Source organism: Carya illinoinensis, chromosome 16 (assembly GCF_018687715.1).
Source record: "Carya illinoinensis cultivar Pawnee chromosome 16, C.illinoinensisPawnee_v1, whole genome shotgun sequence".
Taxonomy (NCBI): Eukaryota; Viridiplantae; Streptophyta; class Magnoliopsida; order Fagales; family Juglandaceae; genus Carya; species Carya illinoinensis.
The window spans coordinates 85,584-144,019 of NC_056767.1; the positions used below are offsets into that span (position 1 = coordinate 85,584).

The 58,436-nt window shown below is 37.9% G+C and overlaps 3 protein-coding genes across 3 annotated transcripts; 1 reads left to right on the forward strand and 2 right to left on the reverse strand.

Annotated features, from left to right (window-relative positions):
- Positions 1–5,016: 5,016 nt before the first annotated feature.
- LOC122299409 (mitochondrial intermembrane space import and assembly protein 40 homolog) lies at positions 5,017–9,912 on the reverse strand. Its single transcript, XM_043109673.1, has 5 exons — positions 9,676–9,912; positions 6,656–6,667; positions 6,386–6,417; positions 6,183–6,308; positions 5,017–5,366 (listed from the first exon to the last, which is right to left on the reverse strand). Exons 1-5 carry the CDS (start codon positions 9,794–9,796, stop codon positions 5,187–5,189), a joined length of 471 nt encoding a protein of 156 aa, XP_042965607.1. The 5' UTR covers positions 9,797–9,912; the 3' UTR covers positions 5,017–5,186.
- Positions 9,913–10,030: 118 nt separating this feature from the next.
- LOC122299408 lies at positions 10,031–22,886 on the forward strand. Its single transcript, XM_043109672.1, has 10 exons — positions 10,031–10,353; positions 11,198–11,432; positions 11,575–11,661; positions 11,765–11,934; positions 12,814–12,953; positions 13,446–13,623; positions 13,721–14,342; positions 15,347–15,459; positions 15,613–15,856; positions 22,477–22,886. Exons 1-10 carry the CDS (start codon positions 10,190–10,192, stop codon positions 22,702–22,704), a joined length of 2,181 nt encoding a protein of 726 aa, XP_042965606.1. The 5' UTR covers positions 10,031–10,189; the 3' UTR covers positions 22,705–22,886.
- A 300-nt stretch (positions 22,887–23,186) lies between these two features.
- Positions 23,187–27,845, reverse strand: LOC122299410 (G patch domain and ankyrin repeat-containing protein 1 homolog). The gene is made up of 4 exons (XM_043109675.1): positions 27,633–27,845; positions 27,415–27,468; positions 25,249–25,371; positions 23,187–23,515 (listed from the first exon to the last, which is right to left on the reverse strand). The coding sequence occupies exons 1-4, from the start codon at positions 27,696–27,698 to the stop codon at positions 23,402–23,404; spliced, it is 357 nt and encodes a 118-aa protein (XP_042965609.1). The 5' UTR covers positions 27,699–27,845; the 3' UTR covers positions 23,187–23,401.
- Between the last annotated feature and the right edge of the window lie 30,591 nt (positions 27,846–58,436).

A 58,436-nucleotide genomic window follows, 5' to 3' on the forward strand; every position in this document is an offset into this window, starting at 1 on the left:
AATAGTTGCGAAACTTGAACTTATGCATGGCATGTCCATCTATTGTACTCCAACGTACACAAGAGATGGTCAGTTTGAGGTTAACAATGATGGTAGGTAATATATGGTTGATTTGGGCAAGAGGACCTGCTCATGTTTGAGATGGGACATGACAGGTATTCCATGCCCTCATGCATACACATGTATTGTGTATTTTGACCAAAACCCCAAGAAATATGTGCACCATTACTATGGTGTGGAGATATGGTGGGCAACATACAAACATTTAATTTACCATCATATGCTTAGTGAGGATCAGTGGCTCACTACCACATACGAGAAGCTCACTGTTCCTGAGGTTAGGATACAACTCGGAAGGCCAAAGAAACATTGAAGAAGAAATGAGAACGATCAACAAGGAGCAAACAAATTGAGGAAAACTGGTGTGTATATGACCTGTTCGAGGTGAAAGTAAGTTGATCACAACAGAAGAAAATGTCTGTGTGGGAATGTAGGCACGCCCTCCTTCACTTCTACAATAGAATTTCAAGCTACTTCATTTTTAGATTAACTGGTTAGTGGCTAATTCTTCCTTATTTTCTATATAGTATTTATTTACATATATGTTGAGGATGTCCATTTATTTTTAAATGTGCTACTAGGTCATTTCACAACCTCCACTGTTAGAGCCTTCACAGCCAACAACCCAATTTAGGAAAACTGAGCACACTCCACCTTCGTTGCCTTCGCAGGCAGCATGGCAAACAAGTCCAATAGTGCAGACTCCCTTGTCAGAGCCGTCGTAGGCAGCATGACAAACGAGTCCAACAGGCCAAACTAATCAAGTGCAAGCCAATGTGGGTCGTGTGCCAAAGTTGATCTCCAAACAACCACCTAGGAGGAGGTCTGCAAGACTTGAGGGCCCCACTCAGACTAGTACATGGCCACCTGTGTTTGTGGACTTAGACGTCGATACAAGCAATTCAGCATAAGGAAGAGTGTGTTCTTGGGGCAATCCTGGAAGGTGAGGTATGCAATTTAGAGTTGGTCAACTGCCATCCAATACCCAAATGCCTCCTGCCAAGGCTAATGCATCAATGCAGAAAGGAAAAAGTGTAAAGTCATCTTCACTTGTGGAGAGGATGAATCAAAATCAAAAAGGGAACAAAAGAGACCAAAGTGACAATATTGACTATTGTTGTGATGGTGTAATTAGATTTTATGGCGTTATTGGTATTAGAAAACTTTTGTTGTAATGGTCCAAAACCAATGCATTTTTGGTTTTATGATGTCACGGTGACATTCCAATTGAGAGATTTTGATATGTCTGGTAACATTATTATCAATCATTATTACCGCTACTTGACTACTATGTACTGAGGTTTTTTGGATAGGGAACAACATACTCTTGCTATATGTAATATTTAATTGATCATATTTATGCTATATTATAAAGGTATGAAATAAATACTTTAAAGTAGTCTAACCTAATAGTCACCAACAGAACACAATAAGTTGTTGCTACAAAATTTAAAACATAACCAAATTACATACAACAACCAAAGTCAACACAACAAGTGATGTCCAATACAATAATCAAACTCAAAACAATAACCACAGTCAATACACATCCAAAAAATTACATTAACCAATCATATGCTATCATCAAATTCTTGTGACCTTTATACCATCATGGGACATTTTCATGCATATAATGGCAACAATCATTACAGTGACACCACACCATATGCAGTTATTGTATTTCTTGCGTAAGTTCTTAGATTTTTTATTCTCCTTTTATAATAACTCTTGGATATGCTCCCTGTGCTCTCTCTCCATCACCAAGTTAGCTTTCAATCCCCTTCAACTCACGATTCTATATCAAGAGTCTATCTCGTATCTAGTCAATGACATCTCTGCACGTGGAGAAAAAATATCATCTACCCAATCAAAAAATATACAACACATGTCTCCATCCCAATGTTGACAACTAGGAGTCCAATATGGACATCTTCAGAACCTCCCTTTGTAGTTATCATCCGTAGTTGACATTCTTAGAAGTGCCTGCAGATTGCAACAGCAAAATGGGTTATTCGATGATGCTTTACCACCCCAGCTTGTGCTAGATGAACCAGTGGACATCTTTCACAACCTGCTAAAATATACATGTTAGTCTGTATAGAAGTCCAAGTCATGACAAAATTGGATCTAGGCAATATATCATGGCAAATAAGCTGGAACATTGTCTAAACATGATAACATTAAGATTAAGACTATCTCAAAATTGGAATACTTACATCACTTGCTTATGCTATATTCATATTTTACATTAAACACAGTATGCACCTCTTGGGCGTGTGCAACTGCTACAAACAACAAGAACCATGAATTCATTTCAGTTCTAACAGAAACTACTTCTGTAAACTAATCATTTGGATATAAAAAACCAAGTCAGTTTGAATGTAAACAAAGAAAAAAAAAGGTAATTTCACCTTTATTTCTCAGCAACTTGATGAAGACGAATGAAACACAAATGAGAACAGCAATCGATCGATTGTCTAGTCTAAAGGAAGTTAGTGGTTTTTGACTTAGGGTTTTCGAATTTTGCATTTATGGGTTTTCGAATTTCTCCTTCAGTTTGGGGACAATGAAGCCGATAAAGTGAGGGGTGGTTTTGTCTTTGCAATGAGGGAGATGCATGCGAGCGGCACGTGGAGGACATTTCGGTTTCATTTAATGTTGCTGGTAGACAAAATGAGGGGATTGGGAAGTTTTGAAAGTAAGCATATCCACTTTGATGTAATTATAAGTTTTGGAGACACATTGTGAATTGAGTGAAAGTGATAAAGTGTAATTAACCCCTATAATTTTGTACATTGGTGTTAAAGCTGAGCAAGCTGTGTTCTTAATATCCTTGTTCTTCTTATTGGAATGATGAAAATGTGAGTTTCAAGTTTTAACATGGGTATTTTGCTAAAGAGGACTTTGATAGTTTTGTTAGCTTTTTTGTGTAGGTAGGCACATAATGTGTTAAACGAAGCACTTATGTGGAGGGCTGTTATTGGAAAGCTATTATTTGAGTAGAAATAGTCCACCAACGTGAAGGTTTTCTCTTAGTAGAAATGGGCTAGAATTTAGAATGAAAATTAACGAGGAGATATAATGTATTGGATATTACACCGAAAAGGAAAATTCAGTCAATTCATGTAGGTTTGGCAAAAACTCTGTCTAACACCTGCTCCGACTCTACCAAAGTCAAAAAAATTCATAGTTCAAACTCAGAGTCCAAGCTCTTAAAATAGTTAAGAGTCAAAATCGAAATTCAACAAGACTCCAGACTACCAACTTTGACTCCGCTAAATATACTTAATATATTTTATATTATAATATAAATGATAGAAATCTGAGTAGCATAACAGTTGGGACATTTTTTGTATGCCATATTTTTGACATTCGAGCCCCACAAAACCTAAATAAAGAAACTTTTTATTTTATATGTTTTTTTTAACAAATTCTTAAAACAATGCCATTTTGTCTCCCTTTATATTTATCTCTTTCAACTAACTTTGTCTTTTGTTTTCCTTAGCTGCTTTGTTTTCTCCCTCTACTTCCTTGCTTCTATGTTCTCTCTCTCTTTCAACCTCGCATTCTCTCTCTTTATTTGATTATCTTATTCTTGTCTTCTCAATCTTAATTCTTGCTCTTGTTGCTATCTAGACATGGTGTGCAAATACGAGCCATCTCAATTTTTCATCAAAAGTTCAAATGAGAGAGTGAGAGATGGGCTATGTGATTGTAATTATTGCCTTGATTCTATTTCTGTATTTGGAATTTATAAGATTATTGTTGTTGTTAGTAGTATAGAAATTTCTTACTATTTGTTTTGGATGCTGTGTAAGTGTGAATGGGTAGGAAAATTTCTTAATTTTTTTTTTGGATGCTGGGAAAGTTCGAGTTGGGAAAAGAAAAAACCCAACTTCGAATGGGAATTCTCACTCTATTCCAATAATGAGGAAGTGAGGCGGAGCCGAAATTAGTTCTCTCTTGAAATTGGAATCGGAGTTATTTTGGACTCCAACTCTTATCGGAGTCAAAGCTATGAGTTGATAAATCCAACTCAATTATAGTTGGAGCTTACCTTTTCATCCATGTCCTCAATATCACCGAGTCAATTATAGTTGGAGTTTACCCTTTAATCCATGTGCTCAATACCACCAAGTCATTTACCCTCTGGGTCATAATGCCAATTCCAATTATTATAACATAAGCGACAACTCATAAAATTTTCATAATTTCTCTGTTTCTAAACTAATCTGTTACTTTTGAAATAAATATAAAAAATAATATTAATAACAAATATATTATATAATTATTTTGAAAAAAATTTCTTAAAAGTTAAATGATTTGTATAATTTTTGGGTGTACAAATCTCGTGTACTCATTTTAAAAAGAAATAAGAAAATCCTGAACCCATGTAAAAATCCTATTTTTTAATAGTTGACCTAATCGGATGGGAATGCGACTTACGTGATTTGGTAAGTGAGGTCCATTGAAGGGTAACATTTCAAACAAATTCTATTACGTAAAAATAAAAGAAAAATACTTTAACTATAAAAGAATTACATAAAAGTAGATTCACAAAATGATATAACTTGATCTAGTACATTAGAATATAAATTTACTTTTATCATAAAATAGATCTAACAAATCACATGAAACGACACTACTTTATGAGTTTATTTTTATATAATTTATATAGTGTTTCGAACAATTTCACCACTACCATATTCTTTGCAATTCAGAAGAATTTTTTTCTTTTCTCGTAAATAGTTGGACATAAGAGTTCACATGCACTGATCATTTCTCCTAATGTTGAGCGCTCATTGAAAGGAATGGCTAGGGGACGGGTCTCTCGATGTCGTTGCATCACTTTTTTGCTTGTTCCATTAATATGTGCAACCATCATTTGGTCAGTTCTTCAGTAGATCTCTATATTGAAAAATTCATATCCCGGTGTGAAATGAGAAATCACGAAGATGGGAACAATATTGGGACCCTTTTTCCCATTTCAAAACATCTTCATTTTATTCTTGACAAAATAATGTTCTCCCATTCATGAAGAAGACTCAGTCTCTTCTAATCTCTAAGCAAAAAATTACATATAGAAGGGGAAGAGCAGGAAAAAAAAAAAAAAGAACTAGAAATTCTTAGAGATTGGATTTTGAACTTTTGGATCCTCTGGACCATAGAGGGAGCCTGATGTACTCGTGGGTTGGCTCTTCCTCTTCCTTAACTTTACCCTCTTCTAAGATGCCTTTAGAAAAGGCATTGGGGTTAGCTTTAATACAGTTCTGCAAAGTCACAAATGGATGCACACAGTCTGAACCCTTCAAAAGAGTGGAAATTGTTTTAGATTAGTACCTCTATGAGAGTAGGACAAGCTTAGGAAGTGAATTGAGATGAGAGTTTTGTGAATAGTAGTAAAATAGTTTGTGAATAGTAGAGAAATAGTTTAGTTAATGTTTTATGCAATTTGGAAAAGGAGAGAGAAAAAGTTGAAAACAAATATTATAAAATTAAAATATTGTTAAAATATAGGTTTTTAATATTATTTTTGTTTAGAGATTTGATAATAATAATAATAAAAAAAAAACCCAAATGACACAATGATTAACTTACAAGCATTGAATTCATGTAATTTCTGGCTGTCGACCATGTGAAACCCAATTGACGGCATGACATTGCCATGAAACTAAATAATACAAAGACACTGAATTTATATTTAAAGAGTTGAAAAAAAAAGAGATGGAAAACCATTCCAAACTCTGCTCACCAGTCTTCCTGAGGAGCCCAATGGATCATCAACCACCACCGACTACTACCTACATCATCTGCTAGAAAGTAACCTTTTTGATTGGTTTCCAATCATGGGTTTTAAAGAAAGAAACTTTTTTTGGATGGGTTTAAAGAAAGAAACTTAAAAGAGACCATCTGTAAAGATCTATGATTTCATAACTACAGTATCTAAAAGAGCTTAGTATGTGCTATTGCCCCTTCAATTTTGAAATTTGAGCTGTTGTTCTCTTGTCCCCCCAAAACATACGAATTTATAATATAAACAGGATATACAGGAGCGAATATTTACTTAGCAGAGAAGAACCATCACACTAAGAGCCAAATACCCGTATAAAGTTTACAATTACCTTTTCCTCAGCAGTACTCTTGAGGTAACAAAAGAATGCCTCCGAAAACTGGACCCCACATTGACCATTTCGCAAGTCAGCAATGCAAGGGCATTCTAATGCTTTCTGAGCCTTTGCATCAAGAGACTGAAAAGTGAAAATTTTATGTTCTTTACTCACTTTTAGAAGGAAAGTGCATGTAAATATATTTAAAGTGGACCAACCTCACTCTCATTGTTGCCATATGACGCAGCTTCTGTAAATGCAAAACATTGTCAGCTATTGCATCAATTTCTTAATTTAATCATCCAGCGATATATGTGATAAAAATTCCTTTCGTGTTGAGGAAAGATATGGGAAGCAGCCCCCCACAACTCCAAAAAAAAACTCAAATCACCCCATCAAAGCATTTGAATATAGGAATGTCCTTTACCATTAATATACCAAGAATAAGAGTACCAGAATAGAGACTAGTCCAACCTGTGGAGACGCACCTGCACCTGCACCTGCTAGAGTCCATGTAAGTAGTGTTTCATGCAGAAAAGTTTCAGGTCCATTGGGGCAGCACTAAAGTGCAAGGAGTATATGCAGTGAATCATATTACATTCATCAAATGCTGAGCCCTGAGGTCTATGACTTTCGGACTTATGATATGTCAATTCAACTTCCCGGTCTGAGAAAATGGAATTTGAATCTGGGAGGGGGTTCCATCCTACAAACCCACAATCCCAAATTATTGGTATTTTCATTTTCTACACAAGATACCAAAATCGATCACATATGACATATGCAGGCCCTGAAAAAAAATAACTATTCTAATTTATTTTCTCATTATCTTATTTTTTTCCTTTCTTAAAATGTCTCGTCCTTTTTTTTTTTTTTTTATAAGTAAGAGATAAATTTTATTGATATGAATGAAATATGCATAGGCTCTCTTGTTCTTTCTTGTTTCTCATCCTGAAGAACCCTAGTTTAATTCCTCGATGCCGCGTGTCAAATGGCAAGGTATCATATTAATAAGCAATCCCAATGGTTTTTGTAGATTTTTATCTAAAAATAGCAAACCAAAAACAACTCATCTATTTTAAATAATAAAATCTTAAGTCCACTCTACATCTGCTAATGTACTCTGTCCACTCTATAAAGAAAGTGAGAGATGAAAATAGGGAGGGGAAGAACGAACAGAGAGAGACAGAAATTCATAAAAAAAATATGCATTGATGATTGAAAAATTCTACTCATCATCCCTACACCACACACTTGTTTTTATTTTTTATCTTTTTATTTTTTTCTTTAGCAAGTGTGTGCCGAACTCTTGATGATTAGTGTCAATCCAATGTGGGTTGGTACTGTGGTAGAGGTGCATTTTAGATTTTGTTTGCAAAACGATATGGGAGGTTTTTTTGAGGTTTGGTTAGCTATTTTACATATAAATGCATAAACCATTGGGATTTGGGAATGCTGTATATATTTTGGTTGGATGATTAATTATAGAAAAATTATATTTATAAGCCTAGCACTAACATAACATAATTGGATTTGGAAGAAAAATTTTAAAATTTAAATCTTATAAAACAAATCTTACTGTGGATGATAAGCTCTAAACACTGGTTTGGGAATAGAATAACTCTTATTTATATAAAATTTAATAATGAAGCAAGAAATTTACATGATAGTATAAATAGCCACTTAATTTTCCTTAAGCCCTTTAAAGAAAAAAAATTAGAATGCTAGAATGACATAGTGGCATCCCAAAGTCCAAACATTTTGGGAGTAAATTTTTTTTTGATAGGTAATAGAGAGTATTATTGAAATGAAAGAAAAAGGCATAAGCCATGTACACCGGAAGTGTACAAAAGAACACCTAAATACATTCTAACTACGCTGAATTAAAGACAAAAATTCATAAGCGTTATCCCCATTTAGTACAATAGCAGAAAACCAAGACAAAAGAGTGTGTAGAAAAAAATTCTTCAGCTCCTCTCTTGTTCGTTCCTTATCCTCGAAGCAACGTGCATTCCTTTCTAACCAAAGACACCACATGATACATAGCGGAATCATCTTCCACACCGTAGCCACCTGATGGCAACCTTGCACCTTCCTCCAACAACCCAACAGATCCACAACCCTCAAGGGCATCACCCAAGGAATATCAATCCTTTGAAAAATCTCATCCCACAACCCCCTTGCTACCTCACAATGCAATAGCAAGTGGTCCACCGATTCACCAGTCTTTTTGCACATATAGCACCAATCTACCATGACACAACCCCTCTTCCTCAAATTGTCCGTAGTCAAGATTTTCCCAAGAGCGGCACTCCATATGAAAAAAGCAACTTTGGAAGGCACCCGGGACCTCCATATATTTTTCCAGGGAAACGGAAAATGATCTTGTGTTGTCAAGATGTTGTAATACACCTTAACCGTTCATTTTTTATTATTAGCCCTCCACTTCAATCTATCCCCTTGTATCATTGGCATTCCTTTGGAGTATAGCAATCTGAAAAAATCTGATACACTAGTTAGTTCCCAATCATGAAAATTCCTATTAAAAAGAATATTCCATTGATGCGAGCCATGAGCAAAGAAACGCATATCCGCCACTGAGGCCTCCCTATTTGCTGCAATACTATAAAGAGCCGGAAACGCCCTTTTCAAAGCCTGATCTCCGCACTACACATCCCGCCAAAAACTAATAGGGTTGCCCTCACCTGCTACAAAATGAATTTTTTGTTCAAAACATGGCCACCCCTTTCTTATAAACTTCCATAAACCCACACCGTAACCCCCTCTCACTTCATTAGAGCAGCATCCACCCCAAGCCGCTCCATATCTAACATCGATGATTGACTTCCACATAGATCCCCTTTCCGAATGATATCTCCACAACCATTTCCCCAACAGTGCTTTATTAAAAGTTCTCAAGTTACATACTCCTAAACCCCCCCTGCACAACTGGGGCGCATACTGTCTTCCATTTAATCAAATGGAATTTCTTCTCCTCCTCTATACCCCCCTAAAGGAACGCTTTAAAAAGCTTCTCGATTCTATTCACCACGCCTACAGGCATAGGAAATAGGGATAGGTAATAAGTGGGGAAATTAGTAAGGGTACTCTTAATAAGGGTGAGACGACCTCCTTTCGATAAATACATCCATTTCCACCCAGCTAACCTTTTCTCAATTACTAACCACAAATATCATTTTGCAACCATTCGATATTACAATAAAACAATTCACGAACTAATGAGCAGCCTACATACGTAACATACCAGTTTCTAAACCCACAGAGAAAAAAAGAAAATAAAAGAGAAGCAAGACCCAATTCCTAAACTCCGAAGAAAATTTAACAAACGCATGAAACCCATAATCAGATTCCCATTTAATTGATAATTGAATAATATTCCTCATGGATAACCCTTAGAATTTCTTCACAAAAATTTTCACAAATCACAAAGATGTAAGTGCACACACAGACAGAGAGCTGGTCAGGCCCCTAGGGTAAATGCTGGCACCTGCAATAAGGGACTCCATGGATGGGGGAGGAGGAGTAGCCTGAGCATCGGGTAATGTTGCTGGGGAAAACTGCTCTCCCTCATCTACTGCCGCTGCGACGTCGCTCTGAACTTGACCCATTGCATCCAGGAATCTACCAGGATTCTGCCGACGTCTCCGTTGATAACACGGAAACAGGAAGTCTTTATAGTCAGTAGTACAAAAGACAAAACTCGCAGTCGGAGTTGAATATAGACTGGACTCGGCCCACTAGCTCAACCCGCAATTTTATATCGGATCACCCAGCCCATATCTTTCCTGCCACCACGACAGTAATGCAAAAATAAATTTTAATAAATTAAATTATTAAAATTTAGGGCGGGTGTTTTCGAGGCAGAGCATTGAGAAAGGAATAGACAACGGATCAGAAACCGTGAAATGGATGCAAATTTTGCAGAAACTAATTAAGGATCAAGTTTGCGAAGGAAAGATTTTATTTTCTCACTGTGAAAAAAAAAAGTAAAGAGAGAATTTATGGAGAATGCGAATGCAAAGGTGGTCGGGATTTTGGAGAACTTGATGAGAAGCCATTCTTCTGTATTCAATCGCAAAAAGTCGAATGACTCGCCACCCGATTCACCCGATCCAATTCCTCACCTCTCCGCTCTTGCAAATTCCGTCGTGTCTCGCTGTTCCAAGTACTCTCTCCCTCTCTCCCCATTGCTTTAGTTATCATTAAATCAGTCTTTTCCAGGATGGCATGTTAGGGCTAGGGTACTTTCTTTTTAGCGTCTCAAAACACGCCCACCACCACTACCGGGAATTTATTACAATAAGCTAGAAATGCTGAGTTCCATTTTACAAGAACCTGGATTGAAATCTTGCTTCTGTCGGGGAGAAAGATGGCTTACAAGTCAAATACATGACTTACAATTTATGTTCTCTACAAAGTAGGCCCATTGCGTTATAGATTTGTGTAAAAAAAAAAATGTGAGCATATAAGGCTATCAAATGCCGTTTCAGTCTTCATCAGAACTTCAGATTCATCAAAGTTGGAAACTTGGGCTGAACTCTAAAAGCCATACAATCAACTTGACTCTTTTTTGAAGCTATCCGAACAGGCTATAAAATTAACTAGACATAAGGTGGACTTAAGTTACCGAAAAATTCAACATATTGCGGCTTTCTGATTCAAAGTAGATCCGCTAGTTTGCTTTGTACATTTGCGTTTCAGTTTTTTATTAGAGTGTGTGTCCAGAACTCAGTGTCATATGTTTAATACTTTAGCCATATGCTCGCCAAAATAAATAAATAAAGAAATAAATAGCACGTTAGCCATTTCCTTCAGGTCAGTTTTAAGTGTTCATTGACAAGGAATGGAACTAGGCAGGGTGCCCTCTTCCAGGAAAGCATTTTTTCCCGCATTATAGGTGGATTCTCATAACATACTAATTAATTTTGTTCTATAAATGATTCGATTCTTCATAACCAGTTTTTCTCATGATGAATTAACGTCTTTAAATGCATCCAACTTTGTTGTAGGATCCTTCAAGTCCCCACTGAAGATTTACAGCACTGTTTTGAGACAGAGCTACCCGAGAGTGTACAAAATATCTTGACATATGCTAGGAATTTTCTGGAGTTTTGCTCGTATCAAGCACTTGATCTGTTGATTAAAAGTCCTGATTATTTGAGTGACAAGGAATTCCGTCATTTGACGTATGACATGATGCTTGCATGGGAATCTCCTAATGTTCAGAGTGAAACACCAGATAAAGTGAGACAGCACATATTTTTTATCCATTGATAATTGAAAGATATATTGAATTATTTATTAGAGGGGCCATTTGAAGAAAACAGCTAAATCTTTCTGTTTTTAGGGTCTTGATAACCCTGTTTTAAACTTTTTTCAACTGTAGGAAAATGCTTCTTGTAGTAATGAGGAGGTAGAGAGTGACGATGGCTGGTCACTATTTTATTCAAATTCTACGACTATGGCAATTCAGGTTCTTTTCATGATCAATCTCCTTGTTGCTCTGTCTGCAAGTAGCAGATTTTAGCGATATCATGTGCCTGGGTATCAACATTTACTTTTGTTCTCTCCATCAGGTTGATGAGAAGAAAACTGTTGGCCGAGAGGCTTTTGCACGAATAGCTCCTGTTTGTGCTGTTGTTGCAGATATAATAACTGTTCACAATCTTTTCGATGCACTGACAAGTTCTTCAGGACATCGACTTCATTTTCTTGTATATGACAAATACATTCGAAGCCTTGACAAGTATGAGTTTGCTTCTTGAGTGGTATTAATTGTTTGAACTGTGAACTGAAGTTCTGAGTGTTATTAAAGCTGTTCTCAACTCACTCAGTATGGTGGAAAAGGTGAATGATTTGGTTAGGATATTTCCTGACACTTTCTTTCTTTTAACATGGTTGTAATTGCCACTATCAGTTTAGGCTTTCTTTACTTTCCAATCCACACGATTTGAGTATATTGCTGATACAAGCCATCAATCATGATGGTAAGATGGGAACTAGAAAAGACACCATTAACTTAGACAGAAGTGTAAGCTTCATTTAATGTAAGATTCAAATTATTGTGTGCGATGAAAAAAAAGGATACACTGTTTTAGTTTTCCTTTCATTCCTGGAAAGTAGTAGGTATATTTCCTTTGTATACGTGCTGTGCACTTGGGCTTATGCCTATTTCTTGGGAATAAAATCTTTTATTACTTATCAAAAAAAGAAAAAAAAAGGATACAGAATGTTTGATTTACTCAAGAGATATTCATTAAAAAAAAAAAAAAAACTACTCAAGAGTCAAGTAATTTCATATGGTTGGTTTAGAAGTCTTCAGATGTAGAACACATGCAAATGATAGGAAAATAAATGTATTTTGAAGTCAGTCATATATTGATATATTTTCTTTGATGGACTATCTCTCTTAAGGGGGAAAAATATGATACTGAAATTTAATTAATACTGTATCACAGCAGAAACTATGATCATTATACAAAATTTAAAAGGAAATCAGTCCATTTATAAACAATATGTTTCTTCTTCTGCGTTTGTGTTCTCTTAAGGTATTTTGAGTCTTTGACTCTATAAATGAATAGTAAGTGCTATTTTAATATTAATTCATACCATGACCCCTCCACAGAATTATCAAGTCTGTAAAAAATGCATTCGCCTCTTCAATTGGAAATCTTCAGCTTTCTGAGGGGGAAATTGTCATTGATGTTGATGGTACTGTTCCAACTCAGCCGGTTCTTCAACACATTGGAATCTCTGCATGGCCTGGTGAGTCATTGTGTTCCTGCAAGTGGAAAATCAACCTAGATGTCCACTGTTGAGTTGGAAACATAAGCCCCTGCCTAAATTGGATCCTGAGAAAGGAGAAAACCTCAATCCATGACACAGCACACTCCATGTGATGCCTACGAGGCACCTATATGGCTGGTGTATCAGCAGTGTTAATATTTTGTGCATAATGCTTCTATACTAAGTGATGTTGTCTTAACATTATCTGGCCAGATTGTCCTCCAAGTCTCTATGGTACCTGATGACTTCTTAAAGCCAGGTCTCAGTCAGGGCAACATCAGCTTTTGCCCAAAGTTACCAAAAGCTTCTATATATTTTGTGTAAATTCAATGCTTATTTATATGATCTACAACTTTGTCTGCCCAATGTAGTAATGGACTGGTTTGGGTGATGAACTCAGTTATCTAATCATTTCCTTAATCAGTAGTTTCTATATAGACAGTGTTGTGTATTGAATTTTTGTCTGCCCAGGGCGATTGACACTGACCAACAATGCTCTGTACTTTGAGTCATTGGGAGTTGGGCTATATGATCAAGCCATTAGATATGATCTGGCAACAGACATGAAGCAAGTCATAAAACCTGAGTTGACTGGACCTCTGGGTGCTCGTCTTTTTGATAAAGCTGTGATGTACAAGTCAACATCTATGTATGTTATCATACATAATCAGCAACTTCTCTATACATCTAAATCATTACCTTGCCCTGATTTTTAGTTTTCTTTTTCTTTGATACTCCCATTACAGAGCAGAGCCTGTTTATTTGGAGTTTCCCGAATTTAAAGGCAATTCTCGCCGTGACTATTGGTTGGATGTATGTCTTGAGATCCTGCATGCACACAGGTTTATTAGGAAACACAACTTTAAAGGGATTCAGAAATCAGAAGTACTTGCAAAGGCTATTATAGGCATACTCCGATTTCGTGCAGTTAGAGAAGCCTTCAACTTTTCCATGTCTCATTACAAAACCTTACTTGCCTTCAACCTGGCTGAAAGTCTTCCAGGGGGTGATACAATTTTGGAAACTTTGTCATGTCGCTTGGCACTTCTGAATGTTGGTGCCACCCAACATAATGGTACTGGGACTGCATGTGCAAAGCGACGGTCGACTCTGTCCCTGACAAAATGGCAGCCAACGTTGTCCCCAGTTTCACTTCTAACTCTAGATCGATTGGGATTCACATTACAAAAAGAGGCAAATCTAGATGGAGAAGTAGTAATGGTTGGAGAAGTTTGTGTCGGAGAGATAAATCCCTTGGAAATGGCAGTGAAACAGTCAGTATTAGAGACGGGGAGGGCTGAAGCTGCTCAGGCAACTGTGGACCAAGTGAAGGTGGAAGGAATTGATACAAATGTTGCTGTAATGAAGGTTAGTTATGATTATATTCCACCAGTAACCTACCAATCAAACAAAAATTCCACCAGTAACTTTCTTTTATTTCCATTTGGTTTTTGGAACATATGAGGCAAGGGAAACATAGGAGAGAAAAGGGGGGAATGAGCTCAGAAGTTTTGAAAACAAGGAGCGTTCTCCGGTCAAGCTAAGAAGTTTCTTCTTCCATACTTTATTTCTTTGGGCATCTCTTGTGTACTTAATGGAGATTGCTTCGATTACTTTCTTGTCTTTCTAGCTCCTTTTTATGTAACTAGGTGTATTTATCAAAAAAAAAAAAAAAATGTAACTAGGTGTATGCTGTTTTGATACCTCATGTGTATTGGGCTATGCCTATTTACTACTATTAATAAATTGTTGTCTTACATACCATCAGTGCCTGGGTATACACGGTATATCTTTTCAAATCTCAGACATTGGGTGTCTCTTGGTTTCCATACTGGAGAAACTCAGGGTACCTATTTCCCTATTTCCAGTATACACCAGTCACCACTCACTGACAAGGTAAATAGGCATAGCCCAAGTACACATGAGGTATACAAACAGCATACACCTAGTTACATAAAAAGGAGCTAGAAAGGGTTACAAGAAAGTCCTTGATTCTCACTGGTCACAGCTCACCGACGAGGCAATTTTTTTTTTTTTGGCTTTTTAAACATTTAAAAAAATAAAAATCACAAACTCATTAAAAAATACTTCCTTACTCATTAAGCCAAAAAAAAGGGAATCAGTGAGAATTTTCGGGAGCCACTCTCGGTGAGACTCATGAGAGTGGCATTTTCCTCTTTTTTATTACATAAGCTCAAATGGAATACCATTTGGAGAGGATTTTATTAAGCACATAACACACCACAATATTGCATGCTCATTAGGGTTCTATTTTCTGTGATACCTCTGGTTCCTTGGAGACAACATCTTTGGAGCTCATAATGATGAAAGTTCCATTTTAATCATAAAATGATTGTTTCTGTTCATTGTAGGAGCTACTGTTTCCAGTTATCGAGTCAGCTAGACGGCTTCAACTGTTGGCCTCATGGGAAGACTCTTCTAAATCAACAGTCTTTCTGGTGTTGACTGGCTACACTATTTTGAGGTAACTTGTCCTTGGCTGGAGCTTTGCAAACTTGGAGTTCCATATTGATATATATTTCCTTTACCCAGCACACTGACATTGCACCACAAGTGGACCATTAATTTCGTGTAAATGTATAATCTTGGCTACAAAATGATTAAATATGACGTGCAGGGGGTGGATCAGATACATGTTGCCAGCTATTTTTTTTATCATGTCGATTCTCATGCTCTGGCGCAAGCATTTTAATAGAGGGAAGACATTGGAAACCTTCAGAGTAACACCTCCCCCAAATAGAAATGCTGTAGAGCAGCTGCTGGCATTGCAAGAAGCCATCACTCAAGTTGAAGCACTAATTCAAGCTGGGAATATTATTCTCTTAAAGATAAGGGCTCTCTTATTTGCCATACCTCCACAGGTAAATTCCCAAACCATTCTCTGTTTCCTATATAAAAGATCAGTAAAATTGGCTCTCTTTCTTATAAAAGAATAAAAATACAGTAAAAAGTGGATACCAGTTTAACTTCTCTTTTTCTTTTTCCTAAAATGAAGAGAATAAATTTTTTATCTATATTTTGGATTTTAATCATCTCTCCATTCTGCTTTTCTACCTTCACTTGTACACAGACTTGTATGATTTCTCTTGTTTTTATAACACTGACATTGTAACCGCTGGTATGATTCAGAGTACAAACACAAATGCCTTTTGACTCTCAAGGTTGCTCTAGAAACTTTGACTTGAGTGTTCTTGTAAGTAATAAGCTTGTCACTTTGCAGGCATGACATGAGGTTTTAGGACTAAAATCTCTTTTCCTTAAAATGAAGAGAAGAAAAATTGTATCCATATTCTGGGTTTCAACCATCTCTTCATTATGCTTTTCTGCCTTCTCATGTACACATGCTTGTATGGGTTCACTTGTGTCTATAACTGACATTGGAACCACTGGTAATATTCTAAGTACAACACACATGCCTTTTGACCCTAGAGGTTGCTCTAGAAACTTCCACTTGAGGGGTCTTGACTCCTCAAGTGGGAATTGGTCTTTTTGGTGTGCTCCCCTCCAAGTCTAAGCCCCTTGGGTGCAAATGATTTCTAGGGGACATGTCCCATTGGTGAAAAGTTAATGATTTACCAGATCCTTGTGATGGGGACCGTTACATGGATATGGGGTTTAACCGAGTAAAAAACATACTTTGTTTGAATGGTCTTTAGGTTTCCTTGCCACTTTGCAGGCATGACATGTGGTATAAGGACTAAACTCGGTTGTGCACTGAATAATGTTAAATTGTAACTTGTATGAAACATGACCTTTATGATTGCACCATCGTCTCTTCCTCTCTCCTAATCACACCCGTTGTCGTCCCTCTATCACACCATGATTGATTTTGTGTCAAAAATTTTAGGAAGCAATGTTTGACTATTCTCTCCGTACTGCATGCATGCACGCACCTTACCCTCCGGCGCCCCTCGCTGGAGTTGATCTCTTTCTTCCCCTCTGACTCTTCCCTCCCCAAATTTCTTCCCTTTCTTTTATTTCCTCTTTTATTTACTATCCTTCCTATTTTCTATGGATGCGGTTAGGCGTTCTACGATTGAGTCAAAAACTTTCTTTTTCGCAAATGTGGGTGCCAACAATTTTTGCATTATTGAAAGAAACAGACGTATGACCTTATTTATACTCATTAACGGTGCGACAGCTGCATGGGTGGTTAGAATGGTGGTGGAAGCCATTGATACTCGTCGGTGCGAAGGTTTTTTCAAAAAGTTGAGGATAGGTAACGGGGTCTTCACTCTGCAACTTCTAAAAAACTCAAGGGGATGTTATCTTCTGTTAGAGGAGTTTAACAACGATAGAAGAAGGGGCTCACTGATCATCCCCAAGGGAGCTAAGGGCAGTGGATGGGAGGGTTTTGCTTACCATCTTCTTAGGCTGAGTCTTCGAGCCATTAGAGGGTGGTGGTGCACCTATAGGGCGGGTCGCGAAGGGGAGGGACTGTTGGTTTAAGCCTGGAACCAAGCACTTCAGCAACATACGCCTAGGTCTTGGCCAGCTCCTCGCCAGAAGGTGGAAATGCATCTTGCCCAGCGGTCACGGGGGGGTCTCCCGATAGGTGCAAAAAGCTGGGGGACGTAGAAGGTATTTTTTGGGCTGTCAGAGCTCAACTTTCAGGAGTCTTAGAAGATGTTTCCTTTTTGATGAAAAAGGTGGACCTAGGATTGAGTATGGTGATGGGACTAGGCAGGGAGGTCGATCTGGGAAGAAAGTCTGGCGCTGAAGAGGATTTTCAAAAGGCGTCGAGAAGAGCAGAGGATATTGGGAAGGCTATAGAGCCCACTTTGTTGAGGGAGCCTGTCTGCCCTCAATTTTGGGCCACAAGGCCCTGATCATAGGCCTCAAGCCCACGGGCCTTAGACAGGCCACAAGACCCTGATCGCAGGCCTCAAGCCCACGGGCCATAGAAAGGCCACAAGACCTTAGCTACCGGCCACAAGGCCTTGCTCACGGACCTCAAGCCCACAGGCTTCACGCGGACAGGCTGGCTTCAACTGAGGTGGGCACTGTTTGCCCTCAACCTCTGGCCTCAAGGCCTCATTCATGGGCCGTAAGCCCACAGGGCTCAGACAGGCCTTCCCACGCATACAAACTGGCCGTAGACCCGATTCTCTCAGGGGTTTTTAGCTCAGATTCAGCCATGACTGATTTCTCCACGCTCTTGTTTGATTTAGACTTGGTGAATCTCCCCTTGGCGGGGGGAGATTTTACCTGGTCAAATGGAAGGGCATGGTCAAGATTGGACAGGTTCGTTGTTTCGTCTTCTTGGGAGGCTCACTTTCCCACTCTATGCCAAAAACGGCTCCCCCGCCTTTGCTCAGATCATTTTTCCCTTCTACTAGACTGTGGGGGTATTCAAGAGGGACTCCGTAAGTTCGAGAACATGTGGTTGAAGGTGGATGGATTCGTCGAGAAAATCAGCGCATGGTGGGCATTTTATCAGTTCACAGGCACTCCTAGCTTTATACTGGTTGGGAAACTAAAAATTTTGAAGAATGATCTAAGAAAATGGAATCTGGAAGTCTTTGATGAAAAAGAAGTAGAAAGGACATTATCGGATAATGATATGGCAAGAAAATTGATTGTTGTTGCTGAACTAGAGAAAATTACAAAATTACTGCTATGGAGGAGATTATGTGGAGACAAAAATGACGGGCTCTTTGGTTGAAGAAAGGGGATAGGAGCACAAAGTTTTTTCATAGTTGCAAACTCCCACCGAAGAAATAATGCCATAGAGGCCCTCCATGCTGATGGCAGAGTTTTATTGGGTAGAGATGCCATTAAGGACCATATTGTCCACTTTTATGAAAAGCTTTTGACAGAGCAATACACTTGGAGGCCCAAGGTTGACGGACTAGCCTTTGATTCCATTGACCACTTAAGTGTGGCTTGGTTGGAAAGGCCTTTTGATGAAAACGAGGTACTTGGAGTGTTAAAAGGTATGAACAAAGATAAAGCCTCAGGACCTGATGGTTTTCCAATGGCTTTCTTTTATGCTTGTTGGGACATTGTTAAGGAGGATCTTATGAAGGTTTTTATTGAATTTCATTCTCTTATGAAATTCGAGAAGAGTCTCAATGCCTCTTTCATCGCCCTCATTCCCAAGAGGGCGAGGTCGGTGGAAGTGAATGATTTCCGTCCCATAAGCTTGATAAGTGGGCTCTACAAGATCATTTCCAAAGTTTTAGCGAAGCGATTGAGTGAAATCCCGGGGAAGATCATCTTGAAGTCCCAAAATTCTTTTGTGAAAGGAAGGCAAATTCTTGACTCAGTCCTCATCGCCAATGAGTGCTTGGAGAGCAAAGTCCGATCCGGCATTCCAGGTATCTTATGTCAACTGGACATAGAAAAGGCTTTTGATCATGTGCATTGGGATTTTTTGTTGTATATCCTTGGTAAGTACGGCTTTGGGGAAAGATGGTGCCAGTGGATAAAGCACTATATTACAATAGTCAGATTCTCTGTTTTGGTCAATGGCACTCCTGAAGGTTTTTTCAACAGTTCTCGAGATTTGAGACAAGGGGATCCTCTCTCCCCGCTATTATTTATTCTTGTCATGGATGTGCTGAGTAGAATGCTGAGAGGGGCGGTGGAATGGGGTTCTCTCTGGTTTCACGATGAGCAGTTCTTCGCATGGTAGCTTGACAATCTCCCCACCTTCTCTTCGCTGATGATACATTGATTTTCTGTGACCTGGATCAAGATCAGTTCCACTCTTTACGAGCACTTCTTCTTTGCTTTGAAGCTGTATCCAGCCTTAAGGTGAATTTATCCAAGTCGGAAGTAATCCCCGTTGGCTCGGTCAACAACCTAAGTACGGTGGCAGCCATTCTGGGCTACAAGGTTTCATCCTTGCCTATGAAGTATCTTGGACTCCCCTTGGGGGCCCCTCATAAATCTAAGGCAACGTGGGAAGGGATTATCGAGAAGATTGAAGGAAAACTGGCAGGGTGAAAGAGAATTTACTTATCTTAGGGGAAGGGAGGGGGGGGGGGGGGGAATCACACTTATTAAGAGTATGTTATCTAACCTTCCAACGTACTTCCTTTCTTTATTCCCTGTGCCGGCAAGGGTGGCGAATAGACTGGAGAAGATTTTTCGGAATTTCTTATGGGGAGGTTTAGAGGATACAAAGAAATTCCATTTGATCAAATGGAATAAAGTATGCACCCCTTTGTCTTGCGGTGGCTTGGGCTTAAGAGATTTGAGAACTTTCAACAAGGCTATCCTTGATAAATGGTTATGGCGTTATCATCTTGAGAGAGACGCTCTTTGGAGGAATATCTTAGATTGCAAATATGGAAGTGTGTAGGGTGGCTGGTGTACAAAGGAAGTAAGAGGAGCTTATAGTGTGGGAGTTTGGAAACTTATCCAGAGTGAATGGGACGATTTTCGTGGTAATTGCAGGTTCGTGGTGGGAAGGGGCACACAAATTAGATTTTGGCATGATATTTGGTGTGGTGATGTTGCTTTGAAAAACGCTTTCCCTTCTATTTATAGGATAGCGTCTGATCAGAGTTCCTCAATGGTTGATAATATGTGCCTTACTGCTGATTCCATACATTGGTCTATGAGATTCACTAGAGCGGCACAGGATTGGGAGGTGGGCGTCATCACTAACTCCTATAGCGTGCTACATGAGTTGAAGATAAGGGCTGGAGGGGAAGACAGACTATTATGGACATGCATAGAGAATAAGAAATTTTCAGTCCGTTCTTACTACAAGGCCTTGACGATTCACTTCCCCAATGCCTTCCCCTTGAAGAGCATCAGGAGGAGCAAGGTCCCCCTCAAGGTCACTTTCTTCAGGTGGGTGGCTTCCCATGATAAAATACTAACTATGACAAGATAAGGAAGTGTGGACTCTTCATAATGGATTGGTGCTTCATGTGCAAACACAATAGTGAATCAGTGGACCACCTTCTTTTTCATTGCAAAGTAGTTAAGGTATTGTGGGATGAGATCCTCTCGAGGCTTGGCATCGCTTGGGCCATGCCGCGGAGGGTGATTGATTTATTGTCTTTTTGGCAAGGGCTAAGAGGCAACCGCCAGATTGCAGCTGTATGGAAGATGATACATTTATGCTTAATGTGGTGCACGTGGACTAAAAGAAATGGCTGCTGTTTTGAGAATAGGGAACGTTGTCCGGATGGTTTTTGGGCCTTTTTCTTTCACACTCTTCTCCTTTGGGCATCTACTATTGTATTGAACTGAACGAGTCTTAATGACTTTTATGCTACTATCTGTAGCACTTAGATTGTAACTAGGCTCTTTCTTGTATACTCCCTGTGTACTCAGGCTTTGTCTATTTACGTGGATCAATAAAATTTATTTACCTATAAAAAAAATGACTGCACCAAAATATTTGTATAGAGATTAAAGCTTCAAAAAATATTGTTTAGAGAATTATAGTTTTAAACTGCAAAATAAGCATTCCTCTTAATAATGGCGAAGACTGAAAATCAAGTTAGTTAGAAAAAGCATTGAAGTTGTGTTCCTTCTCTACATTTGCATTCTAATAACACGTTTTGAGGTAAAGATGCAAATCTTTAGTAATTTTTTATAGGTCACGACTCACGTATTCAAATGAGCAAGACCTTAAGCTTTTTGTTTGAACACAAATCTTAATAGGAATTTCTTTCTCTGGCTCCTGCTTTTTTTTTTTTTTTTTGGATAAATAAGAAACTTCATTGAAATGAATGAAACTAGATAAAGCCCATGTGCACAGGAAGTATACAAAATGAGACACCTAATCACATTCTAGAAATCCGAAAAGAAGACAACAAATCATGAACATTCCCTCCCTTTAGTACGATAGCAAAAAACCACTGAACAAGAGAAAACACAAAGAAATTCCAGATTTCCCCCACTGCTCACTCCTTGTTGTTAAAGCACCTATCATTCCTTTCTGTCCATAAGCACCACATTAAGCACAAAGGTATCATCCTCCATGCCGCAGCCAATTGAGAGCTATTATGATGCCTATTCCAGCATGCTAATAGATCCACCACACTCTTAGGCATAACCCAACTCAGCCCAGCTCTACTAAGAATGCCAGCCCATAACTCTCTAGCCACCTCACAATATAAAAGTAAATGATCAATCGATTTCCCATTCTTCTTGCACATGCAGCACCACTCCATAACAATCATATCACGTTTCCCTAGATTATCAACCATCAAAATCTTCCCAAGTGCAGCTGTCCATGTAAAAAATGCAACTTTAGATGGCACAACAACCCTCCAAATGCTCTTCCATGGAAAAAAGACATGCTGTTGGACGGTCAACACCTTGTAAAGGAATTAACTGAAAACTTATTACTCCCCTTATGCTCTTCCACTGAACTTTCTCTGGCTCCTGCTAGGTTATATTGTTATCTGTTCTTTGTATACCCCGTGTACTCGGGCCTTGCCCTTGTCATGATTTAATATATTTCCTTTTACTTATAAAAAAAAAATATTGTTATCTGTTTTGTCATTTTCAGGCCACAGACAAGGTTGCTCTACTGATGGTTTTCATGGCTGCAGCATTTGCGTTTGTGCCTCTAAGATACATAGTTCTACTAGTATTTCTAGAGTTTTTCACAAGGGAAATGCCATATAGGAAAGAAAGCAGCGACAGGTGGGTTAGGCGGGTTAAAGAATGGTGGGTTAAAATTCCAGCTGCTCCCGTCCAGCTCCTTAAAGTTGATAACGACAAGAAAAAGATATGATAATTGCTTGTAAACGATAAAGTGAAACCGCAGTTCCCGTTGACAGTCTTGGCTACGATGTGCTCCTGTCAATACATAGTTAGGATGCTGATTATATTTGTTCTTGCGGTACCCGTTTTTGTATGTTAACAGGAAATTCTATTCCCTCACATTTGGAGCCAGAATAAATTGAATTTGATCCATTCCATGTGTGTGGACCACTAAACTAGCTTGCATGGATTGAATTGGGTTTGAAATTGATGTGAATTGACCAGCATAGAAAATTAGAAATTTCTATCCCTCTCAAACCGAAGCTTTTAATATGAGATGAGAGTTTCATAAAGTGTCTTAATGGTGTTTTGAACCTGCGTAATGAAATCGGAGGGCCTATCCTGAGACAGTTTTTTTTTAGCTATTATGAGATTTTCTACTTTGGTGGGAAATTGGAAGTTCTGAGATTCAATCCGGGGGTTGGGGACCCTCTTTAAATCAGGGACAAGAGAGAGCAATAAATCTAATGTTGTCCATTGGAGCTGCACAGAATAAATATGAGCTGTGATACAACCAGGAAAATCATGGATTTACAAATTTTCTACTATTTCTTTACAATTCTATTTGAAATAAAAGGTAGTTATGTGAAATTAAAACTATTTTCAATAAAGTGTACTGATTGATTATAAAATGAGCTGTTAAATAGTTGCAAGTGGATCGTTGTCCATCAAACATTATCCGGCCAAAACTCCCTATAAAAGGTCCGCTCAAATTCCTTCTCTTGCAACTGCTTTTCCAGCTCCTGCATCTTCCTCGTCCTCTTTGAGAGTGTCTTACATTTCTTCAAAGGCAAATGATCCTCGATTAGCAATGATATAAGTAATTTGCAGGAAATGGGAAAGAACGATTTGAGGAAAAAAAAACTAGATAAAGCAATTAGAATAATCAAGTCCAAAAGCTGGATGTCGAATATTTCAATTTGATCAGTCGCATTGCAATTTAATCACAATCTGTGATTAGCCATCGCTTCGAAATTGTAAGCCAATAACTCAAAACCATCCAACAGAGTGGCAGAATAGCATCTTCTAACAATCCGTATAACATACCAGCACCAGTAAGTTATACCGTGAATGGTCTGCTTTTATTCATTACCTTTTCTTCGTTTTGAAAATTTCAAAAAGTTAATTTTTAGTCCAATATTTGATCCGGCTCCAATATTGACAACTTCAAGTAAGTTCTTAAAGTGCCTTTACTGTTTATAAAGTTTTAAAAAAAAAAAAAAATCGAAACAAATGTTATTTAGAAAACGAAAAAAAGTTATAACCCTCGGACTTGTGCAAATAAAAAACTCAATGGAAATGAAGATCCAACTACAAAACATGCATTGAAAGAAATATAGGTAAAATAAAACTTAGAACTGACCACCCAGCTGTCCAAAACAGCAAACCCATGAAAACATGCAGACAACATAAAAAAGAAAAGAAAAAAGAACGGCAAGATCTTAAAAGCAAAGGGTTTTACTTAATTTGACTCGACAAATTACCTTACAAACAAATTTGGAGATCATTAATTTCTACTGAGGATAAGCTATTTTTCTGTGGTCTAGATAGTATAATCTCAAGAATCTATACTCAACCAACTTCCACAAATTGGAACCTCCTCAAATGTGAAAATTTGCTAGGAATATTGACTTGAGGGATGGATAGGTCAAATTGTTGCCAAATTTTGGATAAAAACGTAGAACGGAAACTTTTAGGAAGGGGAGCTACCTGCTCCTCTATTTCTCCTTGTAGGATGTAGAGAAGTGTTGGATCTCAAACACAGTCTTCCTTTCTGAACATTCAACTTGTCATTCAATTGCCTTATATGATGTATTTAGAGGGAAAGCAATTTTATTTAGAGGACTGTGAACAGATGTTGGAGGAGCTCAAAACTTTCTTTTTCAATAATCTCTTCCTTCGGATAGCTTTTATAGACTTTAATTGGCTCAAATTTCATGGTTTTCTCGTATCTCTTCCTCATTCTAGATAGTGAACTCTTTTTTTTAAGTAAGTAAGAATTTTATTAAACTATGCATAGCCAGGTACACGTGACATATACAGGAGTAATACCTATGCATGAGGGTCTAAAGATACAAGAAAATCATGAACGTTCATGCCATTCTATATAGTGGACTCTCTTGTACGCATCATGTGTACTTAGGTAGGGCCTCTTGTGCTTTTTAATGAAGTTTTATTATTTATAAAAAAATAATAATTGGCATCCAAGAGTTTACTACTGACCCAGTTTCTATCATCAACCCCTCATTTAAGCCTGTTTCTCCTGCCACAAAAGCATATTTGTACACTTACCAATGGGTGACAAATCAATATAAACAAATTTCCCTTTGCCAAAAACAACCCTCCATTCTAGAACTATTTTCTGGATTTTTGAGATCAGGTTCATTCAAATAACATTTTTATATATATTTTCAAGGTTAGCATTTCCCACAGACCAAAAAAAGAGAGAAAAAATGAAGAACGATAAAGTGAACAAAGAAAGAAATAAATAAAATTTTAGGATAAAGCAATTCACCTGGTCATTTTTCTTGTTAGATGCAGCAGTGACATAAGATTTCTTGGCTGCCACCTTCACTTTATCTGCTCCCAGGCCTCGTTTATTATTCTTCAAAAATGCTTGTACAGGCTCCAACCTACCCTGCTTAAACAATGAAGAAAATAATTACATTTTCCATCCCAGAAACTGGGATTATAGGTAAAGACACTACAGAGTGAAAAAAAAAAAAAAACAGATAAAAGAGGTGCAGACCAGCTGAACCAAGAGGTTGGCTCCTTTAAATGGCACCTTTAAATTTGTACTTGAGTTATGCATATCGTTCAATCAATAACATTTTATTATATTCCTAAAGCCCTAGGGGTTGGCTCAAGTGGTAAAGGCTTTGGGCTTGGGGGTATGCTCCCCCCGGGGTCTAAGGTTCAAATCCCCTTGGGTGCAGATAATCTCTAGGGGCCATTGGACTGGAGGATTTTCTCTTTGAATTATTCGAAGTGCACTTGCGGAAAACTTATTGCCAAGGGCCTGTGCACCTCTGGGATTAGTCAGAACATTGTTCCTAGACACCCAGTGCCAATAAAAAAATATAGAACATTTTATTCTTATAAAAAAAATTGCATATAACTGTGCACATGCCTTTAAGATCATCAACCCACTGTATGTAATTTAGCCCATAAAAATTACAAATTATATGAAAGAAAACTAACATTCCAAAAGAAGACTTAACATTGAAAGTGTAGCTACCACATAAGGAAAGTCATACTTGTAATTTCTTCGCACCTAAAAAGTAGAGGAAGCTCCAACATGACCAATTCAGGCAATAAACGTGTCAACAACAGCACAACACCTATATATCTTTCGGTGTGATCCATTCACCAATGTTCTACCCCTTTAAACACTAGTTTATGAAATATCTCTTGGCTGGCATTAGGAAACAATAGGTGAAGTTTTTTTCTTTCTCTGATAATTAAGTTATAAACGCAATTGGTAGATCTTGAACCCTTCGCCACACCCTTCACCCATTATTATAGGGGAGGAAATGTCATTTGAGCTATACATGAAACTTGATTGCAGTTGGTTCATTTTAGCCCCTTGACAATTTCAATACCTAAACAAACCAAGCTTAGAAGAAAATCTAAGCTTGTTGCATAATGGATTCAATCCAATTCCCTTAAAGGAGTATCACTTTCCTGTATTCATTGTTTTAGGTAAAAATTTAAAAGCCACGAACCTTTCCGAGGTTTGTGAAATGCAAACCTACCTGAAAGGGTAAAGCCAAGAAAATTCTGGGCATGAACCCAAGGAATCTAGGTGTGAAGCCTAAAATCTATCTATCTAGGTGTGAAGTCTTTTGTGGTACATATGGATTGAGAGGAATGTACATTGTTTTGAAAATATAGAACGTTCATTGGGGGCGATTAGAGATTTATTTTTCTATTCTTTGTTACTTTAGGCTAAGGCTATTGTAATGGAGGGAATTACCTTTAATGATTTTTATGCTGCTTTTTCTAGCTCGTAGATTGTAATTCGGTGTTTCTCTCTTGTATGCTACCTGTATACGTGGGCTATGTCTAATTATGAGGATAAATAAATTTTCTTACTAGTAAAAAAAATAGATATCTGCAACTAATCAATACTTTAGAATCTGCAATCAAACATCTATTTCTAAACCTTACAAACCCTAAATCCAAAGCATAAGAACCCTGAAAAAACCAATATTTTATCATTTTTATTAGCTCTCAAACCCACAAAACCAAAAAATTCTAATGTTGCTAATCTCGGGTGGGTCACTGTGGTTACACGATAATGAAACCTTAAAACTCACAAAACTTCCTGACCTTTCCTTTTAATTTTATCGGTAAATAAGATTTTATTGATCGTATAAATACGCAAAAGCCCAAGTACACGGGAATCTTCCTGACCTTTCCTACCACAAAACTATAATCCTACCAACCCGAATAACACTGACGTAACCTGCTACCATATTCTAGCTTCTAGCAAACTTTTATTTACCACAATTCAATCTTTTCCAGCCAGCTTAAACCTAGAACTCTAAATTTTCTTCCCCAGCTATAGAACATTGGAACTGCATCTCAAAATGCATTTTCAAGGAAGCGAATAAACAACATAGATTTTTCGAATTTGAAAAAATAAAAAATAGGACAGAAGAAGAACGAACGAAAGAACCTGCTCGGAAGCACCAAGACCGGTACCTTCTTTCCAACCGTGTTTCTTCAATAGCTGCAAAAATCCCATGATATTTACTACCCCAGAACAATAACAATTTCCACAAAAATCAAATTCAAACGGCAGAGATAGAGCCAGATATAAATCAATAAAAGAAAGAAACCACGAAAGGACAAAAAGAACAACGAAGAAAGAGAAAGATGAAGAGAGAGAGGAACCAGAAAACCAATGTTGGAGGAGTCAATGGAACCATCTTTTGAGGAAGAGTCTCCTCCCATGGCCATGGTTTCTCTCGATTCAAATGATTTTGTAACACATCCGACCAGTGAATAATAAATGCACAGGAAAATTGCTCTCTCGAGGAGAGCTCCTCCAAAATATAGATAGGGTAAGTAAGAGAAAGGAAACTAGGATTTTTGCTATTACTTTTTGAGATAAAAACACTGCCTAATATAAGGTTACCATTACATTCTGGAAACAGAATAGGCCATGGGCCGACTTACTATACTGGACTTAATATAGAAGACTAAATAAAGGACATGCAGAAAACAAAAGACATGGACTTAATAACATAACATAAACTCAGGCCCAAGCATAAGTCCATAACCATTGGACTCTAAGTGACCCATGATAGGGCCCAGCCCATATTAGACCCACTAACATCCCAAGTACGTTGAGTCGTTGACCGAAGCTTCCCTTTAGTTTCACTTCAAGATCCCCGTTCTGACTTAGGGTCCGGCTTCTTCACTCTCATTAAGTAAGTTTCCCTCCGTGCCACTCTTCTACCTTCTTCAATGGTCCTCGCCGGCTATAGTGTTACAAATCCTCCCAGTTTAAAACACCTTGTCTGCTATGGGTCATCTGGATCTGGATCTCGATCTGGATTTCCAAACCCGGGCGGCCATATTGAATCCGGATTTTTTTTTGTTTTTTGGGCTTAAATCCCGAATATTCAGGTTTTGTAAAAAAAAAAAAAAAAATTTAAAAAAATCTTTATAACTTTAAAAAAAAATTATATCTCTTTTTTTTTTAAAAAAAATCTGATCTCATATTTAAATTGCCCAAATTTTTTTAAAAAAAATAATTAAAACACTTTAAAAGAATTTTATAAAAAAATAAATTGAAGAACAAAATAAATAAAAATATAAACTAATAATATTGTTATTACATTACAATGCAAATATAAATTTACAAAGAACAAAATAAATAATAATACATCACAACTAATTAAACTAATATAATATCAGTATTCTTCACATCTTGAATCTTGAATTGGGGGAAAAAAATGATTTCTTTCCCCTTGATCTCGTGATGACCATTTTGAAAAATTTTCTGCTAGATTGAGTCTCTATAAGCTGCCAACAACATCAATTACAACAGAAATGCAATGGTGATAATTTCAGTTCAAGTTTCAAAGATTGCAAAGGGTCACCCCACCATGCATAACAGAATACATTGAGCATAAGTTAAGGAAGTAAATCACCACAATGGTAATACCTTGAATAATTTCTGAAATATGATGAGATTTGAATTGAAGCCACAATGAGCTTCAAAGTCTGCAAAACAAAGTATTCAACAACTTTAGAAGGTGATCTTAAAGCAGCAGAATATTCACCATTAATAAAAGCAAAATGTCCAAAATATTTATATTGTTTGTAAAGTGGAATTCCAGCTACAACTGTAGAACTGAAAAACAGTATATACAAGAGAAAATCATTTAAGAAATCAAAACAAAGTTCAAAATTTTCAAATAAATATTCCAGAACGACAAATTCAAGATTCATTCTCAAAGAGATACCTGAAGCAAAATTAAATGGAGATGGAGATTAAAAAAGGAAGAAGTAATGCTATCAATTACAAATGAACCATCACAGGATTAAACTACCTTTTCTAAATACCCCATTATTGAAGAATATATAAATAAGCCAACAAGCACTTTAACTTCAGTCAATACAGCTAGTATTAGATTATTCCATTTAAAAAGAAAAGAACAAAATAGGTAACTAGAAATTCAACAAATGCAGAATAAACCCAGAAAGGTATGAGTATCATTAACTTATTAATATAACAGCTGAAAAACAATGAAGCACATAACCCAAGAATCAAAATAATGGAGGAATGATAATGAAATAAGAAAACTTAAAACAAAACAAAACAAAACCAACCCAGAAACAAAAACCAAGAAAAATTAACAGATGACTGAAGCAGGAACAATTAACAGACAAACAAGGTAGAAAATAACAATATGTTCAAGGTGTTACATTTTTAATCATATGAACTTATTCAAGGTGTAACAGAAAACTTTTTAACGAATTACTTGAAGTAATTTCCTTCCAGCTGCATTTAGATGACAAGCGGTACCACTGGCACACTTATCTAACTGTTTCTCGCCAATGAAAGTTTGGCTTTAAACACAGAAAGTATACATGATCAATCAACTTATATAAATTAAAATCCCACAAGAACAAAAATCAGTCAACAACAATCACTTCTATTTTTTATTTGTTAGAAATCATATATATCACAAGTCTATTGGAGGGTGTAAATCCCACCTTAGCATTCTCTCCCTTTAATTTAGTGCTGTTATTTTGGAAGGTTCAATAGGAATGGAGCCACCTGCCTCTTTGGGACTCTACTTCTCACAAAGACTTTTTAATCGTGCAGCTAGAACATTCTTGTCGGTCATCAAACTCCATTCTTGGTAATAGTGGAAACTCTGATAAACATGATAGACGAGGATTTGTTGTGAAAGAAGGTAAATTCACAAAAATTATCTTCTATGCCATTACCAAATAAAATAAAATAAAAAACTATAATCACTAAGCCTCCAAATTTTCAACCTCAACAATATGTATATCGTAATTCTTAGAAGCCCCAAATTTTCAACCTCAAAATCCTAATACCGAGAAGCCTCTAATTTTTAAGCTTAAATTTGCAAGCCACCATGCCATATCTAACGAATCAATAGATTTTTTGGTAGATCCAATTTCCCTAGATGCAGACCAAAAGGAAGGGAAAAAAATCAAAAATAGACTAGAGATTAGGAAACAAAAAAAAAAAAAAAAAAAACAAACAAACCAAGATCTAAACTAGAAACAAGAGAAAAAAAAGTTTAATAAACACAATTATAGCATCTAGAGAGATTAATAGAGCAGAAACTCACGTCCCTAGCAAAAGCCCGTAGCCCCAACTGTAGAAATCCTTCCCTTTTTATAGATCTACACACAGAAACTCAAATCTATAAACACAAACTCAGATCTAGCTAAAGTGGATAATGGCCAATGAGAGAGGAAAGTGATACACAAACACCAAAACTCAGATCTACACACACAAACTCAGATCTACACACAAACTCATATCTAGCTAAAGGTAGCAACGACCAACAAATAACGAGAAAAACTTGGGAGAGGAAACCGATATACAAACATATAGAGAGAGAGAGAGAGAGAGAGAGAGAGAGAGAGAGAGAGAGAGAGCATACCGAGTAATGAGAAAAACTTGGGAGAAGAAAAACATTACCGGACGGTAGCCACTATAGTCACCGACGACCCAGTCACCAGTGGTGACGGATCCATGTGAGCAAGAGTTATGGTTTCACTGGGGTGGGTGGGGGAGAGGATCGTCGCGTTCTCTCTCTGGATAAGGGCGTGATTATCGTGTGAATGTGAACTGAAGTGTTGTTTTATTTTTAAAATTAAAACCGGTTACAGATATCCTGTTATAAAACCGGATCCGTAACCGGGTCCAGGCTGATAACTGCCCGGATTCACCCTGTTTCCAGGTTTCGGATCCGGATTCACAAGAGTTATGGTGTCGCTAGGGGGTTGGGGGAGAGGATCGTCGAGGTCTCTCTCTGGATAAAGGCGTGATTATCGTGTTAATGTGAATTGAAGTGTTGTTTTGTTTTTAAAATTAAAATCGGTTACGGATATCCGGTTATAAAATCGGATCCGTAACGGGGTCCGGGCGGGTAAGAATTTTTTCTTACTTGCCCGGGTGTAATCCAGGCTGATAACTGCCCGGATTCACCCAATTTTTGGGTTTCAGATTTTCTTCCGGTATGGATGAACACCCCTATTGTCCGCAAGGTGAGGGAATTTATCTTTTAGCTAGGAGTACATCTCCCATGTCGCGTCCTCTGGACCTTGTCCCTGCCACTGCACAAGCAGTTTCGCTTTAGCCTTGTTACCTACCTTTTTCATGCGCCGGTTGAGTATCTTCAAGGGTTCTTGGATTAAAATTCCATGGTTGTCTACGGGAGGCAAGGTGGGTATGGCTATTACTTGGGCTCCTAGTTTCCGTTTGAGTTGGGAAACGTGAAAGTTGGCATGGATTTGTGAGCTCTCGGGCAGATCCATCTTATAAGCCTTGGCATCGATTTTCTGGGTCACTTGGAATGGTCCAAAAAATCGAGGGGCCAACTTGAGGTGGCAACGCTGGGCTATAGATGTCTGCTGATATGGTTGAAGACTCAGGTATACCCATTCCCCTACAGTAAACTCTTGCTCCTTGTTTTTCAAGTCAAACTATGTTTTCATTTGTTGTTGGGCTCTGTGTAAATTGTGTTGAAGAAGCTTGGATATCTGGTCTCTTGTGCGTAGGGTAGAGTCCACCGTGTCCACTCTAGCTGTTCCAGGTGTATAGTCCAGCCACCTGGGTGGGGGGAACCCGTATACTGCTTCAAAGGGGGTGATTTTTGTGGAGTGGTGCTGAGTGGAATTGTACCACCACTTAGCCAATGTAATCCATAAAGACCAGTGTCTGGGCCTGTCACCCGAGAAGCAACGCAGGTAGTTTTCAACTGTCTTATTGACGGCCTCTGTTTGACCATCTATTTGGGAGTGATAAGCGGTACTTAGGGCCATCTGCACTCCCTGTAGAGGGAAAAGCTCCTCCCAAAATTGACTGGTGAAAGTGTTGTCTCTGTCTGAAGTGATAGACAGGGGCAAGCTGTGTAACTTGAGTATGTTCTTTAGGAACAAATCAGCCACCACCTTAGCTATGTAAGGATGCTTCAAGAGTACAAAATGACTGAATTTAGTCAAACGATCCACCACAACCTAGAGGCAATCAAATCCATTGGAGTCGAGTAACCTGTCAATGAAATCCATGGTTATGTGGGTCTAAGGCTGGGTGGGTATGGGAAGGGGCTGCAGTAAGCCACTGGGCAGTGTGTTATCTACCTTGACCCTTTGACACGTATCAAAAGCCCTTATGAATTTCTTGAGATCTATTTTTAATCTATGCCAATAAAAGTCCCTCCTCAACCGATGGATGGTTTTGTCATATCCTGAATGCCCCCCCTTCCAGGGGCTGCTATCCTGAACCCCTCATCATTAGGGATGTACAACCTGTTTTTGTAGAGGAGTAACCCTTCCCTCATAGTGTACTTCGACCCCAAGTTTCCCTCTGAGTACCACTGTAAGAGTTTCCTTAAGCTGTGTATCCGAGTCATAGGATGACTTCAAATCCTCCATCCAATCCATTGTGGGAAAGGAAATCAGCATTAGGGTCCCTTCTTGTTCTTTCCCTTTCTGTGATAAAGCATTCACTACCCGATTTTCTGACCCCCTCTTGTATTATACTACAAAGTCATAACCAAGTAACTTGGTGATACACCTTTGCTGCATAGGTGTACCTATTTTCTAGTCCAATAAATGTTTTAGACTTTGTTGATCGATCCAAACCACAAAAGCTTGCCCCAATAGGTAGGGTCTCTACTTGAGGGCAGCTAAGACGAGGGCAAACAATTATTTTTCATATGTGGACATCCCAAGGGCACGACCCTTCAAAGCTTGGCTGAAAAAGGCAATAGGCCTACCTTGTTGCATAAGGACTGCCCCTATGGCTATCCTGGATGCATCACACTCGATGGTGAAGGGTGTGCTGAAATCCGGTAGTTCGAGGACAGGTGGTTGAGTTATAGCCTCTTTCAACTTGAGAAAAGCCACCTTAGCTTCCTCACTCCACTGAAATCCATCTTTTTTTAGCATTCTAGTCAGTGGGGCAGCAATCCCACCATATCCCTTAATGAACCTGCGATAGTATTTTGTTAGCCCCAAAAATCCTCATAAGGCCTTTATGGAATTGGGTAGGGGCCACTCCACCATAGCCTTAAGCTTCTTGGGGTCAGCTCTCACTCCTTGAGCTGAAATCAAGTGACTGAGATAAGCCACCTCCATGCACCAAAATGAGCACTCAGACCGTTTTGCATAGAGTTGGTGCTGTCTAAGGGTCTCCAATGCAATCTGTAGGTGCTCCAGGTGTTCCCCTTCTGTTTTGCTGTACACAAGGATATCGTCAAAGAAAACAAGAATAAATTTCTTTAAGTAAGGATGAAATACCTCGTTCATCAAACTTTGGAAGGTAGAGGGGGCGTTAATAAGGCCAAATGGCATTACTAAGAACTCATAGTGTCCCTCATGAATTCTAAAGGTTGTTTTGGGCACGTCATTGGGCTTTACCCGGATCTGATGGTACCCGAATCTTAAATCTAGTTTAGAGAAAATAATCAACCCTTTCAACACATCCATCAGCTCCTCCACCATAGGGATAGGAAATTTATCCTTAATTGTAACGTTGTTCAGCCCCATTTAATCCACATAGTCGCCATGTGCCATCTGCTTTATGAACCAGTAGCACTGGGGAATAGTATGGGCTTTGGCTGGGTTGTATGACCTAGGGGTGTGCAAAAATCCAATCGATTTCCGCTCCAACTCCGACGGAATCAGAGGGTTCAAAAATTGGAGTAATTCCGACTTCGAATTCTGACTTTTTTAAAAACAAAATCCAGATGCAAAACGACGCCATTTTGCATTTGGATTTTGTCCACCTATTGACTGGAATGGCGTCGTTCCATTTAAATAGGAATGACACCGTTTTGAATCACGACTAAATGCCCTCCGAATGCTCTTTCTTCCTCACTCAATCATTTCTCTCTCCTCAGCAGCTCAGCTCTCAGCCTCTCACAGTGACACAGACTCATTGTGAGACCTCTCACGCAGCACGACGCCACAGCCCCCCACCGACCATAGTCCGCCGTAGAGAGGTCGCAGTCGCCGCAGTGCCAAAATCCTCCCAGTTTTTCCCAATTGGTAAATTTAAAATTTAGGATTGTGTATTTACTCTGAATTTTTTATATTATTTATTATTCAAATTGGAAATTGGATTGTGTATTATTAGTCATTGTTGATTGTTCTATGAACGACGTTATGTACGAATGTATTGAGGAAATGTTTGTGATTTTCAACCCTCTTTTGTTTGTGATTTTGGACTTTGAACACTACCTGTTTGTAGAAATATCACAAACAAAAAACTTTGAACTCGATTATTGCTTTTATAGTTTATAGAATATATTTCTTAATTCAAAAATTCTCTCACCCAACTTATATCAAAGAATTAGTAGATCTATGGAATGGGCTATGGTTATGATTCATGAACTGATAATCTCTAAACTAATGATAGAGTGGATTTCATGATTATAAGTTCAGTAAATAGATATGTACATAAATTGGGTTATGTGGTTTATATTGACTGTAGCATTCCAAAACATGGTAAATGGTTCATTATTAGTCAAGTTTTACTGATGCGTGAAAGTGAGTTTGGTAGTTGATTTCATTGAAGGTTTCTTCAAGAAAATCAGTTTCTCTTTTGTGTCAAGTTCTTCCACTCAGAAAGAAAAAAAGAAAAAAAAGAAAAAAAAAAAAAAAAAAACCTTTTAGAATCTCTCATTTTTCTAATATGCTATGGGTTTTCTTATGTGAAATGGTTTAATGAAGGGCAGCTTTTAAACTTTGGATAGATGGAAATGGCCTCTTTCTTGTTGGTATCAGTTTTGGGAATCCTTGGGGATCCTTATTTTTGCTTCATAGTGTGATACATAGGACATAATCACATACAGAGAAAACCATGTTGTAAGAGTTGTTCTCTCTCCACTCACACACACATTCATTTATTTACTTATTTCTTCATTTTGGAGACAAAAATCTGGTCCTTGCACTCATGTTCCTTTATGTAATCGTTTATTACCCTTTCACTTGAATTCGTTTCTTCTTGATGCGAAATTAAAAAATTACAGACTAATGAAAGCTTGATTATTGCTTCCTTGATCTTAGCTTTCTTAGATTCTAACGTATGGATAAATGACTAAAGTTGGGTTGGAAAAAGTATTATAATTTACTTGGATGTATATCTTAAATTCAATCATCTTGCTCTTGAATGTATTTCTTTTTCTTAATCCACAAAGTGAACAAGTCAACTTTTGTCATTCCATTCTCTTATAAAAGGCCTTGCCATGTTTCATAATGCTACGCTATCAGTAACCATGCTATTCTAAACTAGTTAGTTCTAATGCAGCTCATGTTAGCACTTACCACAGTTTGGGGCTCAGTGCACCAATCAGTTGTGATATTAAATTCCAAAGCCTAGGTCTGTATCGCCCAGTTGCGATATATATGTATTGTATTAAATAACTATGATCTGATTGGTTTGGCAGTTATTTAATACAACCCTAGATGGTTTTGTATTCAGGATACTCTGATGTTGTAAAAGTATTTATATTATACATAGATGCATTTATGGCCTTCTTATTTACTATGTATGGCTTAATTTTGGTTGCATCAAATACTAATTTTTTAATATGGCCTTCTTAATATGTGTCAGATTAATTTTTTTTATTTTTTTTTATTTTTAATTGGAAATTTAATAAACTTTTTAATTATATGTGTGTGTGTGTGTGTGTGTGTGTGTGTGTGTGTGTGTGTGTGTGTGTGTGTGTGTGTGTGAGATTTCAAGCTATGGAGGTGCAACCATAAGGGACCCCAGAACAGGATCAGGATGCCACAATTCCGTCCTCAGTACCGAGATCCAAACCCACTTCCAGAACACAAATTTCGTGGGCAAGCAGTCGATTCCCACTCCCGGTAGACATAAAAGATGAGGATACATTTAATGAGAAGGATGAGATGGGTATTGGGGATGAGCCTGATGTACCACCTCCATCCGCGAGGGCCAGGCCATCACAACCACAATCAAATAAAAAAAAAGTCGTGGACGTGGGAACATTTCACCAAGGTTGACGATAATCCCGATGGACCGCAAGCGGCTTGCAACCATTGTGGCTAACAAGTTGGATGTCATTAAAAAAAACAAGGCACCGCTTGTCTAAATGGTTGCCAGAGGTATAAGATAGCGAAGGGATTGGCGACCAAAGATTAGACAAAGCTAAGTTACAAAACTTCTACTGCGACTAATGATACGCAACTTAAGAAAATGGTCATCCCTCAATACAGTGAGAAGATGTTGAGAGATGCGTTTGCCGAGATGATAATTGAAGATGAGATGCCTTTTACCATAGTTGAGAAAAGAGGGTTTCGAAAGTTTATCAAGCTCATTGAGCCACGATTCCCATTGCCATCACGGTATACAGTGATGCAAGATTGTATGAAAAAACATTTAAAAGACAAGGCTGAGATGAGAAAAATGTTTGTGACCACTGGCCAGAGAGTCTCATTTACGACTAACACATGGACGTCTTTACAGAACGTTTCCTACATGTGTATTACAGCACACTACATTGACAGCTCATGGACTTTAAGAAAACGGATTATTGGATTCAAAGAAATCAATGATAATAAGGGTGCATCAATTGGGGCGGAGATGGATGATTGCTTGAAAGATTGGAGAGTTCAGAAAGTTTTATGTATTACAGTTGACAATTCCAATGCCAATGATACTGCAATTGAATGGTTGAAATGGAATACGAGAGTGAGAGATGATGTCATTTGGGACTATGAGTTTATCCATATTCGTTGTTGTGCTTACATAATCAACCTGATTGTTACTGAGGGGTTAAAAGAGGTTGACGATTCCATTACAAAAGTCCGCAACATTGTGTGGTATGTGAGGACTTCCCCCCAAAGGCTTAAAAAATTCAGGGCAATAGAAGAACGGCTTGGGATAAAACATTCACAGACGCTGTGCTTGGATGTTCCCACTTGATGGAACTCAACATACATGATGTTGGATGTGGCACAGCGGTACCCAAAAGTGTTTGAGCAGATGGAAGTGGAGGATGGAGGCCTTAAGTATGCTTTGCTGGAGCCTACAGGAAAGGGGCTTGGTCCGCCGGACACACATGATTGGATAAGTGTAGGATTCTTTGTCACATTTTTGCAGATTTTTTATGATATTACTATGAAAATATCTAAATTCGCATATACGATTGTAAACTTGTGGTTCATTCAAATCTCGACACTACACCACCACTTGGAAGATGGTTATGATGACCCTAGCGGACTGTTATCTAGTATGGCTTAGAAGATGCTTACCAAATATAATAAATATTGGGACAAGTTGAGAAGATAAATAGATTACTCTTTGTGGCTATGATCTTTAACGCCCGAATCAAGTTGGTCGTGATAGAATATTGGGCAAATTCCGTCTTCGGGGCAATGAAGGTTGCATCGTTTATTTCAGCGCTTAAAACTAATCTCGATGACTTGTACAACCACTACAAAAATAGTGGACAACCTTCATCTTCAGCGGGTACCTCACACTTGACTCTGACATCTCCCTCTGATGACCTTAGCCCAGTAGGTGCATTGCCTCGATGCCATCAGAATTATGATATTATGAATGAATATCATCAGCTCGTTGCATCGAAAAATAATATGGGGTGTATTTCAGAGGTTGAACGGTATTTTATGGAAGAGGTTGAGGCACCTAGTCCTGCATTTGAGATATTAATTTGGTGGAAGACTAATTCCATCAAGTATCTAATCATTTCCCATATTGCTCGAGATGTGCTAGCCATTCCTATTATCACGGTTGCATCTGAGTCGGCGTTTAGCACTGGAAGTCGAGTGTTGGATGCTTTCCGGAGTTCTTTGTCACTGTTAACCGTGGAGGCCCTCGTTTGCACACAGAATTGGATCAGTGATACACTCCTTGGACTAGATAGCATTGACATTGATGACGAGAGCTATAGGTTTGAAGAAGGTAACCTTATTTTACTTGTTTTTTTATTATTGATTATTTAATTGTTTTTATGATTTCATAAATCTATTTAATTTATATTTTTTTTTATTTGACATATGTAATTGTGAACCCTAGTATAGTTGCCGATGACTGATGGAGTATGGATAAAGATAAGTTGATATCAAAATTAACTTAATTTTTATTGGTATTAATGGTAATTAAATTTTACTTTTACTGTGTTCAATTTTTTGGATCAATTTTGGTTACATTTATTGATTGAAAACTTTTTTTTATCTTAATTTCAGGTACTTTGAATGACCAAGTACGATGCTGCAAATGATGTTTTTTTTTTTGTTAAATCAATATGTTTATTCTTATAGACTGTTTAATCAAATTTTGAAATAGACTATTATTTCTATTATCAATTGTTTAGGACTTTCTGAATTATGTATAATAATTAATTATACAGTCTAACGTATTCAAACAGATTTGACCTTTTGGGATGAAAATATTGTCCCTAATACTCGTTGTACCTGAACCAAAAAATATATATATATATTTAATAATTTTTAGTCAAAACAAGCTTTTATATATTTCAAGAAAATTGAAAATAGGAATGAAATCTATACAAAAATACCTCAAATTAATAAAAACTAAAGTTTGAACTTTCAAGTACCAAGCTAGCATCACATACAAAAACAAAAAAGAGAAATATTAATAGAGTATAGAAAATACGTATTCAAACTCCATTCAATAAAATAATTTATATTTTTTTAATTGAGAAATACTAAACAAGAATAAAATCTATATAAAGTGAGTTTTTATTGAGATTTTATTAAACAAGGATAAAATAAATTTAAAACAAGATGGCTATTTTACAGTCGGAAGTTGGAATTTCGACACCGATCGAAATTCAGAATTGAATTCCGATTGAAATTCGGAATCACGATTCCGACTCCGTCGGAGTCAGAGCACAGGCCTAATATGACTCTAAAACCAATAATTCCTTCACTATTTTTTCAATCTCATCTTTTTGGTAGTATGGGTAGCGTAGGGTCTTATGAAGATGGGCTTGGTATTGGGTACTAGGTTGATGGAGTGGTCATGGGTAGGGGTGTAAGAATAAACCAATAAATCGAAAAATCGGCCCGACCCGGACCAGATCGGTTGGTTCGGTCCCGTTTTCGACCAGTTCGATTCGGAATCGGTTCTTTTATTTTAAAAACCGATCAAATTCGGTCCAAAATCGGTTTTATATTTTCCAACACTGAACCAGACCGGTTCATATATTATATATATATTTTATTAATTTTTAATATTATATATAATATATTTATTTTATATATAATTATGTATGAAATAATCTATTATAATTTATAACATAACATTTTAATCTTAAACATTAATATTTATTTGATCATATGTTTTAAATATAAAATATATATATTAAATACATTTTATTACCTAATAAATTCTCAATATAATTGTTTTGATAAATACATTAGTAATACTAATATACTTAAAATATTAAAACCAAAAAATCGAACCGAAACGGACCGGAACCGATAAAAACTAGACGTACCGGTTTAGGGGGGTAATCGGTGTGTAATCGATTTTTGAAAATATAAAGCCGGTACATACAGGCTCAGTCCTAAATTTTATCTAAAACTGGACCGAACTGGACCGGTTACACCTCTATTCATGGATTCTATGAGGGAGAGCCCCTTTGGTTAAAAAAAAAAAAAAAAAACTTCTTTAAACTGGTCAATAAGGGTTATTATGGGTTCTGGCAACACACTTTCATCTTGCTGCACATGGGATTTAGGGCTCTCCATTAACTGTAGACTTACCCCCTTAGACTCTAGTTTATTGGATCTATTTAAAGGCCCATTTTCTATCAATTGGGCAGCTGCCAAACCCTGCAACTTTACCTCACTTCCCCCATACAAAAACTGCATCAACTGTTTCTCAAAGTCCCACAAGATTGATGCCAGCTCCCTAAGCCATTTAATTCCAAGTACCATGTCACACCTAACTAAAACCAGCACCTGCACTTCCACACTGAAGGTAGTTCCTTGAATTAAAACCTTCACATCACTGCACTTGCCCTCACTGGGAATAATCTCTCCACTTGCAACTCTAACCTTGATTGTTTCTTTGTTATCTAGAGGTAATCTTGCTCGATGAACAATGGCCGGGTCCAAAAAGTTGTGTATTGACTCTATTGAGCCCGTATCAATCAAGATCTTCACGTAGCTATTCCTAATCCGTCCCTTTACCCGCATGGTCCGTGGGTTATGGGAGCCTATTATTGCATGGAGTGAAATCTTTAGGCTCATTTAGGTTGAGCATAACTCCATGGGAGTTTTTTCTTCCCTCTGGTCAGGTTGTCTTTCTTCCCCGAACTCCTTAACAGTCTATTCCAGCAATACATCTTCCAACTGGTATAGCTTAGGATTTGTGCATTTATGCCCGGGGCTCCATTTTGCATCACAGTGATAGCATAGTGCCTTCTCCCTCCTTTCTTTCATTTGGTTTTGATTAATTTTTTGGATTTGCAAGTTGGGTTTCTGGTGGGTTTTGTGGTTTTCTGTGGGGTGGTGGAAGGGAGTTTTGAGGACACCTAGGTCAGGTGAGTAGGATGGAGGGGTTGAAAAGGTTATGAGTCCTTTTTTGGTTAAGTTTAAGTTTTCTTCTTGAAGTTTAGCTAGGCTGTAAGCAAAAGATAGGTCCATTGGGTTGAACATCCTCACAATGATTCTTATGTCATCCCTGAGGCCACTTAGGTAGCAACTCAGCTTGTAAGAGTCTAATAGGCCCCTCAGTGATCTATTGGCCAATGTTTCGAATCGAGCTTTGTATTCCTCAACATAGAAGGTTTGCCTTAATCTTGTGAGGGATTCCATGGGGTCATCATAAGCATTGGGCCCAAATCTCATTAGTAAAGAGTTAATAAATGCTTCCCAGCTAGAGATCTATCTGGTTTCTTCCATTCCTTGAAACCATATTAGTGTTTTTCCCTCCATGTGAAGTGATGCTAATTTTATCCTGTGTTGTGGAAGTGTATTATGGAATGAGAAAAACTGATTTACCTTGTAAATCCATCTTGCAGGATCCTCCCCAGTAAATACAGGGTAGTCTAGGCGCACTCCCTCATGGGCTGCGATTGTGGGTTGTGTTGATGATTGATGAGATTCTCTTGCATATGAGCATCCGAAAATGATCCAACGGGACTGCCATGAGATGCTATTACTTTTCAAATAAAAACCTACAGAATAGACGGTGCCTGATATAAGGTCACCATCCTTACATTCTGGAAAGAGAATAGGCCATGGGCCAACTTACTAGACTGGACTTAACATAGAATACTAAATAAAGGACATGCAGAAAACAAAAGACGTGGACTTAATAACATAACATAAACTCAGGCCCAAGCATAAGCTCGTAACCATTGGACTCTAAGTGACCCATGATAGGGCCTAGCCTGAATTAGACCCACTAACATCCCAAGTACGTTGACAGAAGCTTCCCTTTAGTTTCACTTCAAGATCCCCCTTTCTAACTTAGGGTCCAGCTTCTTCACTCTTGTTCGCTAAGTTTTCCTCTGCCACCACTTTTCTAACTTCTTCAATGGTCCTCGCCCGCAGTGGTGTTACAGATTTGGCTTTGGGTAACTACATTTAAAAGGACTTTGCTTTTACACGTGGTTTTCCGAGCACCGGTGGCGAGGACAAGTACAGATGGAATGAGTAGATGTAAACAGATAATAGCACTTTCAATAGGTTTTGTATTAAATAAAAAATGTAAATTATTTAAAGAATTATTTTAAAAATGATTTTTATCTGATTATATAAAATAAAATATAAAATACATTTAGCTATAGTATATGTTGCGGGTACTCTTTATCCTCTAAATATTTTTTATTACTTATTTTTCATTTTCTTTTACTTTGATTTTTACCATGTAACCAAATTCTTTTTATTATTCATCATTTAAAATATATATATTTCATTTTCTTCTAAAAAATATATTGGAAATATTTTTAAACCAACTTTTTCATATTTTGATTTTATTTTTACTTTTTATTTGGCTTATATATTGTTGTTTTATGTGTATAGGACTGAATTATTTTACATCATATATAAAAAAAAAATACAAATATAAAAAAAAAATATATATATATATATATATATATATATGTAGATATTGTTAATTTATTGATATAAAATAATAATTAAAAAGAATAAAAAAAAAGATCATTTAAATGATATGAAAAAAAATAGATAAGTTTATGGATGACATATTGTAAGAGTTAATATTTAAAATAGAAAAAGTAGATTTTGATGATGTATTTTAAAGGTTAGGATGAAAAATTCATTGGGAGTACTTACATCAAACATTAAATCAAATGTTTATAAGTAATCATAATATGACATGATTGCTCCAATAGTTATAAAATCAATTAGATAAATATAAATAATAAATTTTTTTTTATAAATGATAAAAAAAATACTATTATTTTTAATTATTTAAATGTCTATTTGATTATTATGAGAAATAACATGAAGACAATTATTTTTTTTGAAACGATATCTCTAGTAATAAAATATTATTCATTAAATTTAAAGATAATATTTTAATCATTTTTATCATCCTATCAATATTCATTCATGTGTTATTAAATTATAGGTCCACAAGTGAAATATAATAAATAGCTTCTAATTATTTAGTATTGCATCATGGGATGATAAGAGAATACTTGTAAAATAAATGAGGAACTTAAACATAATATTATTATTCTTTTAAAATTTAGAATTGCAATATCGATTTTTTTTTAGGAAAATGATGGTACTCCAATTTTATTGATAACTCTTACTTATGACAGATAAATACCGTTTACAAATGGAGCATGTGATTATAATAAAATCTCAAAACCACGTTCCTAAAAAAAAATTAAATGAAAAAATTAATTTGAGAGGGCTCGATACCATTATGAGGCCTTTGGGGGCTGACTAGTGAATCTGGGTCGCCAATCGGGCTCCTAGCCCACGATACGATCCCCTAGGAACTTGGCCCACCTTTAGGAGCTAAATCCATCCTAGTCAATGAAAGGATAACTACTTGGGAGTCCATCGAGTGAGAGTAGCTATCATTTGAATACCGGATAAGCCCCCAATCCCATGACTTGAATTTTGAATAGCAAATAAATCCGCTATCACATAATAACATACATTTCACGTGCTCTATATAAGCAAAGAACCCAAGTATGTAAAGGCCATCTGATTCATTGGTATTAAAAAAGGGTTTTCCACTGTGATTACTGACTTAGACATCGGAGGTGTTCCCACTAACCCCCAAGCCACTCTACTCTTTAGTTGCAGTTGATCATACATGAGTGGCAGTGAAACACGTCCATAATAGTTGGCACCATCTATGAGATTCCTTTGTCCTACAACTAGCGTGCTTTTTACATGCCCACTACTACTCGATTGCAAGCAACTAGAGATCAAGAGGTATCGTCACGAAACATGGAGGGAATGCTTGTAGAGATGGAGGAAGTGGTGAAGAAACTTCTTGCAGAGCTAGAGTCACTATGAAAAGAGAAAGAAGTCCTTAGGGCAAAGAATCCCCGTCAGGGGAGGACATGGAGCTCAGCTAGGGCGATAGAGTTGAGATAGAGGCGCACAATGTCGGGGCAAGTAAGCCTCCCCAGGAGAATAAGGAGACGAAGAAGATGCATCACGATTTACATAGCTTGATGGAAAAATATGAAGAGATGGAGAAGAAGATAGGAACATCTTCCTCGGTTGATTAGCTATTGTCCAACACCAATCTGCCCTTTTGCGCAGAAATAATGGAGGTGCCGTTGTCGCCAAAATTCAAAGTCCCCTCAATAGACCTTATTCTAAAGATCTTGTAGAGCATTTGGAGACTTTCAAAGCCCATATGACACTCCACAAGTTTCCCGGGGAGATTGCATGTTGAGCTTTCTCTTTGACCTTGAGGAGGATGGCTCCAGGATGGTTCGGGACGTTATAGCCGAGATCTATAGGCAGCTTTGAGGAATTCGGCTGACAATTGTTTACCCAGTTTATGGCGAACAGAAGGCATAGAAAACTAGCATCATACTTGTTAGCAATAAAGCAAAGAGAGAAAGAAAGTTTGAAAGTGTATCTTACGTGTTTCAACAAAGTGAGAATGACAGCCGATGACCAGGATGAGAAGATCATACTGTTTGCACTCCTCAGGGGCATATGGCTGAGGAGTCCTTCCATGGCCAAGTTGGTGAGGAAGACCCCTTCCACTTTGCTGGAATTCATGGACAGAGCCGACGACTTTATCAATACTGAAGACACATTGATTGCCTTAACTGCCCGATCAGAGAGGAAGGAGGAACATGTGTCGAAAGAAGGCCATAAAAGAGATCGGGATGAAGGACAAAAGGTGAGAAGGGATCAACATGAGCAAAGGCATGATGGAAATGTAAGGTGACACAATGGCAACTAAGGCAAATGAAACCAGCCATGACGAAGATCATGGGCAACAGTCCCAGAAGTACTGCTCGTACCACAATAAAAGCGAGCATAGAATTGACGATTGCCACAATCTAAAGTAGAAAATTGAAGACATGAGGAATAATGGTGAGTTGGAGTGCTTGGTTGCCCAGAACGCCACTCCTCCACGGCATGCAAGTGACCAGAAACCAGAGCACAAGCCTCGATAGAGTGAGAGCACAAGCCTCGATAGGGTGAGAGCCCAAGATGAAGGGGTTCACCAAAAAGGGGAAGGAAGTCGTATGAATAACGAGACCAACAATGATATGAACCCACGAGAATGGAATTCCTTGAACCCACAATCAATTTGAAAACTCATCCAAGAAAGCCAAAATCAAGTCAATGGAAAAACCTAAACCCGTTGAGAAACTCATTTAAAAAACCTAGATTATAGAGAATCTAGACACGTTGAAAAACCTGTCTCAAGAACCTACATTATAAGGAGGAATGCCATAAATGTTATGATTTACCTTTGATAAGTTCAAAAGTTCATTAAAAAACAAGAAGAGATAAACTCAACTCACAATGAAAATAATTCATCAAATTTCATAAACTTCTTAAAATGAGGTTACAATGAGTATTTAAACCAAAACCTAATTAAAACCTTAGGCTAAAATAAAACCAGCCGTTCCAAAAATACCCTTCGATGTGCGGCTATAGTTACCCTTCCCTTAAACAAGATAAAATCCTAAACTAAAATTTAAGAACCTTTTCCCAAAATACCCTAGGATGGGCGCCCCGCCCCACCTCTAACAAAACCCTAGACCGAAATTCACCCCAAAATCCGCTACATAGCCAGTGCACCTTCTATGGTTTCCCTTAAAACCATAGTTAATAAAACATAAAATATACGTTGGCCAAATATACTCAAGCCCAAATATTCAACAAATCCAAATCTTTAAAAATAATAAACATAATAATAAGCTCAAATAATAACTCTAAGTCATGTCTTCCATAACTTATATCAAGTGGATCAAAACTGGATTTCATTCTCTCAAGCCCATCTTGAGTGTTAGACTTTTGCTACCTTCATCCCAAGTGGATTGCACCAATCCTTGTTTTACTTCTTTAATTTTCTTAGCTCTTGATCTTGTAATTGGCCCATCTGGAACTTGCAAATGATCTTTAAGACTAGGTCCATCTTGTGCTCATCATTCCTACTCTCCTCAAAAGGATTCGATCTCGAATCTCCACCTACATCAAAGGGAAAAAAATCAGTAATATTGAAAATAGCAAAAACATGATACTTACCTGAAAGATCCATCTAAGCAACTCTTGCCATCAATAACCAAAAGTATCAAAGTTAAAAGAGTAGGTGGATTAAAACCATAAACAATTTCAAAATGAAAATAAGAAATAATAGTATGCATGATCCTATTATATGCAGACTCTAATAATGGCAAATGATACTCCCGCAAACGTTCATACAATAAGTTAATGAATGACAAATGATACTCCCACAAACGTTCATGCAACATGTCTAAAATCTTCTTTACACTAAAATGATCCATCAAACCACCTCTATGTACTCCACGCACAAGCAACTCATGCATAGAACTATTAGGTACACAAAATCTATTCTTTCTAAACAAATACCAATCTAGTCTATAACACTTACCAAACAATGCTTTTTCACATTCTCCATAGACACTAGTAAAGTCATTATCATTAACATATAATTTCTTATCATATTCGAATCTCAATAACTTTGCATTTAAAATAAAGATAAGAACATATCTTCTTGCTAATGCATTAACCACAAAATTTTCCTTAGATTGTGTATATTTGATTACATGAGGAAAAGTCTCAATACATTCCTTGAATTCCTTCCACTTGGCATACATTCTAGTCAACTTACCATATCCCTTCAAGTGCATTAAGAACTCATGTTCTTCAAAAGAATGTTGGGCAGGGATTGTCGCACCTGGTACAAAATCAATGTTCTATCTCTCTAATAGGTGGCAATCCACTAAACACACTGCTAGGAATCATGACCTTATATCCCTGCAACAAAGAAACAATAACACTAGGCAAAGAGTTGTTAAATTTGTTAATATAAAAACTTGCATTAACATAAAACTCACTTTTGTTTTTCCTTTGCTCTCTGCAGTCTCACTTTCTTTTTTCTCTCATGGCTCCACTCTTTTTTCTTTACTCCCAGCCACCTTTCTATTTTCTTTTTTACTCTCTTTTTCTTAATATTTCGGCTTCATTCTCTCTCTCTCTCTCTCTCTCTCTCTCTCTCTCACATTTTCTGTCTCACTATTTCTTTTTTCCTCAATCTCAATTGCACTCTTTCTTTTTTGCTCAATCTCAAATTCACTTTTTCTTTTTTGATCACTCTTACTTTCACTCTTTCTTTTTTGATTACTTTCACTTTCACTCTTTATTCTTTGATCAACCTCACTTTCCAGCTTCATTTAGTCTTCATGGACCTATTTTGGAGTTTAAGGAGACAACTTGATTGTTTTGCCCTCCTTTACAAAACTGTACATGTTCTTGACCCGATCATAGATCACCTTCCTCTTATACTGCCACGGCCTCCCCAACAAAATATGGCCATCATGTATAGGTACTACATCACAAAGCAGCTCATCCTTGTACTTCCCAATTGAAAAAAAAAAACATTCTAGCACTTGCTTATTTACCCTAACCTCCTCACAATCATTCAACCACTACAACTTGTATGGTTTAGGGTATTTCAAGGTAGGTAAATTCAATTTCTCAATTAAAATAGTACTAGCCACATTAGTACAATTCCCTCCATCAATGATCATACTACATACCTTGTTGTTGATGTGGCATCTAGTATGAAAAATGTTCTCTCTCTGCTACTCTGTATTATCCATCTTAATTTGTGTATTGAGAGCACGCCTGGCAATAAGAGACTCACAATACTCTTCATACTTATACATATTCTCAATACTAGGCTCACGCCTTCTCCTATCTCTCTCACCTTGCAGATTTCTAATTACTGCACCTCCTTGATCTATCCTATCCTTCACTTCCACCAACACTAAATTCAACCGTTCAAATTTTTGTTGCATCGACTGCAAGATAAAAAATGAATTGTCTGCTACTCCCTTCGGTGATGAGTCACTCTTAAAAGACATCCTAATGTACTGCACACAAAAAATGTTAGCGGTAAAAACCTCACACACTCCCTTACATGTTTACACTCAAATAATGACACTCCACTTGTTTTTCATTCTTAAATTGGCTTTTTCCCAATAATGATCTCACACTTTCTTGCATTTTACCTCAATAGTTTTCTCGCTCAAGTTCTTTAAGAACTAGTTGAACTAAATCAAGACAATACAACATTGTATTATTCCAACCAGCAATTAGGTCTAAGAAACAAGGAAAGAATAAAATGACACGACACCTAATGAATTTGAACAAGGGAAAGAGTGATTGTAAAATAAGATACCAACTAGATTGATATATTCAGCCCATTTGATGATGAGGCTCAATAAACAAATTTCTTTCTTTACTTTTTTTTTGAATTTTTCTTTTCTTTTCTTTTGTCACTAATTCAATCACAAACAACATTATTTAATTATGAAAATCAAATAATTTAATTCAAACATACAAAAATTGACAAGGAATTAGAAGAGAATTAATAAAACAACACTCTAAACAATCAACAAACTTAGATATGCAAGAAACTCTAATCGATGAAGCAAGGAATTCGGCCAATACAAGAAAACCCTAATGACAATTTGATGTAATTTGGCCAATGAAGAACACGGCAGCCCAAGACCTAAAACACCAAACCCTGAGACAAGCAATTCAGTCAAACCCTAGAAAATAATGAGAAATTCGGTAGCCCTTTTTTTTTTTTACAACTCTAGAATAATGAAACCCTAAAATTAAATATGCAAGAATTAAAAGATAGAATAAGATCTGATTAGAAACCTTGTTCTAAATACCAAATAATATGAACTTGCGAGAATGGAATCCTTTGAACTCACAATCTATTTGAAGACTCACCCAAGAAAGTTAAATCAAGTTAATGGAAAAATTTAGACCCGTTGAGGAATTTGTTTCAAGAACCTAGATTATAGAGAGTCTAGACCCATTAAGGAACATGCCCCAAGAGCCCAAATTATAAGGAGGAACGTCACAAATGTTGTGATTTGCCTTAGATAAGTTCAAAATTTCATTCAAGAATAAGAGGAGATAAACTCAACTCACAATGAAAATAATTCATCAAATTTTATAAACTTTTTAAAATGAGGTTACAAAGAGTATTTAAACCAAAACCTAATTTATGATCAAATAAAACCAGCCTTTTCCAAAAATACCCTTGGATGTGCGGTTATAGTAACCATTTCCCTAAACAAGATAAAACCCTAAACTGAAATTTAAGAACCTTTTCCCAAAATATCCTAGGATGGGCACCCCATCTCTAATAAAACCCTAGATTGAAATTCACCCCAAAATGCCCTACATAGCCAGCGCCCCCTCTAAGTGTATACATTAAAAGTTTCCCTTAAAGCCATAATTAATAAAACATAAGACATACGTGGACCAAACATACTCAAGCCCAAATATTCAACAAATACAAATCCTAAAAAATAATAAATATAATAATAAGCCCAAATAATAACTCTAAGTCATGTCTTCTATAACTTGTATTAAGTGGATCAAAACTGGTTCTCATTCTCTCAAGCATATCTTAAGTGTTGGGCTCTTGCTAGCTTCATCCCAAGTGGACTGTACCAATCATTGCATTACTTTATTGATCTTCTTAGCTCTTGATCTTACAATTGACCCATCTGTAACTTACAAAAAATCTTTAAGACTAAGTCCATCCTGGTGCCCATTAGACGGCCTAAGCATGAGATGGATCGAAGAAATCCCCCCTGGGGGAAATACGAACAATCGCTAGAGGATATGTTGGAGGTAACCTCCTCCGGAATGAAGACATATGCTAGATGGGTGAGATATGAAGAAGTATACAATGTAGAGAGGCTTGTCAAACAACCTCGAAAGAAGGTCTCCCCTACAATATCCTTTGACGATGAGGATTGTCAGGAAGTTGTCTACCCACATAACGACGCATTGATGGTAACGATATTGGTGGCGAATTATACAACGAGAATGATATTGATCAATGATGGAAGTTCGGCGGAGATCCTATTCTGGGATGTCTTTTCCAAGATGGGAATTAGCGTAGAACAGCTATGACCATCATCGGCCACATTGAAAGAATTCACCGGGGAAGCGGTGCAACCCATGAGGTCCATCACGTTGCCAGTGTATGTAGGCACGAACCCTCACATCGCCACCACTGTGATGGAGTTCTTAGTACTGAGGACATGATCGGCATACAATTCCATTATTGGTCAACCCACGTTGAATGCTTTAAAGACAATCACCTCTACTCATCATCTAGAAATGAAGTTCCAGTGAAAACGGGAGTTAGAGAGGTACACAGTGAACAGGTGCTTGCCCAAGAGTGCTACGTTTAGGAACTCAAGTAAGGAGAAAGAGAGGTGAAGGTGGTGGAGCCACGAAAGGCTATAGATGTGACTCCTCCGCCATAACCAGAATTATTGATGACTGAGGTGGAAACAAGAGATGAAGATGCCTTGAGATAGGGAGAAGTAGATGAGCCCCTAGAGCTCATCAATTTTGATTTGGCTCATCCAGATAGCTATGTTAAGATTAGGACCAAGCTGACAAAGGAAGAAAGGCAGCAATTGGCACACAACTCCTCCTAGAACATAAGGATGTCTTTGCATGGAGTCATAAGGATATGACTGAAATCAGAGAAGAAGTCATTGAACACTGGCTGAATGTAGACCCAAAAGCATGGCCAATCAAATAGAAGAATAGAAATTTTAGTACGAGAAATATGAGGCGATTGCCGAGGAAGTTGACCAACTGCTAGTAGCTGGATTCATCAAAGAAACTCAGTATCCAGAATGGTGGTGTTGGTGAAGAAGTCCAACGGAAAATTGCGGATGTGCGTGGACTTCATAGATCTTAACAAGACTTGCCCAAATGATAGCTTCCCCCTCCCATGAATAGACTTAATAGTTGATTCCATGGCAGAGCATAAAATGTTGAGCTCTATGGATGCATATTCGGGGTATAACCAGATCAAGATGAGCCAGGCTAACCAGGAGAAAACAGCTTTTATAACTAATTGGGGACTGTACTATACAAGGTAATGCCTTTTGGCTTGAAGAATACAGGATCGACTTACCAAATATTGGTAAACAAGATGTTTAAACATCAGATAGGCCAGAGTATGGAAGTATATGTGGATGATTTACTAGTGAAGAGTATGGAGTTTGGTTAGCATATGAAGGATCCTAAAGAAGCTTTTGGAGTCTTATAACGCTACAAGATGAAGCTTAATCCAACTAAGTGTGCATTTGGAGTGCAATCGGGGAAGTTATTGGGATTTATGGTGTCAGAGAGGCGCATTGAAGTAGATCCCAAGAAACTATGGGCAATCATCGAGATGAAATCACCCATGAGTTTGAATGAGGTTCAGAAGTTGGTGGGTTCGTGACCCGATCATCGAGATGAAGTCACCCACGATCAGCGGCCCTCAACAGCTTTGTGTCCTGATCAACAGACAAGTGCCTCTCTTTCTTTCAGGTACTTAAGAAGGCCTAAGGCGGGGATGCTAGATACGATGAGGCATTCACACAATTGAAAGAGTACCTGACCCACCCACCATTACTTAGCTAGACCAAGCGGGGGGAACCTTTGTTCTTATATTTAGTCATAACTCCAGACGTTGTGTCAGCGGTGCTAGTAAGAGATGAGGGAAAGGAGCAAAAACCAGTGTAATACACGAGTAGGGCTCTGAGGGGAGCCAAGGCAAGATACCCGAAGATCAAGCTAATTGCTTTCTTCATGGTAATAGCGGTGCAGTGATTATGGCCTCATTTTCAAGCCCACCAGATAAAGGTTGTTACCTCATCGCCCTTACAGAAGATATTGCAAAGGCCCGACACCTCGGGGTGACTAATTAAATGGTCCATTGAACTAAGCGAGTATGACATCAGTTACATTTCTAAAACCGCTATCAAAGGACAAATCATGGCTAATTTTGTAATAGAGTTTACAAATTTCCAAGAAGTCATCCCCAAGGGTCCCGAGAAGGAGCCGTGGCAGGTTTATGTTGACGGGTCATCCTGTTGTGTAGGAGGAGGAATGGACGTTCACATGGTGGCAAGTGATGGAGTTGAATCGTATCATGCGATACAATTAAATTTCAAGGTGACGAATAACGAAGCTGAGTACAAGGCAGTGCTCGCAGGGTTGGCCATAGTAACAACTTTAGGCGGGGAAGAAGTTGAGATGAAGACAGATTCATAGGTCGTGGTCAATCAAAATGTGGTGGAATACTTAGCGAAGAGGTACAAGCTGATAAAGTACCTCCTTTAGGTTCAAGAAATTCGCAGCCGCCTTCATTATTTTTGAATTGAGCAGATTCGTTGAGGAGATAATATGAAGGCCGATCGACTAGCACATGCAGTGTCATCAAAGCAAGAAGAGGCCTTGCCCTAGGAAGTCAGCCTCCAAGCTGTAGACACTCCGGCCATAGGAGAAAAGACCTTAGAGATTGGGGAAAGTATGCCAGGATGGGCAGAGGATATAACCAAATATCTAGAGACAGGGAATCTTCATACTTCTTGGGAGGAAGCAAGGAAGATCAGGAGCAGGGTGGCTGGGTTCACCATTGTAGACAGTACGCTATATAGACGGGATTTTTCAAACCCTTTGCTAAGATGCATTTCAAAGGAAGAGGCTAAGTATGTGATGAGAGAGGTGGATGAAGGGATATGTGGAAACCATTTATGAGGAAGGTCACTCGCCATGAAGATCATAAAGGCAGGTTACTATCGGCCGAATGCCCTAAAAGATGCAAATGAGTTTGTGAATAGATGCGTCCAATGCCAGCTACATGCACCAATCTCGAATGCTCCTCCTGAGGAGCTGAAATCAATAACCTCCCATTGGGCATTCGCTCAGTGAGGGATAAACTTGGTCGGCCATATGCCCCCGAGCAAAGGGGGGACCATGTTCATCATTGTCAATGTCGATTACGTTACCAAGTGGGTAGAAGCTAAGGTGATGGTGACGATGACTGCCCAAAGCGTGACAAAATTTTAGTGGAAAACTATCATGTGTAGATTTTGGTTGCCCCAATGCATCATCTCTTACAACATCAAGCAGTTTGATTCCTAGCATTATTGCCAGTGGTGTGTAGAGTTAGGGATAAAGGTTAAATACTCCTCCCTGGGACATCCATAGTCAAACGGGCAGGTTGAAGCAACCAACAAACCATTGTTAGGATATTAAAGAAGAAGGTAGGCAAGAAAAATAGAGCATGGGCAGATAAACTCTCCGATATTTTATGGGCGTACAAGACCACACCAAAAACCTCGACAGGCAAAACGGATAAAGATGGGGTGAGACCCAACTCCTTCAAGGTGGGCGACTTGGTCTTGAATGAAATTGGGGTAACCGCGGCAGAAGAAGGGAAGTTAGGACCGCGATATGAGGGGCCATATGTGATAGTGACCACTCACCAATTGGGAGCTTATCATCTTAAAGACATCTCGAGATGTGAGCTACCCCATCCTTGGAATCTTGAGCACTTGAGAAGATACTATGTTTGAATAAAAGATACGTTAATTTCAAGACAAGTTATAAAGCCTCTTTGATTTAGACAAGTTATTTTGCATGTTTGATTTAATAAACACCTGCTCTTCTCTTGCTACTTTGTTTCATTTTAATTTCTATGAAGGTCACACATCCCACCAAAACTATGGGGTGAAGAAACTCTCCCGCCACACTCTTCAAATTGTTAAGGATACACGTTCGAGGCAATCTCTCATTACACTTCTCACCTAGGTTATGCGGTCGAGTGACTCTCCTGCCACACTACTTAAGGTTACATGGTCGAGGCAATCTTCCGTTACACCTCTCGCCAGAGTTGTGTGGTCGAGGGATTCTCTCGCCACACTCTCTTCGCCAAGGTTACGGAGTTGAGGGACTCTCCCTCCACACCTAACTTTAAGGTTACGGTTGAGGCAACTTCCATTACACCTCTCTTGCCAGCATTGCGCAGTCAAGGAACTCTCTCGCCACACTCTCCTCGCCATTCCAATTGGAGGATGGAAGTCGTGGGAATAAACTTTAAAATAACAACAACTTTGAGGAAATAACATGTACATCATCCCCATCTGGGGAGAGAAGTCATGGGGACAAGCTAACATGTACATCATTCAAAAATTAAATTGGAAGTTAAACATGTAATAAGTCACATATTAGTCACTCATTTGTTGCTTACCCAGAAACTATAGAAAAACAATTTTTAAGTTGGGCGAGGAGGAGGAAAGGCATTTGGCATAGTGTCACAATCAAAAAAGTCAAAGACTGCTGGCTTTGAGAGATTTCCAGTTCAAAGTGTGAAGATCAGCCTCAGGGTTGTTGAGAAGAAATTCACAGAGTTCTTTGGCCCCAAGTTTGAAGCCGAGGCCCCAAGCTCGCCTTTGAACTCTGGAGTGGCCTAACCCAACGTTCAACTGTGTTACTTGGGCCTTCAAATTTGACAACTGTTTTTTACAGGTCTCCAGAACTTCATTCAGCTACAAGAAATGATGATCGTTCTCGTTCAGTACCTTCTTCACCTTCGCCAGCTCTCACTCAGCCCTAACTTTCTCACCCTCTGCCACACTTAACTTGGTGTTAGCCTCTCAGTGACCATCTTTGGTGGCAACCAGGCTGGTGGCATAATTATATTTGGCCTTCTTGAGCTTTTCAATTTCTGCCTTTGCTTGGTTAAGGTAAATGACAAACTTATCTCGTTCCTTCCCGATTGCCTTTGCCTGGCTAAGGCAAATGGCGAGTTCATCCCGTTCTCTTCTGATTGCTTATGCCTGGTTGAGGCGAGCGACGAGCTCTTCTCGATCCCTCCCGACCGCCTCTGCTTCTTAGCAATAGCGATCAGTCTCTGCCAAGGAACTCACTAACTCCCCTCGAAGAGAGTCAACTTAGGCACAGAGAGAGGCCAAGTCACCCTTAAGTGGACGGGAATAAGCCTCAACTTGGGAAAATTCACCAGCCATTTGTTCCTTCTCGGCACAGGCCACATGTGTGGTGTTGTGGGCCTGACCAATGAAGGACAACATAGATTGATTCTCCTCCTTTAGCTGTAAATAGTCCTCAACCAGATCATTTGCCAAGCGATCAACTCCCTATAGGAAAGTACAAAAAGAAAAAACTATTATATAAGTCTCTTAAAGGTAAAGGAATTTATCAGGAAAAGGATATTCCGAAGATGGCTAAAGGTCGAATGAAAGGCCTCATCACGACGAACAAGTGAAAGCTGTGAAGAGCTAGATGGGCGAGAATTAGAAGAACCCTGTGGATCGAGATCCTGAAGAAAACACCAGCTAAGCCCCATTGGGCGAGAGAATATTATTGAACAGACCTTGGGGGAACAGGGGGGGAGTGCTTGTATGCACTCCCATCTGTGGACTCGAGAGCACCTCCATATCATCGCCCTGAGGAAGTGGTATCTTAGCGGGACTGGCAAAAGGATTCTCCTCTGGGAAGGTCAAAGTAGGCTCACCACCCCTGGTGGGAGAAATGCTAAAAGGCGAAGAGGGAATGGATGAAGCAAGGGGCCAGGCACAATCATTGGTTCTTCAACTTCTTCAACCTAAGGGGACTCACCATAAACATTAAAGAAAGGAAAGTTACTAGGCACAGTGGAGGGCGTGACTAGCAAATTAGGATTCATAATAACAATGTCATCGCCCTCATTTGAGTGGGCACCATTGCCTTCCTGACGAGTGACATTAGTTGGTTAGATGGATGACTGAGTGGCCATACCAACAGTTTCCTCGGCGACAACTCTAACAACATTGGCTCTAGTGGCAACTTCAGCAACTATCATTGCCTCGAGATCCTCCTCAGCTTTATCCATAATCTCGTCAAGAGAAGGATTAAGGGAGATGTTAGCATCTCTGGACTGCTCACCTGAGGTGGCAGCGAGGGGTCACGCCTTGTAGAACTAGATTCGTCCGAATGTGCTTGTTGGTTACCCAAGTCTGCACCAATCGGATTCGAGTCTCTTCTCGAGGAGAAAGAAGGATTTTGAATTCATGCTTGTTAGAAACTAGAGACCAACAAGCCTTAAGAGGAAATTCCCGATTTGGGACCTCAACTGTGGGAAATTCCCAACCAACACCCGAAACAAATAAAAATTTATTCTGCCAGTCCTTGGCATGAGAATATTTGCGCTCTAACTCCACTATTTTGTTATGGGACCTAAAGTTACAAAGGTTTCCATCCAAATGTCTAAATCCATGAAGTGAAAAAAAGTTGGGTTGTGAGATTAGGGTATTCATCACCCTGGGGCTCCAACACCTGTTGCCACAAAACACAACATGCGATCAAAATTCTCCAAGCATTGGGCACCAATTGGGTTGGAGCAAATCCCAGGACGTCGCGGACTAGTCGTACAAAGGGCAAACGGAGCCCCATCAAAAACATGGCAAGGTACAGAGGAACAGAAACAGCCATACCTTTGGCATCAATGACTCCCTAGTTCTGAAGAGGTGCCCTCAGGGTCATCGAGTCAGGAATGTTGAAGTTATTCCTTGCATTCTCTAGTTCATGAGGAGAAATGGTGGAGGAGTATTGATGGCCCTCAAATATGGAGTGAAGAGCATTCTCCCATTCTTTGTTAGGGTTAATGGGGGTTTCTTCAGTGCGAATGAGGGGATCGTAAGGTTGTGAAGAACCTGCTCCATAAGAAGAAGCTGAAAGGTTGTTATTCCTAGAGGAAGCAATGGAGAAGCAGCAAATGTTGAAAAGGGGGACTCAATGACAATGAAACCCTCGAAAAAGTAAGGTGAGTGCATAAGTAACAAGGTGCACAAAAGAAAGAAAGAGGAGAAGTGAGGAGGAGGGAGTCTAGAAACTAAAAATATGAGCGACGGTTAATGTGCGAAAGAGCTTGAAGGCAAAATGACACTCTGACGACAAGGCACTGATGACGAAACGACACTATGATTACAAGTCCCGTCACATTAGATGATGAGATTTTGCGGGGTAACTAAAGAGGGTCTGATATCATTATGAGGCCTTTAGGGGTTGACCAGTGGATCTGGATGGCCAACTGGGCTCCTAGCCCATGATACGGTCCCCTAGGAACTTGGCCCACTTCTAGGGGCCCAATCCACCCTATTCACTAAAAGGATAACTACTTGGGAGTTCATCGGGTGAGGGTAGCTATCATTTGAAAACAAGACAAGCCCCTCATTCCAAGACTTGAATTTTGAATCGCAAATAAGTTTGTTATCACATAATAACAAACATTTCACGGGTTCTATATAAGCAGAGAACCTAGGTATGTAAAGGACATATGATTCATTGGTATTGAAAAAAGGTTTTCCATTGTGATTACTAACTTAGGCATTGGAGGCGTTCACACAAACCTTAAGCCACTCTACTATTTGGTTGCAGGTGATTGTAAGTGAGTGGTAGTGAAACACATCCATAACACTAATAATATAAGATTACAAAGGATCTGTAAAGGAATACATAACTAGGGTCAATATCAATCTTAAAAAATTAAAACATGTTCTTACCAAAATAACTCTTTAAATGATAAAAATTGTAATTGATTCATTTAATAATAATTCAGAAAATGCATTACAAATATATTAATATGAAATATGTTACCACAAAAAAAAAATCATACATGATAAATTAAAGGCCAATTATAAACTGATGGATAAATTAAAACCTACAAATAATAATTTCATTTTGTAAAATGAAGATATTATTAGTCCAATGACTATGATTTATTTTTATGAAATACTATGAAATATAATATGAAGATAAAAATGTAATTTTACAACTAAGGACAAAAATCTAAGTGTAAACTCAAACAAAAGTTGACAAAGTTATAGCCTCTTTTATTTATAGAATACATAATTATTTTTAAAATATTTGTTATCAGAATGACTTGTTTATAAACTATTTCATTTTAATTAAATAAATAAGTTTTATTATATTATATAATTTTGTCTACAAGTTTTTAAATATCTTTTATATATAAATAACTATTATTAATAAGGATTCTAATAATCTATATAGCATTAGAAACATGTTTTCTTTCTTATTATACTTAATATGTTTTTGTTAAAAAGTTGAAATTAATATAATAAAAAATAAAAAAAATTATTTAAATTTATACAAATTTATATAAATCTAGTCAATTTTTATATTGTTGTATTGCTTGATAATTGATTTTGTATTTATGAATTAATTATTTAATATATGAATCGAAATGAAGTTAACTTATAATCTTTGGTTGAAGAGATCAAATAGTATATTTAAATAGCAAACGACATCAAAATTCAATAAATCTATTGTTTTATATCTATTTATATATTTATTACTTCTTTGTTTAAAATCTTAAAATTCGTATAGAGATTCAAA

Coding starts and splice junctions, on each gene's coding strand:
- LOC122299409 (XM_043109673.1), bottom strand. CDS start 9,796: ATGGGTCAAGTTCAGAGCGACGTCGCAGCGGCAGTAGATGAGGGAGAG. Junction 6,309..6,385: donor ATGGCAACAATGAGAGTGAG/GTTGGTCCACTT, acceptor TTCACTTTTCAG/TCTCTTGATGCAAAGGCTCA. Junction 5,367..6,182: donor AGAGTACTGCTGAGGAAAAG/GTAATTGTAAAC, acceptor ACTCTTTTGAAG/GGTTCAGACTGTGTGCATCC.
- LOC122299408 (XM_043109672.1), top strand. CDS start 10,190: ATGGAGAATGCGAATGCAAAGGTGGTCGGGATTTTGGAGAACTTGATG. Junction 11,433..11,574: donor AGAGTGAAACACCAGATAAA/GTGAGACAGCAC, acceptor TTTCAACTGTAG/GAAAATGCTTCTTGTAGTAA. Junction 12,954..13,445: donor TGGAATCTCTGCATGGCCTG/GTGAGTCATTGT, acceptor TTGTCTGCCCAG/GGCGATTGACACTGACCAAC.
- LOC122299410 (XM_043109675.1), bottom strand. CDS start 27,698: ATGGCCATGGGAGGAGACTCTTCCTCAAAAGATGGTTCCATTGACTCC. Junction 27,469..27,632: donor CCTCCAACATTGGTTTTCTG/GTTCCTCTCTCT, acceptor GGATTTTTGCAG/CTATTGAAGAAACACGGTTG. Junction 23,516..25,248: donor CTAACAAGAAAAATGACCAG/GTGAATTGCTTT, acceptor TTGCCTTTGAAG/AAATGTAAGACACTCTCAAA.